Genomic DNA, 72,089 nt, shown 5'->3' on the forward strand with positions numbered 1-72,089 from the left:
ACTTTTGGGTTAAAATAAATTCTTTATGCATCTTTCCATGCATAAATCCAATTTAGTAGGAATTACACTTTTAGAATAAAAGAATTTCTCTTATGCATCTAATTTATGCATAAAATTTATTTATGATGAAAATCAAACTTTTAATATATTGAAAAATATCTTTTATGCATATGTTTATGCAAACAATCATTTATGATGAAAATCACTCCTTTAATATAAAAGAATTTCATTTATGCATATGTTTATGCAGACAATCATTTATGATAAAAATCACTCTTTTAATATAAAAGAATTTCTTTTATGCATCCATTTATGCATAAAAATCATTTATGATAAAAATCACACTTTTAATATTAAAAATATCTTTTATGCATATGTTTATGCATACAATCATTTATGACGAAAATCACTCTTTTAATATAAAAGATTTTTTTTTATGCATCTAATTTATGCATAAAATCATTTATGATGAAAATCACACTTTTAATATAAAAAAATATCTTTATGCATACAATCATTTATGATAAAAATCACTCTTTTAATATAAAAGAATTTCTTTTATGCATCCATTTGTGCATGAAAATCATTTATGATGAAAATCACTCTTTTAATATAAAAGAATTTCTTTTATGCATCTAATTTATGCATAAAATCACTTATGATGAAACTCACACTTTTAATATATAAAAAATATCTTTTATGCATATGTCTATGCATACAATCATTTAGGATGAAAAACACTCTTTTACTATAAAAGAATTTCTTTTATGCATCTAATTTATGCATAAAATCAATTATGATGAAAATCACACTTTAAATATAAAAAATATATCTTTTATGCATATGTTTATGCATACAATCATTTATGATGAAAATCACTCTTTTAATATAAAAGAATTTCTTTTATGCATCTAATTTATGCATAAAATCATTTATGATGAAAATCACTCTTTTGAATTAAAAATAAAATTCTTTATGCAGCTTTCTATGCATAAAATAAAAATTGATGAAAATAACACTTTTTGGATTAATTTAAATTCTTTATGCATCTATCCATGGATAAATCCAATTTAGTAGGAATTACACTTTTAGAATAAAAAGTAAAACTTATTTTTACACAATTTTAGAAAATTTTGCCATAACCTCCTTTGTATGGCTGACCATTTTTCAATTTTTAACTTTCTAAAATCAACTATAGTTTCACCAAGAGTATTTAATTCATTCTAATGTAAGCAATTTAAGAGAAACATTATGAAAAACTTGATTTTATCCATTAATCTTTCATCTAGGACAAAGAATGGTTGGATTTACTAAAGAGAGAGGGGAATGCCTTTTTTCAACGAGGCATAACATCATTTTCATTTTAGAGAAGACAAAAATCATAAAATCCATTGAAATTAAGCATAAATGGGAATTTATGTATTTCCTTCCTACCATTCATCAATTAACTTCAATAGCATTAAAAAGCCATTCCAATTAAGCTTCTCAAGCTTGAGAGGGGTTGAGAAGAGAGAAACATTGAGAAATTATGGAAAAAGATCAAAATTCACACTTTACCTTACAAATTACTTGATTCTTTGATCACGGTAGAGGCCCCCAACCAGTCAATTGGTTTGGTGTGTTGATGGAGCCACCAATGGAGATTGAAGAAGGAGGGAAGCTCTAATTTCTTCAATTTGGAGACAATTTTAGAGAATAGTAAAAATTATCATTATTTCAGCATAATTCTGGCATAGCATAATTCTCCTATTTTTTTACAAAGGGCTCAGGTTCTATGTATAGGAGAGGGAGGCTCTAACCAAGACCAACTGATTTCTAGAATTTTCCTGATTCAGTTTGGTTGAATTTGGACTAGATTTGGACCTAGTTTGGTTCCTTTTTTATTCGGTTTGGTTCCTTTTTGATTCGGTTTGATCCAAGACAGAGGAGAGATAAAAATATCACATTATTTTTTAGTTTAAAACTCATTCAAGCATGTGAAGTAGGCGCCTCCTTGAAGGGACCCCCTTTCCTTACACATGTGTCAAAATGAAATCATTATACCCAAAATATCTCATTTTTTTAGTATTACTAATAAACCGTACATAGTCAACTCTTCATCTTATGTGGGTATTTACTCCATTTTGGTTATTTTCTTTTATAAATTGGATTTATCTCCTCCCCACACATGGATTTATCCTATTGGCCCATAGGAACCTTAATTTAAAATTTTTCAAAAATCTGGACCCCTAGGATAAGGCCTCTTGAGCAGATTATACTTGATTTCTAATGCACCTTCTGGAAATCTTTTTGAAATTCAGTTTCAAGGGAACTTATTTTAATAAGATGAGAAATTTTTCTATCCAAAAAATGTTCAAAATCTGAATAATCTCTCTCTAGAATATTTTCTCTCTCTAGGCCAAAACAGGCAGGCCAAAACAGGCAGAAATAAGATCTTTTATATTTTTGAAGAGGGGATTGATTACAGGGAAAGATACTGGACATCCTGAGAGACTGGGGAGGAATCTTACATTCTACCCCACTTAAAAAATGCGAGATGTCCTCATCTCGCAGTCAGCAGGTGGAGTATGATCTCTTTCATCATCTTCTTCTTCTTCAATCACTTCCAGCGTTACTGCCTTGGAAGTGGACAGCCGATTTGGGAACAACTCTCTTTGACTTCCCCTATTCTGAGTTGGAAGTCTTACATTACTTTGAATTGAAACTGTAGTTTGGATAGAGGGTCTACCTTTGAATTGAAACTGCAGTTTGGATAGAGGGTCTACCTCTGGGATTTCCCTGATTTTGGCGAATAGAACCGTGATTACTCTCGAAGGAAGGGGCTGGAGTCTGGAATCTTGATCCCTGATTTCCCTGCCCTGAAAACCTTGATCCAAAAGGAGTTGGGCAATCCATACTGCGATGTCCAAATCCTTGACAGTTATAGCATTTCACTCTCTTATTCAAGGGTGGAACTTCTGAAGTTGAATTCCAGGGGATTGAGTTTCGGGGAAAGGACATTTCTTCCATTTTGGAACTTCCCATATCCTGGGTTTGACCCTGATATCTCTTAGGTGGAGGAAGGTTGGAATCACCTCCTGGGAATAAAAACCTTTTGAAAGGTGATGGTGCTGGCTTTGGCGAGACTTTGACATCAAAGGCTTTGGCGAAATCCTTCGCCATTCTTACTGCTTCGGCCATTGAGATAGGTTTGGCATTCTTGACTAAAGCATCCAATGGCTCGTTCATTCCCCGAATGAACCTGGCCATCAGCTGCTCTTCATCCAGTTGAGGGAAATATTTAAGGAGAAGGGCAAAATCCTGATGATACTCTTCAATTGTCCGGTTTCTTGCTTTAGTTCCAAGAACTCATTCATCTTAGTTTCAAGAAAGCCTGGGGGACAAAACCTCTTTCTGAGGTAAGCCTTGAGATCGGTCCAGGTTTGGGTATTTCGGTCGAGTCGGTTTGTCTCGCAGTGGTTTCTCCATGCCACTCTAGCTATCTCCACTATCTTCAGCCTTGCAAGAGCCATTTTGCTCTTCTCATTATACCCGGTGACATCGAAGTATTCTTCCATTGATTCGATCCACTTCTCCACAGCCTCGCCCAAGTCTTCCCGTTCACCCTTGAAAGGTCCAGGTTGTGAACTATGAAGAGTTTTACGAACATCCAGGTCGAGCTCTTCTTCATCGAGTTGGGGGTTAACATTTCTACCATGACGACCTCGATCCATGTTCCTATCAATACGAAAATTCTTGTTAAGTCTATTTATGATTCAATCCGATTTTTGATTCAATTGATTCTGGGGTTCTCTAAATAGGTCGGCTCTCCACAAATCAAGGGATAACGATTTTTATATAGAATGCATTATCAGTTATTAATTCATTCAGAATATCTCATTCATATCTTTAACACAATAATGGTCCATTAGACTAATTTTTTTTCCCATCTGAACAGTCCCTCATGGGAATTTCAATTTTTCAGATTTTTAATTTATCATCCCTTAACTTGTTCCAGTGGTCAAAAGTTAATAGTAGCAATCTGCTAGCACAATCCACTAATCTCATAGTGATTTGGCTGAAGTCATTAACGTCATTCTAGTTAAGAACATCATCACAGGGATTCGTCCCATTCATCCTCATTGCGGTTTCGTTCAGCTTATTACATTTCAACCAAATTTCAAGGATCATCATTTTTCAATCAGAATCCAAATCAACCCATCAGTTCTCAACCAAAATTAAAAATCATATCAACCACATTCGAATTCATCATCTAGATAGCATTAATGCTGATAATTTCAAGTCTTAGATTTACTCGTATATACTGCCAGTATACCCTCGGTATATATATGGGTAGTCATGGCTCTTGGAACTATAAGATAAATACCATCATGTCTAGGCCTCAAGAAAGTTAGGGATTCCATGCAGTTGTGGTACTTCCATCTGAAGACCCAATTACCAATTTACAAATTTCAGTTTGAATATCAAATTGTATGAATTTTATCACACAATTACAACCTTTTAGTGCTTCTTGATAAATTTTTGACATATTTGGTTTCTCGGTTGATCCTCATTAACCAAATAGCTCCGATACCAACTGTAAGATCCCTGTCCCCACCGTGCAACAATTTCAGGGGTGCTAGCAGCGGAAGTAGCACTTCTTGCGTGGAGGCAGGGTCCCACACTCGGGGCCTCGCCCCACGGATATCCAGACAAGAGACTAATCCATTGGTTTTTCCAAAACTGAACCCGAAAAAAAAAACTTCCTTTGCCCAAAAAGCACGGGCGATTCCACCAGGTTAACTTTTCCCTAACGTAGTCAAAAGCCTTAACTAACTGAACTCATCTGACCGAACCCGTAAGTCCCGTAGTCAGATCAAGGAAAAAGACTGTACTTGGATCATAGAGACCAATGCTTTTTTCCTCAGTGGCACAGCCGTTGATTCTTTTCCATAGAACAATTTTTGTCCAAGATTTACTTCATCTATCGAACTAAACAAAAATTGAGTGTCAATTTACGGATCCATCAGTCCAGCCTAACCCCATCCAGTCCCATGGGTTAGCCAACTGCCCAACCACTGTAGTGATGGGATCCAATTAGGAATTTGGTTAGGTTTTGTCTCGAGTACCAGGGAAAAGAGTTCCCGGGCCCCCTAGTCGGATGTTCATGCAAACATAAAACTAGTCACACCACTTACACACCCAATATGAAATGGCCTTTTTCTCAGCATCAGCTATCTTAAAACAATCCTTTAATGAAACTATTGTGTCACTGATCACAATCCTCAAAATCTCTGGTTGAATCCTTATTTCCAATCATTCCTTCATCGGAGTATCTATGGCATCATTGGCAACCAGAACGCTCACCACCTGTTCACTGAGGGGCCTTTCGATAGTTCCTAGCTCATAGTACCCGGCAAATATTCACTTATAAAAATCAAGATGGAATCCTCGTTGAAGATCAGCAAGATCAACCAACAGATCCATATAAGAGAGCTATGGACTCATCAATTGAGGACCAGCAAGGTCAATCAACCAGATCTCGATTTCAGAAAACAACTCTTACTCCTTGTTCCAATATCTTCCACGACGCACGTATGGGTATCTTCGGCGACCCAGAGCCCAAGCACCGTATAGTCAGCACCCTCTAGGATCCTTCGCAGGTCACCTAGCGCTTCACTCATAGGCCGCTTCCTTGGTCCCTCATCCACCGTACCGGAAGCTCACCATTTAAATCGAACCGAGGGTGGTCAAGACCTCGGCCGACCTTGCTACGCGAGACGTCCTCCATTGACTCTCCGTCTCAGTAGTTGCAACTTTATCAGGTAGGTCTCCACGACCACATTCTCAAGATAGTCAAAATGCTTCCCGAACATTCTTGACATAAAACAGTCATTTACAAACAATTCACAAATACAGTTTCTATAATGAACTCATCTTTTTAGATTGTTCCACATCAATCCATATTACTTAACCCAAAACCAAATCATATGCGTATCCATTCTTAACCAGATATATCATTTTCCATTCCATCACATCAGATTCATTCACTTCACATAACATCCATTCCTATCTTTCTTAAATTGCATTACTTCTCATCACATCCATTTCTCATTACATCTCATTCATTCACATCTCTTATCATTCATTCACATTCTGATTCACATGACATCTCATTCATTCACATTCTGATTCACATGACATCTCATCTCATCCATTCGCTCATCTCAACGTCATATCCATTCACATACATCTTTGCATTCATTATTCCACATACACATTCACATTCGTACATCCACATCTACATCCATACACCCATTTTCACATCCACATTCATACATCCACATCCACATCCACATTTATACATCCACATCCACATCCATACATCCATTTCCACATCCATATTCATACATCCACATCCATACATCCACATCCACATCTACATCCATACATCCATTTTCACATCCACATTCATACATCCACATCCACATCCATATCTACATCCATACATCCATTTCCACATCCACATCCTCATCCACATCCACATCCACATCCACATCCTCATCCACATCCACATCCTCATCCACATCCTCATCCACATCCACATCCACATCCTCATCCACATCCATAAATCCACATCCTCATCCACATCCATAAATCCACATCCACATCCACATCTACATCCATACATCCATTTTCACATCCACAACCACATTCATACATCCACATCTACATTCATACATACACATCCATATCCACATCCATACATCCATTTTCACATCTATATTCATACATCCACATCCACATCTACATTCATACATACACATCCATATATCCATTGTCACATCCACATTCATACATCCACATCCACATCTACATCTACATTCATACATCCACATCCACATCTACATTCATACATACACATCCATATATCCATTTTCACATCCACATTCATACATTTACATCCACATCTACATTCATACATACACATCCATTTTCACATCTACATTCGTACATCCACATCCACATCTACATTCATACATACACATCCATATCCATATCCACATCCATACATCCATTTTCACATCCACATTCATACATCCACATCCACATCTACATTCATACATACACATCCATACATCCATTTTCACATCTACATTCATCTCCATCCATTCTTCATTCATTTTCATCTATCTGATTCATTTCACATCTTCATATCTATTTATAGAATACAAGAGAAATCTTATTTTTAATAGAAGATCTCTTTACGCATCTATTTATGCATAAATTCCATTTTAAGGAGAATAACACTTTCGAATTAAAAATCAATCTTTTATGCATCATCCTATGCATAAATTCATTTAAATGAGAATGACACTTTTGAATTAAAATTCAATCTTTTATGCATCTTCTCATGCATAAAATCAAAATTGATGAAAATAACACTTTTGGGTTAAAAAAAATTCTTTATACATCTTTCCATGCATAAATCCAATTTAGTAGGAATTACACTTTTAGAATAAAAGAATTTCTCTTATGCATCTAATTTATGCATAAAATCCATTTATGATGAAAATCACACTTTTAATATATTAAAAAATATTTTTATGCATATGTTTATGCATACAATCATTTATGATGAAAATCACTCTTTTAATATAAAAGAATTTCTTTTATGCATCCATTTGTGCATAAAAATCATTTATGATGAAAATCACACTTTTAATATAAAAAATATCTTTTATGCATATGTTTATGCATACAATCATTTATGATGAAAATCACTCTTTTAATATAAAAGAATTTCTTTTATGCATCTAATTTATGCATAAAATCATTTATGATAAAAATCACACTTTTAATATAAAAAATATATCTTTTATGCATATGTTTATGCATACAATCATTTATGATGAAAATCACTCTTTTAATATAAAAGAATTTCTTTTATGCATCCATTTGTGCATAAAAATCATTTATGATGAAGATCACACTTTTAATATATAAAAAATATCTTTTATGCATACAATCATTTATGATTAAAATCACTCTTTTAATATAAAAGAATTTCTTTTATGCATATAATTTATGCATAAAATCATTTATGATGCTTTTAATATAAATAAAATATCTCTTATGCATATGTTTATGCATACAATCATTTATGACGAAAATCACTCTTTTAATATAAAAGAATTTCTTTTATGCATCTAATTTATGCATAAAATTAATTATGATGAAAATCACACTTTAATATAAAAAAATATCTTTTATGCATATGTTTTTGCATACAATCATTTATGATGAAAATCACTCTTTTAATATAAAAGAATTTCTTTTATGCATCTAATTTATGCATAAAATCATTTATGATGAAAATCACTCTTTTGAATTAAAAATAAAATTCTTTATGCATCTTTCTATGCATAAAATAAAAATTGATAAAAATAACACTTTTTGGATTAATTTAAATTCTTTATGCATCTATCCATGCATAAATCCAATTTAGTAGGAATTACACTTTTAGAATAAAAAGCAAAACTTATTTTTACACAGTTTTAGAAAATTTCACCATAACCTCCTTTGTATGGCTCACCATTTTTTAATTTTTAACTTTCTAAAATCAAATAAAGTTTCACCAAGAGTATTTAATTCATTCTACTGTAAGCAATTTCTACTTATTTAAGAGAAACATTATGAAAAACTTGATTTTATCCATTAATCTTTCATCTAGGATAAAGAATGGTTGGATTTACTAAAGAAAGAGGGGAATGCCTTTTTTCAATGAGGCATAACATCATTTTCATTTTAAAGAAGATAAAAATCATAAAATCCATTGAAATTAAGCATAAATGGGAATTTATGTATTTTCTTCCTACCATTCATCAATTAACTTCAATAGCATTAAAAAGCCATTCCAATTAAGCTTCTCAAGCTTGAGAGGGGTTGAGAAGAGAGAAACATTGAGAAATTATGAAAAAAGATCAAAATTCACACTTTACCTTACAAATTGCTTGATTCTTTGATCACGGTAGAGGCCCCCAACCAATCAATTGGTTTGGTGTGTTGATGGAGCCACCAATGGAGATTGAAGAAGAAGGGAAGCTCCAACTTCTTCAATTTGGAGAGAATTTTCGAGAATAGTAAAAATTATCATTATTTCAGCATAATTCTGGCATAACATAATTCTCCTATTTTTTTTACAAAGGGCTCAGGTTCTATTTATAGGAGAGAGAGGCTCTAACCAAGACCAACTGATTTCTAAAATTTTCCAGATTCAGTTTGGTTGAATTTGGACTAGATTTGGACCTAGTTTGGTTCCTTTTTTATTCGGTTTGGTTCATTTTTGATTCGGTTTGATCCAAGAGAGAGGAGAGATAAAAATATCACAATATTTTTAGTTTAAAACTCATTCAAGTATGTGAAGTAGGTGCCTCCTTGAAAGGATCCCCTTTCCTTACACATGTGTCAAAATGGAATCATTATACCCAAAATATCTCTTTTTTTTTAGTAATACTCATAGTTTTTTACTAATAAATCTTGTACATAGTCAACTCTTCATCTTATGTGGGCATTTACTCATTTTTGGTTATTTTCTTTTACAAATTGGATTTATCTCCTCCCCACACATGGATTGATCCTATTGGCCCATAGGAACCTTAATTTAAAATTTTTCAAAAATCTGGACCCCTAGGATAAGGCCTCTTAAGCAGATTATACTTGATTTCTAATGCACCTTCTCGAAATCTTTTTGAACTTCAGTTTTAGGGGAACTTATTTTAATAAGATGAGAAATTTTTCTATCCAAAAATTTTCAAAATTTGAATAATCTCTCTCTAGAACATTTTCTCTCTCTAGGCCAAAACAGGCAAAAACAAGATCTTTTATATTTCTGAAGAGGGGATTGATTTACAGGGAAAGAAACTGGACATCCTGAGAGGCTGGGGAGGAATTTTACATTCTACCCCACTTAAAAAATGCGAGATGTCCTCATCTCGCAGGTGGAGTATGATCTCTTTCATCTTCTTCTTCTTCTTCAATCACTTCTAGCGTTACTGCCTTGGAAGTGGATGGCCGATTTGGGAACAACTCTCTTTGACTTCCCCTATTCTGAGTTGGAAGTCTTCTTTTATGCATCTAATTTATTCATAAAATCATTTATGATGAAAATCACTCTTTTAATATAAAAATATATCTTTTATGCATACAATCATTTATGATGAAAATCACTCTTTGAATATAAAAGAATTTCTTTTATGCATCTAATTTATGCATAAAATCATTTATGATAAAAATCACTCTTTTGAATTAAAAAAAATTCTTTATGCATCTTTCTATGCATAAAATAAAAATTGATGAAAATAACACTTTTTGGATTAATTTAAATTCTTTATGCATCTATCCATGCATAAATCCAATTTAGTAGGAATTACACTTTTAGAATAAAAAGTAAAACTTATTTTTACACAATTTTAGAAAATTTCGCCATAACCTCCTTTGTACGGCTGACCATTTTTCAATTTTTAACTTTTTAAAATCAACTAGAGTTTCACCAAGAGTATTTAATTCATTCTAATGTAAGCAATTTCTACTTATTTAAGAGAAACATTATGAAAAACTTGATTTTATCCATTAATCTTTCATCTAGGATAAAGAATGGTTGGATTTACTAGAGAGAGAGGGGAATGCCTTTTTTCAATGAGGCATAACATCATTTTCATTTTAGAGAATACAAAAATCATAAAATCCATTGAAATTAAGCATAAATGGGAATTTATGTATTTCATTCATCAATTAACTTCAATAGCATTAAAAAGCCATTCCAATTAAGCTTCTCAAGCTTGAGAGGGGTTGAGAAGAGAGAAACATTGAGAAATTATGAAAAAAGATCAAAATTCACACTTTACCTTACAAATTGCTTAATTCTTTGATCACGGTAGAGGCTCCCAACTACTCAATTGGTTTGATGTGTTGATGGAGCCACCAATGGAGATTGAAGAAGGAGGGAAGCTCCAATTTCTTCAATTTGGAGATAATTTTAGAGAATAGTAAAAATTATCATTATTTCAGCATAATTCTGGCATAGCATAATTCTCCTATTTTTTACAAAGGGCTCAGGTTCTATTTATAGGAGAGGGAGGCTCTAACCAAGACCAAGTGATTTCTAGAATTTTCTTGATTCAGTTTGGTTGAATTTGGACTAGATTTGGACCTAGTTTGGTTCCTTTTTGATTCGGTTTGATCCAAGAGAGAGGAGAGATAAAAATATCACATTATTTTTGAGTTTAAAACTCATTCAAGCATGTGAAGTAGGCGCCTCCTTGAAGGGATCCCCTTTCCTTACACGTGTCAAAATGGAGTCATTATACCCAAAATATCTCATTTTTTTAGTAATACTCATAGTTTTTTACTAATAAACCTTGTACATAGTCAACTCTTCATCTTATGTGGGCATTTACTCATTTTTGGTTATTTTCTTTTACAAATTGGATTTATCTCCTCCCCACACATGGATTGATCCTATTGGCCCATAGGAACCTTAATTTAAAATTTTTCAAAAATCTGGACCCCTAGGATAAGGCCTCTTGAGCAGATTATACTTGATTTCTAATGCACCTTCTCGAAATCTTTTTGAACTTCAGTTTCAGGGAAACTTATTTTATTAAGATGAGAAAATTTTCTATCCAAAAATTTTCAAAATCTGAATAATCTCTCTCTAGAACATTTTCTCTCTCGGTTGGGCGGTTGACTAGGCTAACCCATGGGACTGGATGGGGTTAGGCTGGACTGATGGATCCGTAAATCGAGACTCAATTTCTGTTTAGTTTGATAGATGAAGTAAATCCCGAACAAAAATTGTTATATGGAAAAGAATCAACGGCTGTGCCTCTCAATGAGGAAAAAAGCGTTGGTTTCTATGATCTAAGTACAATCTTTTCCTTGATCTGACTATGGGACTTACATGTTCGGTCAAATGAGTTCAGTTAGTTAAGGCTTTTGACTACGTTAGGGAAAAGTTAACCTGGTAAAATTGCCCGTGCTTTCCGAGCAAAGGAAGTTTTTTTTTCGGGTTCGGTTTTGGAAAAACTGATGGATTAGTCTCTTGTCCGGATATCCGTGGGCGAGGCCCCGAGTGTGGGACCCTTCCCCCGTGCAAGAAGTGCTACTTTCACTACTAGCACCCCTAAAATTGTTGCGTAGTGGGGACAGGGATCTTACAAATGCAACTTCCCATTATTGTGGTGGGTGTGCTTGCTCGTACCCGTCACGTCCTCACTCCATTGTCACACCAAAATGCTCCTTTACCAAAGGGGTGAAGGGAGAGCTCTTAATGCCAGATGGAGGGAAGAAGAGATAATCCTTCTCAATAGTTCTCTCTCACAAAAAGTGGGGGAAGAAGAAGCTAATCTCAAGAAGGGAAGCCTACAATCAAACCTATTCAAGCATGCACTCATCTAGCAAGCATGAATTTAAAATCATACAAGCAAGTAAGAAGAGGGAAGGAAGAGAGCTCACAAGAAAAATGTTGCAAGGGAATAATTTTGTATTGCTTATGGTCAAAATTTTCTTATATTCAAGTGACTAGTTTTCACAGGAGGCCATACCCAACTTAAAAACGATTTAGTCTCTATTACTAGTCTTGAAGCAACTATATACCTTGGGGAGGTCAATATATAAAAATCATATACATTGCGTGTGTTCAAGCCCTATATATAAAATCGCTTATCTATGAATTTGGTAAAAATAAAATGATCCCTTTTTCTTTATAAACTTACAACTTTTTTAAAAAATCCTTTAAATAATACCCTTATGTAAATATATTTTTAAAAATTTATGTCAAAAAAAGAAATAAACCCTGGAGATGAGGATCCTTGCTAGATGAGCTGAGCTTGTTGTTTCCTTCTTTCATTAGCTTCTTCCTTACCTGCCTTTTATCAGAAAGAACCACCTGAAGACTATCTCTTTTTTTCCTCCATCTAGGTATAGGGAGCTCTTCCTTCACCCTATTTGGCAAAGGAGAATTCATTATAATGTGTGACAATGGAGTGAGGATGTGATGAACAAGCTAGCACCCACATCAGGGATTTACATCCCCTCATCTGTGTGCTCCTGTGAAGGGAACTTTGATGGTTGATATAGAACTCCTAAGATTCCACAACACAAGGGCTAGGGATGGAATGATGAGCAAGCTAGCACACCCACATCGATGGCTATTTTGAAGGAGGCGATAAAGATGGTATAAGAGTAAGCACAACACACAACTAGGTAAAGGGAGGGAGGAGGTGAGAATGGATAAATAGAGAGAGAGAGAGAGAGAGAGAGAGAGAGAGAGAGAGAGAGAGAGAGAGAGAGAGAGAGAGAGAGAGAGAGAGAGAGAGAGTAGTGCATGTAGGGGGAGGGTAGAACTCCCTCCTAGTAACTCATGGCACCAATTGTTGAAAGGCTGCATGACACTCTCCCTAATCCTTCTCTAAACAAGAATAAATGAAGCTAATAAAAGACTAATACACCCACTATATCTAAAGCATGATAAAATTGATGCTAAGCAAGACTAAGAAAAAACCAAAATTGTTGAAAGGCTGCATGATACTCTCCCTAATCCTTCTCTAAACAAGAATAAATGAAGCTAATAAAAGACTAATACACCAACTATATTTAAAGCATGATAAAATTGATGCTAAGCAAGACTAAGAAAAAACCAAAATGCTAAAATAATACCATGATGCCCAAGAGACAAAATGAGGTCCAAACAAGTGATGTTCATTCCATTCAATCATGCCTTTTTTTACAAAAACCTAGGGCTAGAGATACCTCCTTCTTGACCTAACCTTAATCCCCCATGAGACCACACTTGGACACCATCCCATGGCCCCTTTTCATCCACACTAGGCCCAAAGAGACCACTACCCCTTTCTAGCCATCTACACATGGGAAAATTGCTCCAATCCCTTATGTATTTAAAGATGGATGTTTGAGAGAGAGAGAGAGAGAGAGAGAGAGAGAGAGAGAGAGAGAGAGAGAGAGAGAGAGAGAGAGAGAGAGAGAGAGAGATGTCCTTGAGTTCTTATAATTGACAGATGCACTATTTATGAGGCAGACCAGGATCAGAATTAAAATAGGTATTGATGTCTTACTATTAGGTTCTTCTGAAGTCACGGCACTGTTTATGAGGCATACCTGGATTAGAGTTTACACAATTATGCATGTTGGAGTCACCTTCTTTGAATATTCTTCTTAAAATGATGAACCTCCCCCATGGGCCCTTATATAGGCCCTTCCATAATATCATTGAGCATTAGGTATTGTGTTTGTTATTAAACTTGTTGTATCTCTATAAAAAATGGGAAAATGTATGGAAACACATGACATATGGTACCCTTCAAATGGTTTGATGTTTCAAAAAATACCAATGAGGGAATTAGTTAACAATTAATGGAGACTATTAGGTTAATCAATTCAATCATCAGACATATGTTTTGACCATGAATATGTGATGTAGTGAGCGTAAAAGTTATTACCTATCAAAATTGGTGTGATCATATGAATAAGTTATCCATGTTGAACACCCATGTTCTCTCCTCCATCTATAAATCATCCATGCCTCCCACAAGTACATGTTTTAACCCCCATGTTCTCTCCTCCATCAATAAATCATCCAAACCTCCCACATGTACATTCACACACACCCTCCCTCAATAAATCATCCATACCTCCCACATGTACATTCACACACACTTTCACTTAACATACATTATCATCATGTCATTGAATTTCCTATAAACCTTTATGTGAAGCCATTGTTGAATATGCTCTCCTAACTAGGTTGACAAATCCCAAAATACACCCATATAAACCCAATCATACCAGGCCCAATGCTTGGTTATGGAGGAGGGCATGCCAACCTCTCAATACCTTTACATATTTATATGCTACTCAAAACCGCAATGCCTTAGCTCCCACCTACTAGTGACACTTGTAACCTAGACACCTACACTCCCATGAAGCACAAGCCCACTTAAAGAAGGTACCTAGTGACATTTGTGACCTAGACACCTACACTCCCATGGAGTTCCAATGCACAAGCCCACTTAAAGATGGTTTATATTTAAACAAAGTTCAAACTACCAAAGAATTCTAATTTTTTTTCCTAAGCTCTCTACCTTCATTCTTATAGTATAATATGTTGTCTAAGTATATTCACTTAAGTTGAAGATTTATATGTGTTTAATAGTTTTTATTTTAATATAAAGGATTCCTATTTCCATAAAATCTAAAACTCTACCTCTTTTTATACCAATTTTTCTCTTAGATGGGAATTTTTTAAACAAGGAGTAAGAGACTTTGTGGGTTAACTTTTATGCCTTTATTGCTCACTAATTCATAAAATAATGTGTAATTTTTGAAGCTTTATTGTTTCTCCTCCTCTCAACAAAGCTAACAACTGATTAGTGATGACAACTTTCTTCTCGTAGTTGCTAAATTGATTAATTGATTGTTAGTTGTGTTAGATGGTGGTATGTACCAAACATGAACTTAGAGAAATAGGCAATACCATTCTTAAATTGAAACTACTCAATTATCTTGATTTCATGTTTTAGCTTATGTAATTAATAAACTTTAATTTACCTCTTTAATGGGAGAAGTAAGTCTTTTTCAAAAGGTGAGCCTACAGAGAGGGAGCGAGGGAGGGAGGGGATTGGCATATTAGAGGAGAAGATGTCAAAAGGGGGATCCTTCGATAAAAACTAAGGAAATATACAAATATGTATTCATAAAGTTTAAAATCAATAAAGCTTTTATGAATGTGTTAATATACTACGACGTAAATATAAAATCCAAAAGGAAAACACAACCAAACTACAAAGTTCTTAGAAGAATCATATGAGAAACTAAATTTATCTTTTTTTGAGTCACAATTCAATTTAACTTTTTTGAGTCACAATATAAGTGAGTGTGTGTGTGTGTGTGTGTGTGTGTGTGTGTGAGAGAGAGAGAGAGAGAGAGAGAGAGAGAGAGAGAGAGAGAGAGAGAGAGAGAGAGAGAGAGAATTATCATGAAAGATTCCATGGGATTGTTATCGGGCCTTCTTGGTGTTGTGTTTTTCCTTGCTTTTTATTGTATCATTGTTTATTTTGCAAAGTGAACATAATGTTTTGAACAACGGTAAAATAGACCACACAATCCTATATTTTTTATATTTCTACCTTGTTTGTCTACAAATGTAGTGTAATCAAGTTTAAGCACAATAAACATGTCATGTTAGCAAGTTATCAAGTGGGAACGTAGATGAACTTTTCTATGTCATAAATATAATAAGTTTCTATGTGAGATTTTCTTCGACTCTAGAGGCCTTTGCAAATTGAATTAGTCTTGTTAACAAAAGAAAAGCTTTTAGAGGATTTCTCTTTAACTAAAATATTAAGAAATTTTATTCTAGAAAAATACATGTCAATCGGAGATATTAGTGGGAAACAAGCATCAACTAATAAACAAAGTTTATAAAACATAGTTTTCCATGGTGAGAAGACATTTAGACACTTGTGTGGAAAACTTCTAATCTTTGAATTTTGCTTTGGAAACATCTGAGATAATTTTCCAAGCATGCCAAAATAAAAATACAAAAAAAAGAGCATATACTTGTGAGATTACCATAGATTTCATATATTTATGATATGTGATGAAGAAAATACAATTGAAGCCACTCATTTTTCTTAATGTTATTTAAAGAGCGGAATTGTTTGGGGCATGGAAAATGAGGGACGGCAAGGAGTTGTGACTTGCACGTTGAGGATACTACATATATATATATACAATGGGAGATGCCATTGAAATGATTGACAACATGCATTTTTATGTTGTGTGGAGAGGAAGGAATGGCATGCACGTTGTGATGGAGCTCTAAGACTGGTATTTTCTAATGGGGGGCCATTTCTAAGTTTGTCCCCATTAACAAGTGGTGTAGTTTGCTTGGGATTCTAGGGACCAGATGCCTCCATGTGGGCAACATCATGCCTTTATCAAATCTCCCTCTCTCACTCACTCTCACACACACACACACACACACCCTCCACCCCCTAGCCACCCACCACCACCACCAACAACAACAACACACACACACACATATGACATAGAAGGATTGAGAGAGAGTTTGAATTTGAGAGAGATTTGAGAACGTGAAGGTGTTCTTCTGCTTTGATGGAGATTGATAAGAGAGAGAAGAAGCAAAGAAAGAGACTCTCTCACTCAAACACTACACCACACGCCCTACACCACACTCTTACCTCTCACACACAGAGCTTGAACTTGAGGAGAGAGAGAGAGAGAGAGAGAGAGAGAGCGCAGGCATGGGCTACGTGATACTACCGCAGGCTTGGAATCATCATCAAAACAGAAGAACGCCTTCATCATCGCCACCACCTCATGATGATGATAACGAGCACAGCTTCACGTTCTCCACTGCAGCCGACTCCTGCATATCCGACTCCCATCTTAACACAGAGCTCCGCCTGCACGCCACCCGCCGCCGCCTCCCACGAATGTCCCATGCAGGCGAGCTTTTCCAAAACGGGAAACTCCTCCCCCTCCCCCCCTTCTCCCCCCAGCCTTCCCACGCCATCACCGTCTGCGAAGACCATCCCTTCTCGGAAAGAATTCATGTCCACGAGCAGCGCCTCTCACCCTTACTGCACCGGCCTGATCACGATTTGACGCTAATCCCTGATTATCTTAGCGCCTCAGCCCCTCCTCCGCCTGCTGTTAATAATCAGCAGGCTTCATGCCATAGCTTTGGGCCTCCAGCTGCAATCATCAATCGCTCTGTAGCAGCAAAACCCACCAGCAACGTGGTTTACAGCTTGCCCCTTCGTAGCGTCTTTCACACCTGTCCTCCAAATGGGGAGCCATTCACACCACACAAAGGCGGACGCCACACATTGAGAGATTTCCTCGAGGAGACCGTCCCTAGTAAAACACACCTCCCTCTTATATCCAACTTCAAGCTTCCATCCGGACAACATTTCAGGTATGGGTTTGGAGAGAAGCCCTCTTCAACAAGCATCAAGGCCTTGCTTGAACCACATCTAAAGTGTGATTCTGAAGAGCAGTCATATGCTGCCAAGGCACACTTAAGAAGGTTTGATTATGGAAAGCAATCATATCCTCCCATGGCACACTTAAGAAGGTGTGATTATGAAGAGAAATCATATGCTTCCAAGGCACACTTGAGAAGCTGTGATTATGAAGAGCAATCATATGCTGCCAAGGCTTACTTAAGAAGGTATGACTTTGACTATGAAAAGCATGGTCCATATAATGACAAGGGTAAGGTTATACCAAAGAAGGTTAAAAAGTGGCGATTGGCACCAACCCCCATTAACATTCCTCCAATGGCAAACATGGCACCTATGAGATCTCCAAAAAAGCGATGCATTGTCACCTCTCCCCTTGAACGGCATTACATTGCCCAACGCACTCGACCAGAAAGAATGAAGAAGAAGACTTTCCTACCCTATCGCCAACGACTTCTCGCTTGCCTAGGCTTTTGATGTGCTTACACCGCACATCCCCATCCCTTCTTTGATGGACCCCTTCTTTGCTACCCCCATATGGGAAAGGGAGGCAAGCATGCCAGGAGACATTTACATTATTACTTAAGTTATTTTATGCCTTGACATACCTGACATTTGAAATGGCAAGCTAGGTGCTAGTGCCTACTAGCTATCAAACAGAAGCATCGTTAGTGAGTCGACTTTCTTTCCTCCACATGAGTGATTATAACTCCATATGTAAAAGTTATAACTACCCTCCATGTAAAATACACTCTTCTTAGATGTGTGTATACTTGCATGGCTGTGCATGTGGCATGTGTGCATGTATATGTGTATGTGTCTCTCTATGTGTGTGCATTTATGTGTGTCTCTATGTGTGTGTGTGTGTGTGTGTGTGTGTGTCTATGAGTGTGCACATGTGTGTATACATGTCTCTCTATGTGTGTGCATGTGTGTGTATACATGTCTCTATGTGTGTGCATGTGTCTTAACATATAGGGAGCTCTTGTGCGTGTACATAAAGGGATATCTATGTGTGGTGCATTTGTCTTAACATAAAGGGATCTCTTAGTGTAATTTATCATAATCTAATTGGTGTGTATGTGTCTCTATGTGTGTGCATGTGTCTATGTGTGTGCATGTGTCTTAACATAAAGGAAGCTCTTAATGTAATTTAACATAATCTAATTTTAAATATAAGTTATCATAAGTTTTACCACTTGAAATATTATATGGGTGCAAAGAAAATTGTGAGGCATGTTGTGTCTTCTAGACTAGAATGAAACATCTCAGTTAGTTAAATATAAATATTAGATGGGTGCAAACAAATCTGTGAGAGGAATGTTGAGTATTATAGACTAGAATGAAACATCTCAAGAAATAGGCTAGGGGATCTAGAGGAATGTTGAGTATTATAGACTAGAATGAAACATCTCAATTAGTTAAAGAGAAGTTACTAAGAAATAGGTAGAGGTAACACTAGATGTGTGGCATTCTATCTGCTGCATTTGGTGTCCTAATCTCTAGCAAAAATTACGTGCTTTGGCGAATTGCCATGCATCTTCCAACATTCTAACACTATCAGCCACCATAATCTAACCTAGAATATCTTCTAGCCTCTGATTACTGCTATCTTTTCATGATCTAGGACACACCGCCTCAAGATTTTATCACTTTGCTTCAGAGAGTCCAAGGCATGAACATCCCTGCCTGCAATCAGCATGTCATCCACATACAAGACCAATATAATCAGGCTACCATCTGCTATCTTCTTGGTATATAAGCAGTGATCCACTTGACTCCTGTGAAAGCCCTGAGACTGCATGAATGTATCAAGCTTGTGATACCATTCTCGAGTTGCCTGTTTCAGCCCATACAAACTCCTCTTGAGTTTACATACCATCTTCTCTTTGCTTTTTGCCACAAAACCCTCAGGCTACTGCTGCATATATATGTCTTCATGTAAGAATGCAGTCTTTACATCCACCTGGATGAGTTCCATATCCTCGGCTGGATGAGTTCCATGAGTTCCATATCCTCGGCTGCAACCAAGCCCAAGATGGTTCTCAAAGTAGTCATCTTGACTACAGGAGAGAAGATCTCATCAAAGTCAATCCCATGTTCCTGCTTGTACCCCTTTGCAACCAGCCGGGCTTTGTACTTTGGCGAGGGAGCAGAAGTGACTTTCATTGCATGGAAGAATCTTCTGCCCTTTAGGCAGATGCACCAAATCCCAAGTACCATTCTTTTCAAGAGATTCTATCTCTGACAGCATAGCTTTGAACCACTTCTTGTTGTCCTGTCTAGTCATTGCTTCCTTGAAGCATGATGGCTCACCACAGTCAGTTACCATGACATATAATCAGCAGCATACTGAGCACTAGGAACAAACCTCAGGTGGTCTTGAAGGTCGGGTCGACCTGCGAAGCGAAGGTTTAGCATTTGCGGGCTGTGGGGCCTGCAAATCTACATTTACAGCTTGCTGTCCTGAAATTTCAGCATGCCGTCCTGCCACATCTGGCTGTCCAAATTGCATGTTTTCATGCTGAGACTATGGGGCATCATGGGCAATACCTTGTGCAGACCATTTTTAGCATCATTCCCTGCATTTTTAGGGTCATTTACAGCAGGTATTCGTTGCTGTCTACTAGGCACAATCTACTGTCCAGGTATATCTTCCCTGAAAACAACCCTTCTCACCTCCTGTGTCTTTTCGGGCTGCTTATGCATGCGATCTTCATGGAAGATTACATCATTGCTGTGTACTATTTTTCTTTTCTCGGGATCCCATAACCTGTACCCCATTTCACCCTCGTCACCATATCCTAAGAAAATGCATTTACAGAACTTTGGCTGAAGTTTGCTGCGTTCCTCCTTACGGACATGCACAAAGGCCTCGTAGCCAAACACTCTCAGATGAGAATATGAAGGTGGCTTGCCCGACCACTCTTCCTGAGGGACTCTCCCCCCAAAGACCTATTTGGTGACCAATTAATCAAGTGAATGGCTTTCATAATAGCCTTTGCCCCAAAAACCATGGGGTAATGCAGTATGAGACAGCATAGTACGGACATTATCCTGAATGGTCCGATTCGTACGCTCTTTGCAACTCCATTATGGGGTGGATTATGAGGGGCAGTGAGCTCCCTCTTTATCCCTTTGTTTGTCACAAAAGTCCTAAAAGGCTTTGGACACATATTCCCCACCATTATCAGAGAGAAGACACTTAAACGTCTTACCAGTCATGTTCTCAACCAATGCCAAGAATTTCTTAAATTTGTCAAGAACCTCAATCTTACTACCAATAGGGTGCACCCAGACTTTCTGTGTAGCATCATCGACAAAGGTGACAAAGCATTTCTTTCCCCCTAGAGACAACCTTGGCATCTGACATACATCTGAATGTACTAACTCTAAAGGCAAACATTTCAATGAAAGAGACTTTTTATGTGAAGTCTGTGCATGTTTACCATAAACACAATGATCACAGTGCTCAAAATCAGCATATTGAAAGACAAGGCAAATAACCCAAATGAGTGAGTACTTTCATTCTAATCTGACTCATGTGTCCCAATCGGTCGTGCCACAAGGAAACACTTGGCTGCTCGGTCATGGCAACAACATGGTCACACACACTAGATACATGTAGCGGATACAAAGTATCACTCTTTGTTGAGCCTCTGGCAATAACCCTAGATCCCTTATAGATCTTCCATTTCCCATCACCAAAGGTGGTATGAAAATCATCATCATCTAGCTAGTAGTACTGATCAAGCTCTTCTTGAGCTGGGGTACATGCCGTACATTCTAAAGAGTAAAGATATATCCATGCTAAAACTGCAGTTGCACACTTCCAATGCCTACAATGTCACATGCATAGTTGTCACATGCATAGTTGTCCCCCAAGTGGACAACACCATGTCTACCACCAGTGTAGTCTGAGAACCACTCACGGTGAGGAGTGACATGAAATGAGGCACCTGAATCCAAGATCCAGGTATGCATGTCATCATCCGTATCTGCTACCAAGGCATGTGCACTGAAGCAAGAAGAGACAATGAGTACATCATTACCACTGCCGCTCTCATGGCTGACTACATTCACTTCTTCAATCTTGACACTACTCTTCTTAGCGGGCTGACTGTCCTTCTTTTCTCATCCTTGCTATCATCAGTCTTCTTACTCTTTCCTTTCTCTTTCTTCCACTTAAAGCATTCCCGCTTAAAGTGTCCTTTCTTGCCACAATGGTGGCACTCCACATCTTTCCCACGAGATTTACTGCATCCTTTGCTTTTAGATTTCCCCCTCTGCTAAGACCTGCCTCTAGTATGCAAAGCACTGGATGACTTGTTAGATGCATTGTTCTGCTAATTCATCTCTTCCATAAGTAAAGAACTCTCTACATCAGAGTACAGTAGCATAGCATTCGAGTTGCTCATGGCTGTCCTGAAAGTATCCCAGCTTTCAGGTAGAGTACATAACAGAAAAGTAGCCTTGAACTCATCATCGATACTAAACTTCAAGGCAACCAGCTGGCTGAAAATGGAATTAAACTCATTGAGGTGTACAAACATGGCTGTCCCCTCCATGCATAAATCCATCAATTTCTTCAGCCAATAGACTTTACTTGCAGCATTCTTCTGAGCATACAATTCCTCCAGTCGCTTCCAAATGGCATAGGCAGAATCGAGCCCTTATATGTTGAACAACAAAGCATCGGAAACTGAAAGCTCAATGGTCAAACGAGCCAGCTCATTTAGCTCATCCCAATCCTCTTGCTCTATCTCCGTTGGTCATGCTACTTTCAACTTGATAGGCTTCACCTATTTCTTTTGCACCAAGACATTGTAGCATTGCTTTTGCTAAATTGCAAAGCTATGTGCCCCTTCAAGCTTCTTGATGTGCATAAGATGACTACTGTCACTGCTGCCAGCCATAATTGCAGCTCAAATGACAAGAAGACAAGCCAAATCTGTCAAAAAACAAGTGACTAAGAAGAGATGCAAACTGCCACAGCAGCAAGATCTGCTATTCACTATAAACAGCACCAAAATGCCTGTATAGACTAATCTATTTCAGCCTAAAAATGAGGCATAAAGTATGTGCACCCAATGTCCAAGCATATGTCAACAATATCAGTACCAAATCAGTACATAAGGACCTCAATGGGAACCATCCAACTCTCCAAAAAATTCCTCTCTGTTATGGTACTTGCAAACTGTAATTTTTCAGCCACCAAGACAAAATGTCCCAAGCTCAAAACCAAGCTCAAAGCATGTTATGGTACTTGCAAACTATAATTTTTCAGCCAAGACAAAATGTCCCAAGCTCAAAGCATCCCCAAAATTATTCCCAGGTATATGACATCCAAGATAAGCATCTAGACATCACTTTGAGTACCCGAGATAGTGCCTGCAACCAATATGCATGTCATTCACTAACAAAATTGCATTCATCCCCTGCTATTACAGCAGTGAATTCACTGTCAAAACGAGCAATGATAGTGCCAAAGTCAGCTCCAAATCAGTACCAAATGGTAGGCATAACATCCCATGATAAGTAGGCATCCATTTGGGCATGTATAAGCATCAAACAACCAATGCTATTCAAGCATATGCATGAACTGTTAATGCTGCCCTGTAAACTATTATGAACAGTCCAAGAAACTGAGTAAAACACTCCCAATGCCAATGCCAAGCTCAAGAATGAGCTCTCAAGTATCAATGATGGTCCTGGAGTTTCCAATGATGAAGGAGATGATCAAGATAGTGGGCTCATATGCCTGCAGCCAAGATCTGTATACACTGTCCTCAAAAAACAGCCTCTGTGTTTTCAATTTTAGACATACTTGCACTCCAAATCAGCTCACAAGCTCTTCTACAAAGTCGTAGAGCTCCAAGCGAGCTTCATTTTCATAAAAAAAGTTTTTTAATCCGAGTTTTCTAGCTCAAGTTATGAGCAAAATAGTGACCTATGGTCAATCTGTCTAGAATTGAGACAGACTCATGCTGCTGACGTGATGGCACCTGGCTGGTTGGGAGGGCTGGGAGGCTACAATGACTCAATGCTAATGTGGGGGGGGTCCCAAATGACCCTCCCAAGCTCCCTCTTGAAGCTTAGAGGCAATGGTAATGCTTACACAAGAAGCAAAGAGACATAGAGACATGGCTGTCCTGTTTCCAGCTTGAAGTGCTCTTCCAAAAGAGCTCAAGACACACTCAATAATGCCCTAGCTCTGCCCTGATGAGGTTCAGAGGTGCCACGATAGATGCCAAAGCAAATGAGATCAAGACAAACCTCAATGAAGAGCTGCCATAGCTGCAAGCTTTCAAGCCGACTACTACTCCCCTGCTGCGCAAGCTCCTGCTCTCGAATCCCAAGCTCTGATACCAGTTTGAAGTGTGCGGATCGAAGAGAGAACGAAGCTTCAATGGTGGATGCTATGCAGGTGAGAGAGAGAGAGAGAGAGAGAGACAATGACACAGTGTGTGGGTACAATAGTGTACCTCTTTTTGGTTTTCTAGATAGGTATATAGTACATAGAGTACAATGTCGGGCGGACAGGACCAGTGGTCAGTTACATTGCCCTTTATTTCCAACATGGAACATTCTTCTTTGTGAGAAGATATAGTGGACATGCCACATGTGCCAGATATCTAAGAAACCTTGTATGCCATTTGATCTATCCCAAGAATTCTTTAGTGTTGCGCGTGGAGCTTGCAATCAAGCAATGACGTTAGTATTCGAGGGAATATTCCCTATACCTCATCATCTCTAACCATCACAATGGTCACAACTACAACCCTTTCCAGCATCTAAGTTGGGGTTCCCAGTAAAGATATGTGCACCAATGGCTTCTCCACATAATGGGGGGCATACAAATGTGCACCATACAACAATGTGAGATACATGTTGAGAGGCAAGCATTAAACATATACTAACACTAACTCTTGAAGAAAGGGAATTGATTGAGTTGTTAAAGGAACTCAAGGATTGCTTCACTTATAAGAAGACTTACATGGATACAAAGGAAGTGCTGCCATAGAAGTGGTACATCACACAATCCTTATCATTAAGGGATCAAGACCAACCAGGCAAAGGCCAACCCAAGTATTTAACAAAGCTACTGTCAACTACCTCAGCCTCAGCAACTTCCTTACCACCCTCATCGGAATCCCTTCAGGAAGTGTGGTCTCTTTTTCCTTCCTTTCTTCTCAGATCTAGATCCCTATCGGCACCTTGCTTCAAGGTTTCCCAAGGTTATGGAAAGATCTAAAGGACTGGATAAAGGGACACCTCAGGGCAGGCATGTATGGATCTATAGAGCTTGACAGCTCTAATGAATCTTAGGAAGATGAACTTGTTATACCCCACAAGATAATTGGCACCCCCATAGTTCAAAAGTAAATAAGTTGGGACAATACTTTGAAGGCGACGAACTCAATGCAGCTTTGCCGGCCGATAACCTTCGATGACCTCCAAGTCACAGCAATCTTGGATGGGGGAGCCTCACAAGGATGCATAACAATGCGATATGGTCAATCCTATACAAATAAAAAATGGTATCGTTTTGTATTTTATTAATGAGGAGAAAACATATATCTATATTTAAGAATAAGTTGACCAAGAAGAAGGGAGCTTCACATGGATGTGTAACAACGTGATATGGATGAACCTATATAAATGAAATAATGGCACTATCGCTTTGTATTACATTCACGAAGTGTCCACCCTAATCACTTCTCCACTATCTGAATGAATCTCACAGTATGAATTTATTATTTCTTTATTCATGTGTTTATGTTAATGTCTTTTATTATTTGCAATTTCACTGGTGAAGTTCTTTTCAAAGTGGAGCAAGATGTAATTCATGTATTTATATTAATATCTTTTATTATTTGCAGATGACCGGTGAAGTTCTTTTTCAAAGCGGAGGAAGATCAAAATGAAGAGGAAACTCCACAAGAGCTGCTATTTAATTTCTTGCACAAGCTTAACCAACATCATCTCTACCCGAAAATTAGTGAGATGTTCAATATGAAATTCAATTTGCTTGCTATTCTTAGGGACTCAGAATATTATCTAAATGAGAAGCTGAAAGAGTATTAGGGAAAATTTTAGGGGTAAAATTTAGCCCAAAGGCTAATTTTCAAGGATCTTCCAAAAGTTCTGGGCTATTTTAGATCAAAAATGGTAATTTTTATATATTAACGCAAGGGAGCATCTTTGGGATAAATTTAGAGGTAAAATTGCCAAATTTACACTTGAAGTGAGCATATATCTTGAAAATTTTCAAACATTCACCAAAGTTTCCTATAGACTCTACCTTTTATCAAAGAAAGATTCTCCAACCCATATCTACTTCAACCATCGGATACGCTAATTTTTTTCCTTGAAGAGTATGACATAATCACATGCAAAGACTCTGTGGTTTTTGAGGAAAAGAAGTTTTTCCACATTAATGACTTGGCTCCTTCAAAACATTTAAGAAGCAACTAAATAGAGGCATCACAAAGTTTCCTATAGACTATAAAAGAACAGATCCCAAGTGTGCAAGGCACATAAAAAATTTACAAATTTCTCAATTATCATATTGGATTTGTTTGCTATCTTTTCATGCTTTTAGAGGAAGATGAAAAGGAAGAAGATAAAAGCCCAAAGAAACAAATCAATCCAGTGGAAATAGACTATGTGGAGGAGCTAGTACATTTTGATTACAAACAAGAAGAGCCATTCGGAACCCAGAGGAAGAGAGAGAGATGAGCTATGAGCTAAATGTGAGAAGGCTTCAAGAGGAGATAATTGTCAAATGGAAATTGGACAGTTGGTGAAATGGTGGATACCAGCATTGTCCCTACTCCTATGCTTGCATCATTTAGATTTGTAGACTATGAATATGTGTTAAATACACATGTTCAAAAAGTCTTTGACATAAGGGATGATTATTTCCTTGTAGTAATTTCTCAACATTTGGAACAAGAGCAAGGCTTTGTTAATTCGGAGCCCAACAAATATTTGAATCTAGATTTAAAGATAAAATACAATAAATATATGGATATTGTAAGTACATTAGCTCTTTTATACAACGATGCTCATCAATACGAGGTATAAGGTCTTCTGAGTGAAGATGAATTTTAGCAAATACAAAAAAAAATGAGCACTTGGGGAAGATTTAGAGAGGGGAGAGTCCTCTTCATCTGCTTCACATTTAAGCATCAACCTTTAGAAGGATGCGGTGCTTGTCAATGATGAAAATCAAAAGGTATCTACTTTTCCCTTGTATTCAAGTACTCCCTTAAATTAGAGGTCAATAGGTATGTTATAAACTTTTTTAAGTGTGGTGGTGTAGCTTCCGGTCTATCCGGTCTATGAAGACAAGTTCTCGAGTTGAGAAAAGGAAAAAGAGTTGGTGGACTTGGAAAGGATTTACCAGTAACGGAGCGAAAACCTCCGAGTAGCCGGGCGATGAAACAAAAAGGAGGTAATTTTACCCCATCTACTCAATTTCAAGGAGTTAAGAACTTTCATATTATTCCAAGAAATACAGTTGTGCACTATTAAATTTGCAAGGCATTATGCATGGAATCCAGGTAACATTACAATATAAAACTCCACAAGTGATCCATTTGCCATTGAGACAGGACAACAAAATGCATGCAATAGTAGGCTACAGAGTTAGCCAACAAAATGATCACAATGGTAAGCTGTAGAGAAAATTAACAAAATGCATGTGATAATAGGTAAGAGGCTATTGAGGTCAAGAACTAGAGACAAGCGTAGGAACAAAATGCAATTTCAATCCATAGTCTAGTTGGTGAGTTGCTGAGTTCGAGGCATGGATGCCCAAAATGTGCACGGCCCCTTGAACATTAAGGTAGGTGTGAGAGTGCCTCATACAACTCTTGTTTTGTCAAGGAATCTTGATGAACAAATTTATGCCTCTCCACATCTAGCCCTAGCACATTGCAATACAGATAATAGATATGCTTACAAGGCATGTAACGATCCAAGCGACCAGCTCTTCATAAGAAATCATCACATGTGCAGGCTAGAAACACCGAGATCATGACCGTTAGTGCATCCCCATTCTTTGTGACCCATTGGTGGTCACGGAGAACTCGACACGCTCGTTGGCCACCCACCATGTTCACATTCACAATGGCACAAGCCATCGTGATAGTTGAATGTATCCTATCTTGCATTTCCTTGGTTACTTTTTTTTTGTAAATGATTTTTTCTCCATCCCTAATAGCAGGCCTCCCATGTGCTACCAAGTTACCATGTGCACTTCTTCTACGCAGCTTAGGCTCACCCATTACAGCCACATCTTTAAAGTCAAAGCCCCATCTGTAAGAGTTGTATCTCAAAAGCCTCCAAGTTAGTGCTCTCTCTACCACCCACTTCGTAGGAGCCTTGTTGAATTGAAGATTCTTGGCTACTTTAGTAGGATTCCAGCAACGGTCCACATCATGTCCACAAAACCATAGCATCTGAGGATGTTCAAGGTCACCTAATTTTTTTTCCCAAAAACAAAGGGCACAAGCACCCCTTTCATCCTATATCTTCCCTTGTCATCAATCAACCTATTGCATTTAGACCCTAACTCCCTAATATAACCTTGGCAGATCTACATTGTAGCCCACATCCCCCATACCACCGTGCAAACATGAGCTTGATTTTTTTTCTTGATTGGCATGGTAACCCATTGAATTTCTGGCCTATGACAACCATCATTGTGGACTAGAGTAGACAAAGACTTTGACCTCATCCTCCTAACTGTTTTGGTATTCCCATGGTCTTCCACCCTGGCTCCTACAACTCCAATCTCCTCCACAACTTCATTGGTAAGGTCAATAAAAGTCCCTTGACTGATCTTTTGTTTTGTCAAAATTGTGTTCCTTCGACATGAGCTTTTGCACATCAGGACCAGTGCCAATGTGCTTACCATTCAAGAAAGAGGAATGTTTGGTACTTTGCAAGATAGCTGCCATCATGTCTCCTATCATACAAGGAAATGTTCTTGACACCGTTGTTTGTGGCAAACCAGCTCCCATGGATAGACTTAGCAAGGTTGGTCCTAGGAACAAGTTATTAATCATTATTTTCCATGGCTTGGAATAACAAGGGAGCTAGGAATACCACCAATAAATTTCAACAGCAATTATCGAAAGTAACAATGGATAAAGGTTTTACATATACTCACCTTAAGGATATGCTCTCCCCAATGGTACACCCTAGTATTCCACCACACAATCCAAGTTTGTAGCATGTGGAATTTTTCCTCAATTGCATGACCATGATAAGCCATTCAATTTAGTAACCCTATCTCCTTCTCTGCAAAGTTCCTTGTGGGAGCATTCTTCCACTGCCTAGCCCTCATCTTGAACTCTTCCTGATCCTGAGGGGATATGCATTTTCTTGCATGTTTATGGAGGTTATCCTCCCAATTCCACAAGTAAGTGCGCTCTTTTCCATGCATTACATTATGGGGTCCTCCATTGAAAATTGTGCGAAAAGCATTCTAGTTTGGTGGCATTGGTTCACCTCCCATGAAGCCATGAAACTCTGTTGTAGTGTATCCTTCCTTCTCCATCACTCTATTGAGAAGAGTACAAAAAAATACTTTTGCCTCTGTTTCTTCTATCTTAAACTCACCAGATGGCTATTGTTTGCAACTGGAAGAAAAGGGTTGTACACATGACAGGCTTTTGTGTACCATTCATGTATTCTCTTTAACATGATCGAAGAACACCCAGCATTTTCCCAACTCTCCACCATGACATTTTATTTACCAAGTCAACTCTAGAACAACCTGGCCCCCGTGTAGACATCTTGAACACATTGCATCTTCTAAATCTTGTACACATGACAGGCTTTTGTGTACCATTCATGTATTCTCTTTAACATGATCGAAGAACACCCAGCATTTTCCCAACTCTCCACCATGACATTTTATTTACCAAGTCAACTCTAGAACAACCTGGCCCCCGTGTAGACATCTTGAACACATTGCATCTTCTAAATCTTGGCATTGCAAGTTGCCCTAGGAATATTATACTCTAAAAGAATTCGTACTCATGAGACGACAACCAACAATACACACACCACTCAAGTTATTTTTCTCAAAATGCGCACCCCATCCTTATCTTGCATAGTTGCTACTGTGGAATTCTCCATTTCAATGGATTTTGTGTGTACCATTAGACTCAAGAGAACTCTATCTAAGAACCTATCAGGCAATCAATGTCTTGTGTGTATACCAGTATAGACCACCCAATAAATTTCTCCCTTACAAACGCACAACTCTAGAGTAATTAGTTATAAATAAGACATACACGCAATAAACTCCATCTGCCTCAATAATATCAATTCATTCCACATCATGATTTAATATAGTTTAGTATGTAAAATTTCATGAGATTTGGCATGTTCTTGTGAAAAGAAGGCGATAGGAGATCTCCCTTAGAGAAGCATGAAGGAGGTGGATTCTTTTATGAATTTCACCTCCATGTTCAAATCATTTAGTTAAATGCACATAGTCCTAGGCATGCAAAAAATCATAGTGTGTAATTGCCCTTAGTATTTTCATATCCCAATGCCTACACTCTCCTCCATTTATCTTACTCTCTTGGTGGACTTCAACCCCTCTACAGGTATGTTCTTTGTCTCCCTCTCTATCAATCTATCTCTCTCTCTCTCTCTCCCTCTACCTCTCCACCCATCTCTCTCTCTCTCTCTCTCTCTCTCTCTCACTCAGAAGCTTTGAGCGGATGCACTACCCCAAGAGTGCGCCTTTCAAAGGCAACCTCATGGTTGCCATGCCAACCGACAACCTTTTAGCAGGGGGAGGATCCCTCTCTTCCTCACTCATCATCTTGCTAAGTAGGTGCCTTAGGGGTATTTCGCCTAGGGCCCACATGGTACCCTATATAATCTGAATGTAGCATGGAGTGAATTATCAGCAAGCGCAGCATCAAAACAGGTGCTTCAGTAAGCGCAACATCAGAGCAGCAGGCGACATGATTGGTCTTGGCTCTTATTTTTGTCCGTTCATCCTTGCCTACTTAAAGACAGTCTAGAACTGCCTATACAAACTTGAAATATACATTTGGAAAACATTGTAAGAGTTATTAAGTATGTGGTTGCCCATCCTTGTTTTCTCACGAATATGAAGATATGTTATTTGACTTGTGGCATTCTTACCTTATGGATGTACAGAGAAGTCTTACTTTATGGATGTAAGAGGCTCTCCCCATAGGCTAGTAACACCTCTTGCCGACTTCTTGGTAAGGAGGCATATGCACCATAGGCTGCTAAAATGGATACCAGGCAAGCCATGCTTGATTGTTGAGGTGATGATCATGATTAAATGGCCTAGTTTTCTTATGAAATTATAGCTATGCCAAAATCGACCCATTTAGTATTAGGATGACCAATTTTCATTTAATGTGCTTACCTTAGTACCTTATTAGAGTGCTGCAATATCTGGGAGAGTAGCTCATATGACCAAGCATTTGGTTGTGATTGTTTTGTGCTGAGATGCCCCCGTGAAATGTGTGGCATACATTAATGCTTAAGGATTTTGAGAACCATGCATTTGGCTAAAATGCCACTCAAAAGGGTGGGCAAACAAATTTATGACCACATCGGAAAGAAAGCAACATTTAGAGAAGATAAGTTGTGTAGGTTTAGACACTTGGTGTTTTGGAGAAGCAGAAGTTGGAAAGCATGCATCTATTTTGTTGTGCCAGAAGTTATCCACGGGCTCTCCCATGTCACCAAGTAGCCTCTCAGACCAAGCTACCTCACAAGCTGCCATAGCAACACCCCTGTACTCTGCCTCTGTACTCGACAAGGCAACTGTTGGTTGCTTCTTACTGCTCCAACTCACAACAGCACTACCAAATGAGAACATAAAGCCACTGGTAGATCTCTTGTCTGCAATACTACCAGCCCAGTTAGCATCTGTGTACCCTTGCAACTATATCTCTGTACCAGCCTCATAGAAAAGTCCATAATCAACTGTGGACTTTATGTACCTGAGGATCCATCTAGCCGCATCCAAGTGTGGCTTCCTAGGGGGGCCTGCATAAACTGACTCACAAGTCCAATAGCATAGCTCAAGTTTGGCCTTGTAATGGTCATGTAGATTAAACTACCCACTATGTGCCTGTATGTAGTGGGGTCTTCCAAAAGCTCACCTGTATCTGTGAAAGCTTTGTGTTCTGCTCCAATGGCACTGAGATAGGCTTATAGCCTGTCATACCATACTTGGACAACATGTCTAAGTCATATTGCCTCTGCAATAGCAAAATGCCATGAGGTGATCTCACCACGTCTATGCCCAAGAAATACTGTAGCTCATCCAAATCCTTCATCTCAAACTTCTACTTCAAAAGCATCCTGACATCATGTATGTCTACATCACTATCACTAGTGATAATCAAGTCATCCACATAGATAACTAATAGTGTGATCCCTCTATTTGTCTTTTTCACATATAGTGAAAGATCTGCATTGGATATCTGAAATCCAGTGGTAACAAGATACTCCCCGATCTTGTTTGACCATGCTCTGGGTGCCTTCTTCAAGCCTTATAAGGCTTTGTGTAACGTGCACACAAAATCTGAATGTGCATCACTCTCATAACCTAGTGGCTTCATCATGTACACTTCTTCTTGCAAATCAACATGCAAGAAAGCATTCTTTACATCGATTTGATGTAAAGACCAACCCTTCACTGCAGCCATAGCAACAATGGCAGCTCTCATAGTTGCCATTCTTGCAATCGGGCTAAATGTCTCCTCATAGTCTGTGCCATAAGTCTGTGCATAGCCCTTAGCAACAACCAATCTTGCCTTGTACCTACTCACTGAACCATCAGCATTGTGGTTGACTTTATACACCCACTTACATCGAATTGCCTAACTCCCATGTTGCATTTTCATCCAATGCTGCCATCTCCTCATCCATGGCATCTTCCCATTTCTTATTTCCAATTGCCTGCTCAAAGCAAGGGGGCTCAACCTCCTGTATTGCTTTTACCATGTAAGCATAATGATGGGCTATATATCCATCATATCTCAACCTTGGCAACAACAGGGTATCTAGCCCTCGTAGACCTGCGTACACCTGGATCACTGCCAGGTGTCCTCAAAACAGCCCTGGATCTCCTTACACCAAGAGTAACCATAGACAGAATGCCAAGCTCCTCATCAAGGCTCTGCTCAAAGCCACTAGAGTCACCATCCACAAATGAGTGGCCTGCTGACAAATCAGGCACAAAAGGTTGATCTACCTTTTCCTTCCCTTTCTGTAATACATGTGTACCTGCATCATTCTTGAACCTGCCTAACCATGGGTCTAACCATGGGTGACCATGGATTAACATTGGATCCACTGCTCAAGGATGCCCCAGGTCCACTCAGCACCTATAACATCTGCACTTCTTACATCTGCATCTTTTATTGCCTTCACTGTACGGCTACTCATCTCATCGAAGATAACATCTCTACTCATCTCTACATATGGTGCAACATCAGCACTTCTTACATCTACATCTTCTATTGCCTTCACTACTGGTGCATACCGGCTACTCATCTCATCGAAGACAACATCTCTACTTACTCGCATCTCACGAGTGGTAGGGTTTATAGCATCTATAACCTTTTTGCTCCATAGCATAACCAATGAAGATGCATTTCTCTGCCTTTGGATCCAACTTTGTTCTCACTTCATCAGGAACATGTACATATGCAATACACCCAAACACTTTCAAGTGAGACACATCCAGTCTTATGCTTGTAAACTTCTATTCAGGAGTCATACCCATGAACAGCTGCAATGGGTGTCCTGTTCATAATGTACACAGCATTTGCTATTGCTTCTGCCCAAAAGTAATGTGGCATATTCTTTTTAGCTAGCAAGGCACGTGCCACTTCTGTAATGTGCCTATTTTTCCTTTCTACAATACCATTCTATTGCGGAGTGTACCTGCATGTAAACTGCCTCTCTTGATGCCCTGCTTTCTCAGGAAATTGTTGAACTCATTGGAGAAATATTCTCCCCCACCATCTGACCTTAGGCATTTTATTTGCATGCTTTTTTCCTTCTTGACCAAGGCTTTAAATCTCTGAAAGTGAGCAAACACCTCACTTTTCTCCTTCATGAAATAAACCCACACTTTCCTAGTGTGGTCATCATCAATGAATGTAACATAGTACCTGCAACACCTGCAATTGTTGCAGTCTTGGTTGGTCCCCATACATCTGAATGTATGACATCCAATGGCTTTGCACTGACATGCTTTTCATGTGGGAAAGCATGTTTGGCATGCTTCACATACCTTATGCATACCGTCAACCTTAAACCTTGGGCAAACATACAACAATATTTTGGGTCTGCATAGACTTCAGTCATTGTACATTCACATGACCAATGCACTTGTGCCATATGTCAATATCTCTACAAGCACTTGTTCCATCCGCAAACATGGCTGCCTTTATCTCAGGCATGTTCACATCCAAAGTAAACATCCTGCCATTTTTGTTGCCCTTTGCAACCAAGTAACACTTATTTTTGAAGTCTTCCACCACAAAACATCCTTAAGGATTAAACCTCACTTGCAGACCCTGATCAAACCATCTGTCCAAAAGAAACTAGGTTCTTTGTAATATTCGAAACATAAAGTACATCAGCCACCAAGTACTTCATTTTGCCATCCTGCACATAGACAATGGCACTTTACTAACATGCGCAATGGGATGCGCAGTATCATCACCTCTTTCTACATAACCTGGGTTTTTTATTTTTTTGCATATCTCTAAACCACTCAGCATGATTGGTCATGTGGTTAAAGGCGCCAGAATCTACATACCATATATCTGAAGATCGTGACACATCCCCTTGCTATGGAACTAAGCACGTGCTGCATCAAAAACAACTGCTCACTTATGTCATCACCTCCATGTTTGCTAGATGATGCATAGTTGCCTTATTGCAACTTCCCACTTTTAATGTCATTTTGCTTTTTGTAGCAGTCGTTTGCCATGTGTCCTAGTTTGCCACAGTAATAGCATTCTATGCTATTTGCATTTTGATTTCTTTGCTAACCACCTTAGTCTCTTTAGCTCCCCCTGCCTCTAGACTAGCCTCTATGATTGCTGTTGTGAATCATTGGACTGTTGTTGTCTAGAATTTTGATTTCCTTGTCGACCACCACCTTGGCCTCTACCTCTACCTCTACCTGAATTAGAGTAGAAGGTATGTTCTGATGTGTTCTTGCTTTGTGAAGAAGAATCCTCACCTAAATCCTTTTCTTCTATGATCAGCACATAGATATCAAGTCCCAAAAGTTGGGAATATTCTCCCTAAGTGCAATGGAGGTCTTGAATGGCTTGTACTCTTTTCCAAGCCTCTTTGCCAAGCCCATTCAGACAAACACTCACCAAATCATCATCCTCCACTGATACATTGATATACCCAAGGGATTCAACAATGACCTTGATCTTTAAGGCATATTCATTGATGGACATGCTTTTCTTTTCCACAATATGCAACTCTTGCTTTAACTGCAACTTCCTTACCTTTGTGTTAGTCTGGAACATTTGAAAACCAAATTCTGCCATGCAACTGCTGGAATGTTTGCATCCTATATGTGTCCTATCATAGTGTCTGTGACACTAATTGAAAGCAAGTTACATGACTTTTCTTGCACCCTAATTCAATCCTTGAATGCCTTTATATCTCCAAGAGTGGCATTCTCCTCAGATAACTCTGGAGGCTCCTCATTGTCTCCTTCTACATAATCCCAAAATCCTTTACCCATTAGGAAATTGGTCATTCTAAACTTCTAGGCATGGAAGTCATTCTTATCTAGCTTCTCACTAACAATCTGATTAATTCCGTCAGACATGTTTTCCTATAGCAATCAAATAACCTACAAATAGACAACTTCTGTACGCAACCTGTAATACAGTAGTATTGCTGCAGCAGTGGTACTTCAGCCTGTGTCACCGAATGTGACCAGAGTACATGTACATACACCCAGTATCAATAATACATGTGTAAACCCTATCTGCACTTCCAAAATGCACTGTTGCACTGCAATAACCAAATTTCGAGCAGAAACAGTTCTCTACTAGAACTTCTACCGAAAATACCCTGCAGTGACAAAACGGGGCCCGAAACGCGAATCTAGCTGAAAAAATATTGTCCAATAGGATAGTATACCTGCCTTGTAGCTCCGCTCCCACGAATACAACTCCTCAATCAGAGATGTGTAGCTCCCAGAGCTACTGAGGGAGAGCTACTGGGAGTGTTGAGATATCGAGCTCATCTAGTGAGGCGATGGACAATGATGACCCGCCTAGGGGATAGGCCCCACACTTACACCACTGGCATGGTTGGTGAGATCATGGGTGATATGCGACCAGTGGGATGACAGGCTGTGTGACAGCCATTCTAGAGACTGGCATAGTTATAGTGCCAGCTCATTTAGTTGGGTTCACACTATAGAGAACCCTAGTATATATTTGGTTGAGTACCTTTTCATATTGTGTGTACTCTTATCTTTGTATATGGTGTGTTGAGTGTTGTGTAAAGAAAAAGAAGATTTTCAGCCTCTCACCTTGTGTGTTCTCTTTTAGGGTTTTGTGAGTGTGTGTGTGTGCTTACAAGAGCTCAAGCTCTCTTCTCCCCTGCATCTTTTCACCACATAGAATCTATCAAGTTGAGAGAGATTGGGGTTGGTACTCCTATTAGACCACGAGAAGCACATACTCTCAAGGTTGCACCCAAACTAAGGGTCCTATGCCCTAAAGTGCTAGGATCAACTCCTCCCAAGCAGAGTACTCTGAGCTTGAGACTATAGTCATTCCTCCTTTGAGTCTATCAATCATGTTAAAGTCTCCACCCATGCACCAAATGTCAACCTGAGGGAGGGACCGATGGACTATACTCTAGAACTTGCTGTGCTGCAATGTTCAGGGCATAAACATTGAGAAAGCCCAAACAATCCTGTCCAATCCTAATGTGGTAACTCACTGAGCTCTCCTAGTGACTATGACACCTAAGCTAGCCACTACAGGCAAGACTTGCTCATTGATAGAAACACAAACTCCCCCTTGTGTCCCAGAGCAGCCAAAAGAGGGAGACCAAAAAGTGTGACTCCCACCTTGTAAAATCTTCCTGCACGTCCCTTAGAAAGATGGTGCTCCTAGAGGAAAAGAATGTCAATGGGTCCCCCGACTGCTACTCTATGGAGCTCTTCTCTAAGAATTCCTCGCCTCTATAAAAGCACTGAGCCCCCCCAAACCCTAAATGTTCCATGAGGCAATCCACATATCAATCTTTGTGGTGGGAGGCAAAACTATCAAAATTTCCCTCCACTCAAAGAGTCTTAGGCATGTGTGTTGATGAGCAGTAGTCATAGTTAGTCCTGGGATGAGCGCACACCCGGTGGACGTGGATCATATCCTCCATGTGTTGCCACTCTGTGTCCAAGCTCAAGAGTAAGCATACTCCGAACTCCATCGGTCACAATGATGGTATCTGTAAGAGGGGGGAAGGGATACTGCAATTGAGATATGAAGAAACACAAAGGGCATCACCTCCAAGCTGAAGGACACCACTTCCCCATCCTGATCTCTATGGCTTGAGCCTCCTAGCTCCATCCAAGCCAAGGTCCAAAGATGGATGAGCACATCGGTGATGTGCAAATCATGAAGATGGTGCAAAAGCTCTACTGCATGCCCCTAGATAACAACAGACCGACTCTGAATCCCACTCCATCCCTGGGGCTGCAAGGGAAAGGAGAACATCATCGCGTGCCACTATCTGGCATGGATGGCTTGGAATGATGAAACACCACACAAATTCGAATGGAAGCACTATTACCTTGAAAATATCAGTTCCTTCAACAGGGAGACATTGGAAGAAATTGCAATCCATTGGCAACCCCAAGATCCTGGGAGGGCCACCTGGTAACTCTGGTGGGATAGTCCTCAATGGGGAGGTGGCAATCGTCATCTCTACTGGTGCTTTTAGAAGAAGTGAATCAATTGATGGTGGATGAAACTTGTTGGTTGCCTCCACTTTGGATTAGGCACTGCTAGAGGGTAGGGAAAATGCTCTGGTGGAGAGGGAGAGGGGGATCAGAAGAAGAGGATGGAGCCAGCCAATTTCCATATCTGAGCGATGATGTCACTTAGATAGTAGGGGGATTCCATCACTCTCGTAATGGCTCCACAAATCATTGGGGGAGAAGAGGAAGGTATTCCTTACCAAAGCCTAGGAAGCAGAATGTCATGGGAAAGCCTGAAATACTAGCCATTGGGTCAGGTGCAGGGTCAAAGCCATGCTGCCACCTCACAAAGAAGGCATGATTGTATGCAGTGTGACGGGGATCAGTTTCACGACTCTATATGACGCCGTCGTGTGGCAAGTCAAACTCAACTTGGTAGTAGTCATTCCCCAAAGGATAAGTATCGGTGATCTCTATAAGCTCTCCAAGGAGGCTAGCCTATAGAAGATCCTGAGTTTTCTACGTGTTGGTCTACCAACAATCTTGTACACCAGAGTGGAGGCCTCTAGGGATGCAACTGTCGAGGCGAAGTGCTGGAGGTTCGCTTTTGGGAAGGATAGGCAAGGGACGACTACCTCGGTCAGGCATGATGAAGTGACTACCATGGAGTCTTCCTAAGGGATAACGACCAGAAGAGGCTGAAGCTTGGTGAAGGATAAAATGCCCAAGAGCTAGAGAAACTGCCATATGAAAATGGAGGGGACGAGAGTCAGAGCCGAAGAGAGACATGGGGGAGGGATTGGATAGGCCATGGGGGAGAGGAGAATGGAAGAGAGGGAGGGGGAAGGATGGGGGGGGCTATGGTGAGCTGGAGTGAGAGGGCATTGGTAGTGAGAAAGAGGGGGCATAGGCGGGGGTAACGTGAGAGAGGGAGTTCAAGTGGAGGAGCATGAGAGAGGGGGGTGAAAGCGGGGGCATAGCAAAAGGAGGAGGGGGCATTGATAGAGAGAGGGGGCACATGCGAGAGGAGAGGGCAAGAGGGGCACATGCAGAAAGAGGGGGCACAAGTGGATAGAGGGGGTGAGAAGGGGCACAGAGGGAGCCAGGGCAGCAAGAGGGGGGGCGAAGGTAGGGGACATGTGGAAGGAGGAGAGGGGGTGAAAGTGGGGGCAATACAATTTAATGGGGGGTTTCTCACAGCTTGATAGTCACTCAAATGTTTTTTGTGACCGTTCTTTACTTTAGGAATCTCTTGAGAGATATGCATTAGTACTTCTTCTAGAAGACCATGCGAATTCAACTTAACTATCTCTATATCTTCGTCTTTGATGATGGCCACTAATTTGTAGGGCACAATATCTTGAAAATCATGAACTTTCTCCTCTTGTGTCTCTGTTAACTCAACCATAAGCAGTTAAGAGCTATTTCCTTTTCTTCCTCTCTATACTCAAACTAGCCTGACACATCAACATAGCACTTCCTTTCGCTCTTTAAATCTATTCCTCTTACCTTTGAACTCATTCAATTGGGGTAAATTGTATTTCCTCGTTTGCATACTTTAAACAAGCTTAGGTCTCATATGTTCCCTTTTTCATTTATAAAACATCACTTCCTTTTTTTAATATTTAAATGTAACCCTCACCTATAGATGCTTGTTTTTCTCTCTCAAACTGTCATGCTACGGATGCATGTTTCTTATCCCAAAGTTGGTGTATAGGTAATTCTTTTTCTTCTATAATAATCAAAATTTTCTCTTCTAAATGCGGCTTCCAATAATGTAATTTCCTCTCTATGGTAAGCATCCACCTTTTGTGTTAATTACTTAATGTGGCACACCTCCAACAAGGCTTGACCTTTGTCTACTTCTAAAGGCGAGATTACTACCTTTGCTTCCATTAGTGCATCTTCAGTTACAAAATTTTCTTGCTCAAGTTGGTTATAAGCTTGCTCAACTCACTCACAATGTAACTCTCCATTTTTCCATTTTTTTTGTTCCATCTACAGTATTTCTTCTATGATTTTGACTTATTGATTCTGCTCATTTTTGTAGGTCTTCTACTAGAATCTTTCTACACTATGCACTCATCTCTCTAGGGTTGGACTTCACGATTCAATATTCTCTTGCCAACTGTTAAATGGACTCCTAACATCCCTTGTACATGCTAACATTTCCTTTCTCTCTCTCTTACACTCACTAACTAACTCCCCATCAACAAATTCTAAATGTTTCACTTCACTCTCACTATTTTCAACTACATACACTTTCTACCATAAGGCAATTAGTAGTCCACTCTTCAGATGTAGATAACTAATGAGTGATATCACTATCTAAATCATTTTTTGATAGTAATGCACTTCATATTCACCTAATTCTTTTTTTTTGCATAATTTTGCTGGTGAACCGTATTAACTTCCATCCTATCTTCCATGCCAACTTCAAAAAGGAGATATGCTATGCTGTAAAGCTCTAATCAACCATGTCACCTTCAAAAATCCTATTCTTGCTTGTGCTCATTACCTCTCCCTCTCAGAGACATCCCCACCATAATATGTGGTATCTTCCTTAGTGATCTCCTTAATGTTGAAATATACAAGTGAATAGGGTGTGTGCGGGAACAGGCCCTTGGTTAGAGGCTGTAAAAGAGAAGATGTAATTGTGAAAGAACCTGTGAAAAGGTGAGAAGAATCTACTGGGAAAGAATAAAGGGTAGCATGAGAGAATTTAGGAAGTGTGGAGTTATTCTGGGAGATATTCAGGGAAAAGAGAAGAGGTGGAGAGAATCAGGCAAGAGGTGGAGATATTCTGGGAGTGAATCATGGAGAAATCAATGGGATTTGATGCTTGATGTAAACTCTATAAATTGAGGCATAGCCCTAATGAGAATTTGCTGGTTTTTGAGTATCCATGCCTACATTAATCTATTTGCTAATTATCCATTACATCTTAATCACTTTGTTAATGATGTTGATTCTAGTGTTTGATCCACCATAGCTCATCGTTATGCTCAAATTTTAACATGGTATCAGAGCCATGCCTAGAATCAATTAGGTTTATGAGCCTATTATCTAATTAATTAGGATTAGTAGATAATTAGCAAATAATCAAAATTTTAGTTAGTTTTCACTTCACCCCTTCACCCCCAGCCAGTGGAGGACTCCATTCAGCTTGCACACTCACAATTAGGGCAAGCCCTTCTAACACAAGCTAGCCAACTCCCTTGGCTTCAAGCCTATCAAGACGGCGCAGCAAACTGCCAGTGAAGGAAGCCGAAATCGTCATTTTATCAGGCATCATTTTTTTGAAGCAGATTGGAGATTTCTTCTTACTCAAGTCAAATCTCTCTAATTCCTCTTAGCCCAAGGTGTATTCAAGCATGCTCTACAAGCTGGTGAGACAGAATTCAATTTCATCAAGTCTACAGTGAGATCCAAGCTCTTTTTCAAAACTACAGGTGACTTTGGTAAAACAGAGATTAAGCTTTCAATATTTGGTCAAATCTTGTGTTTCTTGGCTTAATCCTCTACTAGACTCATTGCTATTGATGCCTTTGAAAGCATTTGAGTTCATTTGAAGTCTAAGGCACCAGATCTGGACTCCCCGCATACTCTATTTTCTGCACACAAAATAGTAGATTAATTTGCTAATCAATGATTAATCAATGCTAATCATTGTACTTTGGTGCAATTGAGGGTTCAAATTAACCATTAGGTATCTGATACAGATCCCTATAGCTTCAAATTGCAAATCGGAGTTGGTTTGATACTCCAACCATCTCGTACAAATTGGTTACCCTTGATTTAGTATAATTTCTGGTGATTTTATGCTGATAAATTTGTTGTAATCATCTATTAAACACCAGATTGAGTTGTAAAAGGGTAGACACTGCCCTTGAATCTTGAAATTGGATCAAGAGGTAAGACCCCCTTCACATCACCATGAGTTCAGCACAGGAAATAGCCAAATTTAATGGGGAGAGCAGTTTTATACATGGCAGACAAAAACCATGTATTTGCTGATGAGGAAAAATCTGTGGGGATTAGTTGAAGGGAGAGATGAATGCCCAGAGAGAGGGGAAAATAAGTGGAAGAGCAGGAATGAAAAAGCATTGGGACTTATTGCACTCAGTTTAAATGATGAAATCATTCATCACATCACAGGATACAATGGGCAAAAGATGCATGGGATGAACTCAATAAATTATTTGGTACACAAGCAAAAAATTCAAAGATAAATCTGTTAATGCAATTCTACAAATTGGACATGAAGGAAAGTGAACCTTTAATCACACACTTGAACAAATATAAAAGCATTAAGCAACAGCTGGCAGCTATTGGCAAAAAGGTAGAAGATGATGAAGCATTAGCTGTACTTCTGAAGAGTGTGGACAAAGGTGATTATGAAAACATTGTAGCAACACTAAAGAATGTACCTGAATTGAAGCTACACGAGATAGAAGCAGCTCTACTAGAGCAAGAGAGCAGAGGCAAAGAGAAGAAAGGGCTCGACTCAACAGCAGGAGAAGAAAAAGCATTCTTCACCCGAGGAGGATTCTCTCGAGGACGAGGACGAGGAAGAGGCAGAGTAGGAGGAAGGACCTTCACTTGCCACAAATGTGGAAAGCCAGGACACATGGCGAGAGACTGCTACAGCAAACCCAGTGAAGAAGGAACGACATCGGCAAACTTCATGGAGACTCCAAAGGAAGTGGAGTCGGATCATCTTTTCTGAGAGAGAGAGAGAGAGAGAGAGAGAGAGAGACCCCACAACCCAATGTAACCTGCCCCAACAAAGTAAAACCACCTCTGAGCCACCGATGATGTAGGCCACGTGGTAGATGTATATGTGAGCACTTTAGTCAAGGTCGCGGGCACTTATAGTAGCCTTGGACACATTGAGAGAGAGAGTGTCAAGGACTATGGAGTTTAGGGACTTGAGGCACTGGTCGCGGGCTATCAAGTAAGAGGGAAACTTGATACAGGGTCCAGGTATGCTAGGATTATTCACTTGAGGGGAGGTGTTGAAATATACAAGTGAATAGGGTGTGTGCGGGAACAAGCCCTTGGTTAGAGGCTGTAAAAGAGAAGATGTAATTGTGAAAGAACCTGTGAAAAGGTGAGAAGAATCTACTGGGAGAGAATAAAGGGTAGCATGAGAGAATTTAGGAAGTGTGGAGTTATTCTGGGAGATATTCAGGGAAAAGAGAAGAGGTGGAGAGAATCAGGCAAGAGGTGGAGATATTCTGGGAGTGAATCATGGAGAAATCAATGGGATTTGATGCTTGATGTAAACTCTATAAATTGAGGCATAGCCCTAATGAGAATTTGCTAGTTTTTGAGTATCCATGTCTACATTAATCTATTTGCTAATTACTCACTAATTATGTCTTAATTATTTACTAATCACTTTGTTAATGATGTTGATTCTAGTGTTTGATCCACCATAGCTCATCATTATGCTCAAATTTCAACACTTAAGCCGCTCCTTAGGCAATACTCTTATTTTAACTCGATCTTCTCGAGGACTAATTATAATCAACCCTTGCTACCACTCTAACTCTACACACTCTTCTTCTTACCAATTTTTGGTAGAGTTGTCTCCTAAAGCTAGGAGCAACCTCTACTAGTTATCTTAAGTTTATGGAGAAAGGAATACTCTCTAGTTTAGTCTATAAATTAAACATTCTATTCTTCTTGGGTCTACTAGCTTCTCTCTCTATCTTTCTTTCTAGGTGTTCTAATCTTTAAGGAAACATTGCTACTCCCACCTAAATTTGTGGGTTTTGTAAGGGGATAGGCAACATAGGATGGTTTGAAGATAGTACTTTGGGATAGGCAACATAGGATGGTTTGAAGATAGTACTTTGGGATTCAGACTCTACTGGCTCAACATCATGGCCTACATTTTCCCCCACACTTACTTTCTTTAGCACATATGTCACTTTCTTGGTTAAATGAGATGAATCCCTCTTTACTCCTTGGTTCAATTATGAACGAGTTACTACACCAATCATAGGTTCCTTCATAATGGTCAGCCTACGAGGTAAACATTTTGATTTGATGGGCTACTTGGGATCCTCACTTTCTATTTCAAAACAAGATTTGTTGAGGAACTAGGCTTTTCACTAACCATAATCTTGGTATGTTGCCTTTTGGTTATTTTTTAATTTAAAAAGATGCCATGGATTTGTAAATACTCCAGGATGCAGTATGCTTGAGAGGTGATTTTGATTTATAATGCCTAGAAAGTACACTTCCCCATACTATCGAGAGTCTTCTTGAAGAGAATTGAAATGGATGTTCCATATGTAGCTTGTCATATTCCAAAATTTTATGTGGGGTAGTAGGGTGATGTGGAATGTGTTTTAGACCCAACCACAACTTTAGAAGAAAAAAGATAATATCATGGAAATATCCAAAGTGGAAAGAGATGAATCAATGCATTCTCATTGATGGAGTAAAGAGAGCACATATGCAAAAAAATAAAAAGTGAGCCTTCAAAATTTTGAGATGTCCTCACAAAATTCTAACACTTTTAACCAATTTGCACGGGACCTTTTCTCATAAAGTCATGGAGCTCCTCACCTTTATATTCTTTTCACTTATTTTATACAATTTATTTGTGTTTTTTCTCTGAAATAGGCAATTTCTGAGAAAAATGCATGAAATATGTTAGAGTTTTAAGTACATGTAAAATAAACCATGATATAATTAGTAAGGTCTATAAAGATTTTCTTGGGTAATATTGGAGCTAGCTCTATTGAGGTTCTTTTGTTGGATGGAAAGGTTGTGGCTTTGCATAAAACTCTACAAGATTACCTCAATTGCAATCATGATATACAATTTGGAGGCTTTGATAGAAATAGAAGGGTATTATCAAGTTCTTTGTCTAACACCTATGTATACAGGCATTGGTGGTGAGAAACATTTTATACTAGAATGTAGTTTACCTACCTTCGGAAATGACTACCATGGAAGAACTTAGAATGAATTTTTATGTTTAGTTCCAAGATTGATTCTATCCCTTCACCATGTCGTTAATTAATTTTTTGACTCTACATGACCATTTTCTTTAGCTTGCACAAATGTGTATATCCATAAATATTGAATTTTGAAATATCTTACTACACTACATAAAAGTACTAGGAATCACTTACTAAGCTTCAATAATCCTTGGAGATCTTGTGCCATGTCAGAAAATTCTGTCTTAAACAAGAGTTCTCTGACATTTCTAAATTCTTCTATAAATGCTTTTAAGATCAATTCCCTAGCAATAATCATTTGAATCCTTCTTCGACCCGCATTGTGGTCTATGCTAAAATGACTTGAGAAACTAGGTCTTTTGTGTTTCTCAAAGCTGCTCTACACATCCCTTTTGGAACATCATGTGTATGCATCCCCCTCTATATAAATAGTTTAGTGTGTGAAGTATCTTTGGGCATAAAGTAAAATACACACACCGTGCACATCTCCACATATAGAGAAACATGCTTACAGAAGCAAAACTTCCCATTGCTAGAGAGCCTATTGGAGTAGCCTTTAATACTGTCCTTTCTAAAAAAGTCTATTTGGAACCTTTGAACGAGAAAAGAACAAACATCTTTCATTCATACATTGAAAGGTTCTACCACAAAAGCTTTTTCTTAGAACGAAGGTTTTGTTGGATGTGGTTTGCGTGTGTGGTTTTTCCATGCAATTACATCGTACTTTTGTTCCATCCCCTCCATCCCTTTTCCATTTACAAATTCATAAATAGAATTCTCGACACAAAGCTTTGGTAGATCAGTTGTTTTACCTTTGTATTCACATTCTTCCACCAAACTCTTGAGGAGATCAACACTTCCTTGTATAGGTGCATAAAGGTTCTTTGTTTTTTTGTTTTCTTCTCTCAAAATCAGATTGTGTCAGGACCTAAGAGTCATGTGTGTGTGTAGGGTGGTGGGGATTCCATAATCAATTCATTGGTGCTGCCTGGGACTAATCTATCTAAATCAAAGCATGGAAGTGGGCAATTAGGAGAGGATTATAAGCACAAAATTAGCCTCTATGATGCTTGTGTCACAAATATGATTAATGCAATCTTGCAATGCACTCGATAACTAGGTTTCATAGAGGGAAAATATATTGGTAGTGGACTTGATCTTAAAATGCTAATAGATAAAACTTTGTGAAGGCAGAGGACTAGCCCATCACCTCTGTAACCACATCACAAATAGTCGGTGATACATTCATGGGAACCCCAATGCTTACAGACAGGATCAAATTTAAGGGAGAGAAGAAGACTACTCAAGAAAATAGACCTCTTCACCAAGGAGAAGAGGAAAATGCTACTTATTAAAGTTATAGACCTGAATTTATCTTTATGACAATAGACTAGGTAGACTCTATAGAGGCAAAGGATGCGGAAATAGACGCTAGAGGAGCATGACACATATAAAAAACTAGTATAAATGGAGAAAAAATTCTAACACTAAGTGGGCTATTAAGAGAATTCCAAAGACAAGTAGGGTAAAGTGCCACCATTGGGCAAAGGGTCATAAATGTGATGTGCAACTTCGAGGTGGAGATGTAGCTCCATGTTTTTCAAGCGATTATCAATTATCACAATGGACAAAAGATAAGATGTGGTATTTTTGCGATACTGATGTTAGACGTACATGGAAGATCCAAACAATGGTACATTCTTAAAATTGGGGAAGCATAAAAGCTTATTCGTGCATGTTTTAATATTGGTATTTCACTAGAGGATCTCCTAACATCCACAACTTCACATGGCGATGGTGTCCTTCTTGGGATAGAAAGTCATAAGTTTCCTTATAGAAGAGGTATATCTAAAGTAGCATGTGAATAGATTCACAACAAGCATTGGGGACAAGAAAACAAAGGTTGCTGGTGGAGTTGTATACAAAGTTGATGTCAAAGAAATGTTCTATCTAAAAACAAAGGATGTTGATGATAAGGAGTTGCTACCATTTGAAGTGCTAATACAGAAGCAGTCCTTATGTTCATGTGAAGACATGTCTTGTTACAAGCATACATATTTTATGTATTTGATGGTGCTTGGGAAATATGTGAATAACCATATGCACATCCATCAAGCAAAAATAACTTAACATGTTTTGAAGGACATTCTCACAAATGCTATAAGGAGCTACCCTACTACTTCATATTAGGCCGGATTTCCATTTCCTCTTTTAATGTTGTACTCCTTTTTGGTTGACCAATAATGTGTGGTAGATCAATGTTTCTTAATGGTAGAAATATGAGTATAGGAATCTCTATGTGTTTGAAATTTCAACTTTTGACTTTATCACATGAAATGTAATGTTTTTTAGATTCTCCTAACTAGCATCATAATGTTACTTATTCTTGCCTCAAATTGTAGATCTTCAGCCATGGATCTTGCCATCTCGTTGACTTTACAGGGAAGAATAAACAAAATAGGTATTTAGGAACTAAAAAGAAGTATTTAAAATTATCATAATTATAAACAACATAATCACCATTATCATAACCATGGCATTGATATCAATCATAACCATGGCATTGATATCAATCAAACAAAGGAATTCATAATCAACACTAATACTTGTGAGTAGTAATATAACATTTTATGCTTGAGTGTAATGTTTTATTTTTAAAAAAAATTATAGTCTCCTTTATCCAACAAAATTTTAAACTTTTTGCATCCATATATGGATACAATTTATATGAAAAGAGAATCAATACTATAGCAACAGAACCATGTTATCCATTCGATGAACCAAAAAACATTCAAATTCATTACCAAAACCATAGCAAATAAAAACATAGGAATACATATCCAAAACTAGCACTAAAACCATAGCAATCAGAAAACATAAGAATCCTAAACCATTACTATCAAAAACACAAATGACTAGTCACTGTGAGGTCACTATAAGTATGAGGAAGGTGTAGATGCTCACCAGTCATACAGGTTTTCTCCTACATGTGTATGAATCTCATCATCATTAGCATGTGAACTACTAGCATCCTCACTCCTCTCCAAGCATCCATGCCACTCCTCCCAAATAGGCTCTCTACCTCATGAAACCTTTGGCAAAATATGGTAGGCCACTAACTCCAAAGGTCGCATATGTAGAGCCTCAAATAGTGGTGAGCTCTCCAAGCAAAACATAGGAGGTACCATCCCGTGTCTATGCACCACAAATAGCATAGAGGAAGCATACTACAAATTAAACCCAAAAAAGGTCAAATCCATGACATTGTCACAGGTTTGTATTCAACATAGAGTACAATGAATCTTGGTAACACAATTCCTCTATCCAAAATCCCCTACTATCATAGTACCCACAGGGAGAGTGATGCATGACAACAGTATGCTACCAGAACAAGTAAAAAAGGGAGGTCCATAAACACAAATTATGTTGCCTAAGTCACGAACCTCCCCTTTATAGCATACTCCCTACCCTTTTCTCTAAACCTAAACATATGCTCATGAATCTTAGTGTATGGTGGAATTTTTTATCCCACCTAAAAAATCCCTCCCAACAGCAATGTAGTCTCCAACAATAGCAACACACTTGGGCTCAAATAAGACAAACATGCCCAAGTGCATAGTCTAGTTGATACACATAATCGGTTGCTCTCTTTGCAATTCCCACTATTTTCAACACTCCCTTCCTTGAAATAGTAATCCACAAGTAATATTCCAAATAAGAAATTGAGAATATCATGTTAAACAAGCTATACAGAGCCTGAGATGGCACTTACCATGTAGGTATGTCGTATCCTCTAAAACCCTATAATGGTAAGAGACAAGTGAATTTTGCATAAGGAATAATCTTGCATAGGGATAGGGATTCGTATAACAAATGAAAAGCCTTGTTTTCTACATTATATCTTCACCCTTGTCCATGTAGATTATATCCTCATCCCTATTCTTCTCAACAAGAGAAACCTTAGACCACATAACATGTGGAACAATTTTCAAGTTCTCCTCTTTTGGGGCATATACCAGTACGGGCCATCTGCACCAACTGCAAAACGGCCTACAACAGGGTACTAGGAAGTGAATAGGAAACTCGGCCAGGCTACTCTTGAGCTTAGCAACCATGAAGGCACTAAGCTTCTAGAAGAGCAAGTGCTTGTTGTACAAGAGCTCTATCCAGTGTGGACACCTCTCTGGCTAGCCTCAAGACAACACACTTTGAGCCTTGCAAGTTCTTCAATGAGCTAGCTCGCTATGCTAAACACGACACCACTAAGCTCAATGAGATCCCCTTCTTGTTGTCCTTCCAGGTTAGTGGTTGCTTGGTTTCTCATCAGTTGAGACTATAACTGAAAGTCATAAGCTTAAAAAAATGTTCCCAAAGGAGGCCGTGCTAGCGTGGCCTCCCTTGGGGACATTTTTGTTTCAACTAAAAGTCATAAGCTCCAAAAACCATGTGCCCAAGGGAGGCCGCACTGGCGTAGCCTCCCTTGGGCACATTTTTTTTTTAAAGGGCTTGAAATTGAAAGTGATAAGCTTTAAAAAATCCCAAGGGTGGCCGGCTCGCACTGGACAAATAAATGCCCAAAAAGAGGCTCCTCACACTGGGTGGGTTCTTAACTTAACAAGAGGCATCTAGAGCCTTCGACACAGGGGTGGCTTGCCTAAGGCTTAAATGCTAGGAGAGTGCCTAAGGCTTAATTACATGCAAGAGAAAGCGATGCGACAGCTTCTGTCTCGTGAGTCATGGGTGACAGAAGAACTCAACCTCTCTAGGGGTGGCTTGCTTAGTCCTAAATGCTAGGAGAGCACCCAATATACACATACATATACATATATATGTATGTATATATGTATATACATATATATGTATGTATATATGTATATACATATATATGTATATATACATACATATACATCATACATACATATACATATATATGTATATATACATACATATACATCATACATACATATACATACATATATACATATATATATATATATGTATGTATGTATGTATATATATATGTATGTATATATATATGTTTGTATATATGTATGCATTTATTTATATATATATATACGCACATATATATATATATACACACACACATATATATATATACACATATATATGTACATATCTATACATACCTATATATAGGTATATAAGGTATATGGATATATATATATATATATATATATATATATATATATATATATATATATATATATATATATGTAGAGAGAGAGAGAGAGAGAGTTCTGGTTAAATTCACGTCATTACAGCCATGGAAAGGGCCACATTTCAAGTATCATAGGGCTGTTTGCCATCTTCACCATTAGCACCTCAAATCCATGGGTAATGAAACAAAGCTGTCTCTGATGATGATGATCATGTGGGATTGAAGATGGAGATGGTAACACTTCCGTGGCTATATTGCACTGTCAAGAACACAAGGCCCCACACACTACTCAATAACCCTTGTTCCATAGTCCATGCCAAGACACCTAAGAGGTTTGCATAGCTACATGCTTGTAAATGTAAACACAGTTTGCTTGTAAATCCGAACACAGATTGCAGATGGGACTCACGTGCGAGGTGCGGGCGAAGTCATTGCGCAACCTTCCAGGTTTGAAATATCATGACTTGTCTCATTAGTATTGGTATCATAACAATGTATACATGACTTGAAATGTACTCAGACTTGGGGTCTTTACAGACTGATCCCCTACCCATCGGACGGATGGGGGTTGGACTGGACAATCCCGGGCCTCTGAGATCTCCGCGCCTATGAAGCCCCTTAGTACTAATATCATACCAATAGTATTGGAGGTTCTACATGATATTTCTCTTCACATGGGACTTGGATATACTTGGTTCCTTGATGCAAAGGCGGTGCTGGCTGCTTTAGTAAACAGCCTTGGATGACTGCAATTAGCTGTGCACATAAAAAGGGAGTGTAATTAGGCCACACACAGAAGTAGTCAAACTTCTGAGGTAATGAACATTGTCTAGAAGTGTTCATATTGAAGATTATCAAACACAGAAGACTTCTTCTTTTACTGTACCAGAGCAAAAGCCATACAGAGGATGCTGAACCCGCGGCAGTGAAACGGTGGACGATCAGAAAAGAAAAGAGCTGCAGAGAGTTAATGAAAGTCAGTTTTTGTAACTTTTCTTAATTGAATTCTTAATACACAGCTGGACATGGCCATCCACATCACTTCCACTTCAAATAGATCAGCATCAGGAAGTTAACTGGTCATGGATTCAAAATACCAAGCCAAGGGGTTGGCAAGCCAATGTTTTAAGTGTGACTCCACTGAGCACATTTTGTTTGTGTGTGTGTGTGTGTGTGTGTGAGAGAGAGAGAGAGAGAGAGAGAGAGAGAAGCTAGTCATGATTCATACAACAAAAGCTTGATAAATAAGCTATCATTACCTGATAGAGGAGTTATTGCAAGAGGTGCAATGATCATGGCAAGTGACCGCACACCCGAGATGATCCCTTGGATTTTCCCCTGACACAAATATGGCTTTTGTCACTTCTCCATTGGTCAATAATATGATCTATTCATTTATGTAATATCAAAAGAAGACATATAACTACACCTGCTGTTCTGGTGTTGCTTCTTTTGATACTATGCTGGATATCTGCAAAAAAAAAAACAAAAAAAAAAAAAAGATGTTGACATGGAGCAATGTAAAAAAAAAAGATGTTGACATGGAGAGCAATTAAAATCTAAGCCATAAAAATATGCAGCCAATTTCTTACACCAGAGTAAATAACAATAGTTAATGAAGCAGCTGAAGCACAAAAATAGGGTACCTGAAAGGAGAGTTTCATGAAAAAAAGAGTGAGTCCAAACTATAATTGCAATACATGTGCACCCCTCCCCCCAGACCCTCACATACATGCTTGCATATATGATTGCATACATACATACATACATACACAAGTTTAAATCGCATTGGAAAACAAGTACACACATGAATCTTTGTTGTGATTCATAAAAACTATCCATAGTATTCTCAAATTAAAGGGTGCTTGGCATACCCATGGGGCCCATGCTACACCATAGAGTATTGCCTGCATGTCCCCAAATTCACATTAGCACTTGTACATGGAACTTAACAAAGGTGGTTTTTTTTTGCTTGAAGAGCTTAAAAAAAACCATGCTACAATGCATAGTTCAAGTAACAGTGAAAAAAACAACAATATCAAAGCTAATGCATACATGGAAGAAATCACCAAAAAGTCCAATGCACAGAATCGTCTTTTCTCCGATCAGAGGAACCAAGAATGGCATCACAATGAGCTGCCAAAAAATAACAATGTACCACTTTATTGTGTGCACAAATATCGCCAACTAGTCAATCATCCGACACATGAATTGACCAATATACACATGGATGGATGGATGCATTTGTGTATGTATATGTCTGTATGAATATGCATGTGCATACATATATGTATGTGTGCATTATGCATATACATACATGCCCATCCTTGCATCCATTCGTCTGTCCATCCTTCCCTACATGTATGCTTGTATAACACATACATACATGTCCATGCATACATGCATGCATGTACGTATACGTGCGCACATACATACATGAGATGAGATATCTCATTAAAACAAACATTGGCATTCACAAAGTTTCAACCATGGCCACAATCTGTAATTATGTATGTGCCCAAGTGGATGCCCATGCTAAGACCTGTAGGAACACAGAGGCAGATCCACCAATCAGCATTAACTCTGCGAACTGGTCCTTCCCAAAGTTGAAGGTCGACTTGAGGTAGTACTGCAAAGATGCACACACCAAACATTCAAACATAAAGGCACAGTATGTGATGAGGGCAACTTGCAGGAAATCTTATCAAGAGACCCAGTTGGATTGAATCATTACCCACAGTACTCCCTGCAATCCTGCATCTGCTAAGCCACAGAAGAAGGATATAATCGTAACCTGTACCAAAATTGGGCTGTAACAAAGCCACGCAAACGTCTTAGCTGGTTGATATGGTGAAGGAGTTCAGGAACCACATGCATTTCACCAATAGTTCCTTATCATATATCAAATTAATGTCGCATCTTCAAAAATCAGCATGTATGCATGCATGACATGTGTGGATACTGCCTGCATGCAGTATATATGTAAACTCATGTCGTGTGTTATTTAAGTAGGTCATGCAACATCATCCAAACATAAGCATAGAAAATGAGAGATCAAGAAAGTTCATCTATGTATTTATGCACTGTATGAAGTCTTATGCATTTAAAGGCCTTGCACATAATATCCTCCAAGACCATCTTAACACCTATCCATGATACAGCTAAGTTGTAATGCTATGGGTAGCGTAATATAAATCCACATAGTGGAACTCCATTTAGCATTCATGTTAAAGGAGTAGAGTGAAGCCAAGAGATAGGCGGAACCGAAAGTTATGTCCTCTATATGTACATGCTCATGTATGTGTTGTGTGTATACATTAATGTATTTTTACTGCCTTTATGTATGTATGTTGCCTCTATGACTGGCTTGTGCATACTCGTGTATGTATAATGTGTGTATGCGGAGCTGCAGGGTAAGGAAACTTCTCTTTCTTTATGTACATACTCATGTATGTGTTGTGTGTATACATTAATGTAATTTTACTGCCTTTTATGTATGTATGTTGCCTCTATGATTGGCTTGTGCATACTCGTGTATGTATAATGTGTGCATTTATGTATATATTGCCTACATGTATACACATGATGTTTTGTCCCCAAAAAAATCTGCTTAGTTTTTTGATTTAAAATATTGAGATAGTTAGGAATTACCTTGACTTGATCTTCCCAAAAACATCTTCCAAGCAGAAAAGCCAAGCTTTACTTTTTCTACAATGGGGAACCTCAGCAGAATGCTTTATAGCATCTGTTTTGTCTCCCAACGACTGTGGACTGACTGTTTCCACAAGGAACACCTTCATGTATAGTGTAGAGAGTATGGCAAGAGCTGCTGCAACCTGCAGTAAAAGATAAAGCCAGAAAACACATCTTTTTTACATGGAAATCATTGCATGGCCACACCTTCAAAGGTCTTCTAGCCATATACAACATAAGTTTGTAGCATCCTTGCCTGGAAAATGTGGGACTCTGAGATTGCATGGGCAGCAAGGGTAGAGATGACGTAACCTAATGAAACAACCCCAGCTACAATGCCGAAAGTTGATGAGCGGACATGCTCTTCCACAGTGTCGGCCTGCGAGAACATGCTAGCACCCTTTTGATATGCCATCCAATACATCTCATAAGACATGCATGAGTATATAGGTTTTGACCCTCCATGCATATGCATGTATGGGAGGTCAGAGAGAGAGAGAGAGAGAGCGCGCACACACACACACACACACACAAAAGAAAGATATATTAAGCGTCTACTAAAGACCCAATGGGCTTATGAGACCAAAGTGATACAATAGTGTCCATGGTATATCTCATCATTGAACGAGAAATAAAATAGAAACAAAACAAAGCTATCTCACTGGGGTGATACAAAACTGTCCATGGAATCTCATCATGGAATAACATGAACATGGAACATGAGAGAGACAGAAAGAGTACCACATACGCTAGAGTCAAGCAATGCACGCCTCCGTCAACAATCACAGAAGCTATTGTGTCTACCACATAAAATGTGTACACAAACTCTCTGGTCCTGTTGTATGACAAAACAGCTGTTCATGATTGAAACATCAGAAATAACAGAAGGTTTCCAAATTCCACAAAATGCCTAAAAGAAAAACACAATTTCATGAACCAAAATTTTTAAGATCTTGATGATTTGATGTTATGTAATTAGAGAGAGAGAGAGAGAGAGAGAGAGAGAGAGAGAGAGAGAGAGAGAGAGAGAGAGAGAGAGAGAGAGCAGCTGATGGTATATACCTCAAGATCACATGATATCAAGCTACATGGTTGAAAGCATTTAGTGTCAACATCGCCATGATATTGCAGTATATATGTGAGTTATTGTGAGGCTGACCCTATGAAGATTATGATGCCAAGACTAGGTGTGCATCAACACGATCATGATTCTGAGGTATGCAGCCCAGGGTGTACACTGTCATGACTATGGTGCAAGCTGTGCCTCAACATGACCACGATGCCAATCTACGTAATTTTGGTTGAGGGCATACTCAACATGACCATCATACAGAGGTATACAGTCAAAGTTGTAGCTCAACAGGAGCATAGAGAGGAGGTATGTTACTATGTAGTCAAGGGCAGACCTCCACAATACCACAATGCGAAGGTGTTCTGTCAAGGGCGTACCCTATCATGACCATGGTGCCGATCTATGTGGTTTTGGTTGATGGCATGATGTCAATGATGCTATGGCAACGCGGCCTTAACATATGGAGGTATATGCAGTCTCGACACGGTGATGCACCAATGTGTGCAGTCAAGGGCATATACCTTGCCATTATAAGAAGATATGCTAATGGAGTTCCTTCTTGAGGATTAGGCTTGAGGCTTGAGGTATGGAATTGGGGATGTTCCTCGACATGACCATGGTGCCAAGGTATGCAGTTGACGACGTACCTCGGCATGACCATGATGCCAAGGTGTGCAGTCGAGGGCATACTAGATTGCATGACATGATGCCAAACTGAAACTTATCCTGGTTTTTATTTTTCCAGTAGTAGATCCTTCTGTAAGTTGGTGCATGAGCCTGTCTGAGGGCAGTTTAGGAAGCCCACCCAAAAGCAGCATATAGGGTGCCTCCAGAGAGTGCGAGTTGCGGTTCATACTCGTTGCGGTTCATACCCGGGAAAACCACCCTCCCCCTCACCCCACGCCCGTCTAGAAGGTAGGCCTTGCTGGGCTACAACGCCATTGGCGTACCATATCTGGGTTGAGGGCATACCAGGCCGTAAGAAGGCATTACCTCAACATGTCCATGATGCCTAGGTATGCGATTCCAATGGTTTTGCTAGTCTATTAGCCAACCCTTTCTTTCTCCTCATTTACTAGAAGGCCCAATGCAACATGAAGAAAGCAAAACAATGTGTAGTATGCTGCCATTTCACACGCTCACAAGCTCACAAGCAATGAAACACATGAAATAGATTATGTAATCCAAGTTGATTCTTAACATACCATATGGAAATATTGAAATGGTGAACATCACAAGCAGTAGCGGTTTTCTCCCGTGGCGATCTGAAAGGCCTCCAAAAATTGGAGTCATTATCATTGTGCCTACTCCTGTTATCTGCAAATGACAATACTTCATTACCATCAACAATCATTTTGCTCTCATAAGTTAAGGCTTCAGCATTGATTTATTATCATACCTATGATGTACTAAATTGGAGTCACCCATGTGCCTCTTCAGAGGAGTTTTCAGAGGTTTTCTTCCTAGTAGATGGCAATAATTAACCCATGTAATGTTTTAACAGATCAAAAGATACATTTTTTTGAGATGAATTTATCATAGAAGAGGGCTCTAGAAAGATTATATGCATGTGAGGGGGTTTACAGAGACATGATCTACCTATCATTAATGATAAGAGGGTCTAGAGAGGGGGTATAGAGAGAGGATGTGCAAGACTAGAGGGGGTTTACACACACTAGTTATTTAGAGAGATTATGATTGGCATACCGCTTGCTGGAGACCAGTGATAAAGATGGCTCGATTGCAGGGTTTAGGGTGATGGCAGAGGGCTGCCATGGTCACATCGATGATGGCCGGGGCGGTCATGTACATGGCCGTACAGTGCAAAAACACAGCAAGTAGCAGATGCTTCAATAGCAGGAGCTGCCTCACCCTCTCCTTCACAGTCCTCTTCAAAGTCATTAATGATCCATAGTGATGATGATGATGATCTCCCATCCTTAATTATTATTCTGCTGATTAAGCTGTTATTAGCCCATTTGGTAATGAACCACTAAGAATCGTGATTAGGATTTCACCTGCTAATGGACCTCTGATCAATATGAAGCTTGATAATTAAGGCTTTTTCTACTGCTGAAGGACATCTCAGAAGACATTATAATCTGCTGCCAAGAAGGTTGATGCTCTCAATACTGGTTAATGAGCTTCATTAAGGTTTCTTCTGACCAAAGAAACACAAGGTAGCGTTACAGGAGACCTGATAAGGGAGTTGATCTCAAGAAGCTTAAGCTGCATGCATCTGCTTAAGCAGCCCAATCAAGGGATTTATATGCTGGATTATCATCTTCAACAGAAGCTTTAAAATCTGCTAATCATGGTAATTAGCAAGGGGTGTCTAAAAGGAAAATCGGATCAAGATGTCTGAGTGACAAAACAGAAAGGAGAGATCACACGCAACGCGTGGAGTAAGGTAGCCAAGGCACTGATAGAGAGAGTGACAATACGTGGAACGTAAAGAAAGGTGGCTAATTATAATCACGATTATGGTCTCTTAATTATGTATTAGAGGGAATCTTTAACCCTTAAGTGCAACGTGGAAACTTATGTTTGCATGTAATTTTTCCATATGATCTCTCATTAGCTTATCTTATCACCCAATAATTCCCTTACCAAATTTCCCTCTCACCCTATCTAATCCCCAGACCCTTACCATTTTTCCCCATCCTTTCATCTGCCCCAATAAGTAGATCAGGAGAGCCCTTCCCCATCAGGCACATGCCTTTTCTCCCTAGGTTCTCCATCAGAAGAGGCTCCTACATGGCTCCTCATCCCCATCATTGACGTGAAGTCTAAGGAAAGTTGAAAATGACCACGGGTGCTACTGCTAATTCTCAAAAACCCAAATTCAACTTTTTTTAAAAGGTAAACTTCTCCAAGAAGTTTCACAAATTTCAAGCAAAAAAGGCATGTAGAGATCCCCACATGGATGACTCCCTAGGCTCTTTAGTGAGATTCAAAAGCTACAAGAAATCTCCCACTTCCCCTTTTAACTCAGAAACAACATTTAATTTAGGCAAACATATTGGGAAATGACTCTAACTTGCATTAACTTTTCCTCTCAAACATGCATGTGCAAGAAATAATCCAAGAAGGCTAGAGAGAGTGTTGCAGGAGGGTTGTGGTCCTCATGCACAAATTCAATAAAATAATGCACAAATTCAATAAAATAATGGACAAAGCTCACTCTACCTCTCTCAAAACACCATAGCTTATTGAGAAATAAACTTGCATGAACATGAAAGAAGAGAAGATGCAGGCGACACACACATTGGGTACAATCTCCCGCCACTTGCTTGATTGTTCACGCTTTCAAACAAGTGTATTTATATATATTATTTTGTGAGCCAAAATTAACGTTTACACTCCACTTTGGGCCTTGCCCCTAAACTTTAGGAAAGTGTCATGCATGAAGTAATGTGAACTATCTTTGGGCCTTAACTTTTGCCCCTAAACTTTAGGAAAGTGTCATGCATGAATTAATATAGGCCATCTACTAAGGGTAAACAAACCATTTAAATAAATATGTCCCTATAACAAATGTGCATAATAAATATGTGTGCCGCCATTTTATGTACAAGATAATGATGGCCACCAAGCCACTACATAAAATTTTACACAAGTATAATGTCATCATGAACATAGTGATGCCAAAATGTGCATCTAATACACATGCCAAAAATGTGTAACCATCATCATGCCGCCCACACTAGCTCTACCATTGATCTGCTATCAAAAACACATGCATAAATTATATCCAATGACTATCTACCTGACATGGTGCGACTAGTACCTGGCGGTAAGTTAATGACCATGTGGCAAATAATTTAAAAAAATATCCATGAAAAATATACCACAATAATTTCCATAATCCATAACATGCCCCGGGGTTGGAAAGCAACTAACCTCAGTTGGTCATGAAGCTAGGAAGATGCCTCAATCGGCGAGTCTTCTTCCTCTACTCATGCTGCCTCAATCAGCGAGTCTGCATATACAAATAGGTATCTGTATACTGCCTCAATCGGCGAGTCTGCATATACAAATAGGTATCTGTATACTGCCTCAATCGACGAGTCTGTGTACATAGTGAACTACCTCGGTTGGAAAGCATTTGACCTCGGTTGGAAAGCAACTGACCTCAGTTGGCCACCATGAAGCTAGGAAGATGCCTCAATCGGTGAGTCTTCTTCCTCTAGTCGTGTTGCCTCAATCGGCGAGTCTGCACACACAAATAGGTACATCTGTATACTGCCTCAATCAGCGAGTCTATGTACATAGTATACTACCTCAATCGATGAGTCTATACACACAAATGGATATATGTACATTGCCTCAATTGGCAAGTCTGTGCTCATAGTTGGAATCAAGGCGACTATGAATGGTAGGCAGTAATCAAGGCAAGGTAGGCGAACAATGATGATTCAGGTATTCACTGTGCTTCCTTAGTAGAGTGATTCTTGTATTTAATCAAGTATGATAATCCGATGATAAATAGTACATGTACGAGTGGTGGTCTGCTGATCATGGTCAAGGATAGATTCTAAGCTCGGGGATGCACTACTAAGAAACCCTATGTATCACATGCGTTCAAGAGGTATTTAAAAAACCTCTTACCTGTGAATTTTTCATGAATAAAATGACCCCTTTTTCTTTATGGACTTACGGGTTTTTTTTTCAAAATCGATTTAAAAACCCCTTTCTGTAAATGTACTTCTTTAAATCTACCTTAAAATATTGAATTAAAAAACCCCATTCATTTGAACTCACGTGGTATACTTACATATTTTTAGGTGAACCCCCTGAGATTCTGGGACTAAAATTTCTAAGTCTTCTTATAAAAGAGGTGGGTCATCTAGAACAAGCTAAAGTGGAAGAGTTCCCTTAAATGGGCGTAGCAAACTGATATGAAAGGAGTTGTGTATATGCCAGTGAGGTGGGCTTTCCAATCTAAAAGCATTGTTATTCATTTTCTTGAGAATCTTGAAAGGCTCATAAAAACGTGGAGTGAGTTTACACTTGGGGTACTTTTCAATGCTCTTAAGTCTACGTTTTTCAATTCTTAACCAAACAATGTCATTCTCTTGACATTGCATAGGTCTTCGCTTCTTGTTTGCTTGTCTTGTGTATCTTTCTTGAGCTTTTTGAATAGATTAAGTCACTTTAGCCAAAATTTGGGTATGATCACGGGAAAAATGGTCTATGGGTGTTAGAACTTGAGTTTCGATTCTAGAAGTTAGAGTAGGTAACTTTTTATCATAGACAACTTCGAAGGGTGCCTTTCCTATGGTAGAGTGGGTGGTATTGTTATAAGCAAATTGCAAAATGTACAAATGCTCATCCCAATTATAAGGTTTGTCAATGGTATAGGCCTCAAACAGTCCATGATAGTGTTATCAATAGCTTCAGTCTGGCCATTGCTTTAGACTGGGTTGAAAGTGGAACTAAAGTCCATCTTAGAGCCTAAATTTAAAAACAAAGCTATCCAAAAATGATTGCAAAAGTGAGAGTCTCTATTAGAAACAATTAGTCTAGGAAAACCACGATGAGCAAAAACAGTTTTGATAAATATCGTTGCAGGGTGAAAGCAAGGGTTGGTGGTACAAAAAAAGGGGCCAATTTTTTTTCCACCTTTTTGGTACTTTGGGGGGGGAATTTGAGGGTAAAAGGTTTGTATTTAGGAACTATTTTTAAGATCTTTGAGAATCTTTTGTGCAGTACCACCCCGTGAGAGTAGTGGTGTCATGAGTGGTGGTAGTGGTTTCAATTTTTTATTGTCTTTGCTCATTTCTGTTTGAACTAAGCGGGCGTCGTCTGGTCGCACCATCTCTCTCTCTCTCTCTCTCTCTCTCTCTCTCTCTCTCTCTCTCTCTCTCTCTCTCTCTCTCTCTCTCTCTCTCTCTCTCTCTCTCCCCGCATTCGATTGTAGCAGAGCTGCTATGCTCTAGAGCAGTCGTCTAGCCATGAGGACCCCAAAGGCCAAGGGAGCTGCTGCCAGCAAAGCGTCACCTTCAACATGCAAACCGAAAGCGAAGGCAAAGGAGGGCATGGTGCCTCCTGGCAGCAGCAACAAGAAGGGTGCTTCCACCACACCCCCCCAACAAACAAAGCCGGAGCACATAGCCAGTCCCAACACAAGGGCAAGTGCAAAACAGTGCAAGGTCGACTCCGAACGGACCTCACTCCTCTTCGACGACGATGAATCAAAATCTACTAGCAAGTCAAGACGTGGTACGCTATTCATTGGCATATGCATGTGCTAAGTAAATGGTGCATGTTCACTCCCTGCACTGACATTTGAAGTTAAATGAATAGTACTATATTTGGGAGCGTCACCTTCAACATGCAAACCGAAAGCGAAGGCAAAGGAGGGCATGGTGCCTCCTGGCAGCAGCAACAAGAAGGGTGCTTCCACCACACCCCCCCAACAAACAAAGCCGGAGCACATAGCCAGTCCCAACACAAGGGCAAGTGCAAAACAGTGCAAGGTCGACTCCGAACGGACCTCACTCCTCTTTGACGACGATGAATCAAAATCTACCAGCAAGTCAAGACGTGGTACGCTATTCATTGGCATATGCATGTGCTAAGTAAATGGTGCATGTTCACTCCCTGCACTGACATTTGAAGTTAAATGAACAGTACTATATTTGGTACTTGGCAATAGCAAATTTGGTACTCTTTGAGTACCACAATTGGTTCTGTAGGGCATCACCTCACATTAGACACAATGTCGGGCACCACATTTAATCTATAGGAGTCAGCAATTCTCTGATTTGTTTTGAACACATTTTAGGTAAGAACAAAATGGAGGAGTACCCTCAACAAACCAGGTTCTGTTACACGGCACAGGACCTGCATGAAGAGTACTGTCTCAGTCTTGAGGGCAAACTCTTCAAGGACTTGACTGATGAGGACATGCCACCCGAGCAATGGTTAACTGTATTCAAGTTCAAGTACCAAAAGAACAGCAAGATCTATTTAAACCATTTGCAGCCACAACTGGTGGAAGACTGCAGACTTCTATTCTCCAAAGTTTATCAGGGGCCCCCTTCATGTGGTGAATTGACCAACAAATTTGCTACGTGCTACGCTTTTGAGAAATGCCATGCAGCGAAAAAAGACCCAGCAGGGCATAAAGTAGCATGGACCCGGTTTGGGGAAGGAGTGTTGCAGATGATATCATCTAGGAGTGGTGGGCTTGAGCGTAAAATTGAGGCATGGAATAGGCAAAATGCTTCCTCTCCTGGCAGTGTCCTATAAGAAGGCCTGGATGACTCAAAGTGGTAGTAATATCTGCACAGAACCAGAGAATGCTGGCAGAGGGGTAATTGTTGACTACCTACCTGATTTAGAGGCATTGCTGCAAAGACTGGCAGACCCAGTGTCACATCTAGGATGGTCAAACCTCAGAAGCCTGAAGGCCTCTATTCAAGCAAACAAGGACCAGCTACTGGTATATGAAGGTAGAAAGGACGTGGCGAAGAGTTTGATGGAAGACATCGATACCCTCGAAGCACGCATTGTTCAGCTTCAGCAACAAATCCCTGTTCCGGAAGAAGAGATCAGAGAGGTGGAGGCTGAGCTGGGAGCAAGTCGGCGCTTGTTGCGACGACACGGGGTTTTCAAAAATATCCAAAAGCTCCAAGCGGAGGTTGAATAGCAGGAGGTATTGTATTTCTGGCCTATTGCATTATGTTTGACTGTTGATAGTGTTTAATTTGCACATGGTTTGGCAATTTGGCATGTTTCACTTCTTGATTGGTTTATCTGCTGACATTTTTGGTGGTTTTGGAACTTCTTGAACTGTTTTGGTACTTTCTTTACTTGTTTTGGTATTTTTTATAACACTTGGTGTTGTGCTACTGCCTTTCTTGGTACTTAATGGTGCTTCTTTATTTCATTTGGTACTCTATTGAACTATTTTTGTGCTGTTTTGGTACTTTCAGGTTACTGCCTTTCTTGGTACTTAATGGTGCTTCTTTATTTCATTTGGTACTCTATTGAACTATTTTTGTGCTGTTTTGGTACTTTCAGGTTACTTTCAGGTTACTGAGTTTAGTCTAATAGGGCACCTTTGGTTGTCTTGGATAATGGGTTGCACCCTGGTACTTTTGGTGCTTTGCTGTTCATTTGAAACTCTTTTGACCTATTATGATACTGCTTTGGTACTTTCTAGCTACAAGTTTTAGAGTCTTTAAGGTATTGCAGTTATATCTTGGGTTCAATGTTGGCACTAACTTTGGTACTTTTTGTGCTTCTTTGCTTCATGTGGTACTCTTTTGAAGTGTTTTGGTACTGAAGTTGAGCTTTTATTTGGTCTTATATGGTAGTGCTAAATATGTCTTGGGTGCTATCTAGGTATTATCTTTGGTATTTTTTGTTTTCTTTGATTCGTTTGGTACCTTTTGCACTATTTTGGTACTAGTTTGGAATTTCACTGTGACAAGTTTTTGGGTCTTTTGGGTATTTTTGGGAGTCTTGTGTGTTTTTGGTACTTAATTGTACCAAATTATTGCTGTTTACAACTGTTTTGGCATAATTTACATGTTTTGGTACTGTTTAGTTACCTTTTGGTACTTTTTTGATACTGATTTGTTAACCTTTTGGTACTGTTTTGGTTTGTCTTGGTACTGTTTTGTTACCTATTTTGGTTCTATTTTGCTACTTTTTGGTTTTGTTTTGGTACTGTTTTGTTTCCTATTTGGTGCTATTTTGCTACTATTTGCTACTATTTTGGTACTGATTTGCTACCTTTTTAGCACTGTCTGTAATCTATTTGGTACTATTTTAGCACTATTTGGTACTATTCTGCTACTATTTGATATTATTTTAGTACTGCTTTGCTACATTTTTGGTATTTTTTGGTAGTTTTTGGTACTTCATGTACCAATTTTGTGTTGTTTAAAACTATTTTGGTTAGTACTGTTCTGGTAGTTTTTGGTACTTCATGTACCAATTTAGTGTTGTTTAAAACTATTTTGGTACAATCCGACCCTTTTTAGTACTGTTTTTATTCTGCTTGGGTTTGGCTTGGGAGTTGTTGAAACTTCATTGTACCCATTTAGTGCTGTTTAGAACTGTTATGGTACAATTTACCTGTTTTGGTACCTATTCTGGTTCAGTTTTTGTACTGCTTGTATACTTCCTTGCTAATTGTTTGTTTTTGTACTGCTTGTGTACTTCCTTGCTAATTGTTTGTTTTGGTGGATAAGTGGATAGAGTATGTCTCTTTTGTAGATGGAGTATGTGAAGCTCCACAATGAATGCTTGGAGACCCAAGACCATCAAGAATTTGTACATAAGTTGTGTGCTGATGTGAAGAGGGGGATGAAATATACATTGACTCCAAGGCCTCATGTTGTGGACCCTGCCAACACAATTCATGTGTTTGGTACTTGTGTTGCCTGTGGGGAGGCTTTGGAGGCTTCTTACGTGGTTGGTACCTTCATGCTTCCCTGCAGGCATCAGTACCATCCATTGTGTTTTGCAGCTGTGTTGAGAACAAGAGATATGTGCGTGAAGGCACGTTGCAACACCGCAATCCCTTCAGAGGCAAAGGCCTGGGTGTCAGGGAGGTCATTATTGAAGAGTAAGTGGGGTGTTTGTGTTGGACACTGTATGTTTATATTGTTTGAACTGATGATCTAATCTTGTCGTTCATCTTTGTGCATATGTAGGTAGAGAATCTTTCGGTGCGGACACCCATGACACCACCCCAAAGGATAGGAAGGATCTCCCTGGTCACAGTAAGTCAGATGCCACTTACATGTTTAAAGAAGATCCTTACAAGTCAGTGCAGAAAATACTGCAAGACCTTGATGCCAACACAAGGGAAGGGAAAGGGGCTGAGCCTGCTGTAGACTCAAGCATGGGGGAAGATCGACTAAAAGCGGAAGTGCAGGAGAGAGAAAAAGATGAAAAGGGACCGGAGGAGAAAGAACAGGGGGGAAGTGATCTGATTGAGGAGGTTGCTGAGCAAGAGACTAACCAAGGCGAGAAGAACAATGAAGAGATGCCGGCTGTTGAGGAGGTGACAGTTGAAGTTCTCTCAGAGGCAGAGGTTTTGGCTACGGCATCAACATCTGCAAAGGACAAGGCAGGTAGAAAGAGGAGGAAGAACGGAAATAGGGCAGCGCAAAGTGCACAGGAGGCTGCAGGTGTAGAGGAGCCCAAAGACACTGAGGAAGCTAAAAGCAATGAGGAGGCCAGAGCGGCAGGGGAAGCTACTGAAAGTGCTGAGGAGGCTAAAGGTGCAGAGGGGGCTGAAGGTGTAGAGGAGGCTAAAAGCGCGAAGGAGGCCAAAGAGGTGGGGGAAGCTACTGAAAGTGCAGAGCAGGTTAAAGGTGCAGAGGAGGGTGAAGGTGTAGAGTTGCCTAAAGGCACGGAGGATACAAAAGGTGTGGGGAAGGACAGAGCTGCAGAGGAGACACCTGATGCAACGCCCTTAGAAATAGGTGATAGCAATGATTCAGCCACCCTCTTCGAGCTCTTGGCTATGAAATGTAGAAAGCACCCCGTTTTGGTGGTGGTCTCAAGCCGCAAGGCTGCAAAAATTAGCTGATGTTATAGCATTTTGTACTTGCTTTCTGGACTAATTTGAAATACCAGCCCATTTTGCTTTTGTCGATGCGTTTTGTGTCATGCCGCTCTACTCTTGAAAGGTGTCAATGTGTTTGTAAACTATCATGTCCTACTGTCACTGTTTTGTAACCTTTTATTGGTGCCCAATGTCTAACTTTGCTTTTGCGAAAAGGCTGTGTTCTTCTACTCATATAGTTTAGTGGTACTACAACAGGGGACCATTGGTGGCTACATGAACAACCACCGGATACATCAATGCCGATACATGTAATGGCAAGCAATAGGCGCCTTGTCGTTTTGGATGTCAATGGAGTGCTACTGAAGGATTATGTTGAAGCACCCAAGGATTTGTGGCAGCTCCCGTTCCCAGATGGAATTAGGCCCCGAGGTGTGCAAGTGTCTCAATGCAAATATTGTGTCGTCAGACCTGATGCGGAGGACTTCATCATCAACTTGAGGAAGCGATGCGACGTGATGCTCTGGTCATGTAGCCAAAGGAAGAACTTGATGGCCATAATGAATGCTTGCTTCCCTCGGTTGATGAAGATGAAAGGCCTCTTTTTAGGTATTTATCCCTAAACTTTCACAACTGGTTTTATTGATTTTGATACTGTTTGGCTAGCTTTGCTACTGTTCTGTACACAATCTGGTACTATTTGGTAGTTTGGTACTTTTGGCACTGCTAACACAATTTGGTACTTTTTGGAACTTTGGTAATCTGGTGCTATGCTGCTTTGGACTATGTTTGTTCATGTGTACACAATTTGGCACTGTTTTGTACATAATTTGGTACTCTTTGGTTATCTTTGGTACTTTGGTACTCTGATGCTATGGTAGTTTGAAACTGTGTTTTTTACTTTGTACACAATTTGGTACTGTTTGGTGCTTTGATACTATGGTACTTGGTTCTATGCTTGGTAACATTTGTGTACACAATTTTATAATGTTTGGTACTTTGGTTATTTGGTACTTTGGTACTGTGTTGTACCAAGTTTGGTACCTTTTCACTGTTATGTACTGTTTGTTAGCTTTGGTACTCTTATTTGTGCTGCTATTCTAATTGCTTGGTTTACCTGTTTACAGATATTTTTGACCAGTCTCATTGTGAGAGGTGGGCTCAAACTCAGAGATGTGCCAGTCCTTGCGAAGGAGTTCGGTAACAAGCCTATTTTTCTGAAGCTCCTAAGAAAAGTGTGGCGCAAGTATCCGCAATTCAATGAAACGAACACCCTCCTTGTGGACGACACGAGATACAAGTCCTTGAAGAATGATTACGACTCGTGCTGCTACATCCGGTCATATGAGCCTAAGTATTATGACCCCGACAAGCCAAAGTATCTTATGGATGTCATTTTCCCGTGGATCTCCGGGTGGCTAGCTGATAAGTTCCCCACTGCTTACAACCACCGGAATCCCTTGTTTGATGTTGAGGATGACATTTCCTCATTCGTTGTCAACTACTTTGTATCTATGGAGGGGTATTCGTACCGCTTTGACCCCCCTGATGTGTAAAAGATTATGTATGCTTGTACATTGCCTTTGGCATTTAATGATAATTATCTTTTTGTACATGTACTTTTTTTGGCTACTGCTTTTGTACTTTTCTGTTACTACTTGGTGAAAACAAAAAGGAACAGTACCAAAATTTGGTACTGCAAAAACACAGCAGAGCTAAAAACAATAAAGCACAGTACCAAATTGATAACACAGCAATAGCATTAGACAGTATTGATCACAAGTAAGATTCTAATCAAGAGAATTAGACAGTACTGATCACAAGCAAGATTCTATTCAAGAGAATTACAACTGTTGCCAGTGGTGGTTAGAATTGTAGTTGGGGTAAACACTGTATGGCTCCCGTCCTGGTCACTTCCGTCTTCATATGGCATACTGTTGTAGATATTTTCATATATCTCTGAGGATAGTTTAAAGTGGTGATGGAGGCCAGGGATAGCCTCCATGGGGAACCGTATGGCTCTAACAAGATGCGAGTAGATCATCACCGGTGGTGTCTGATCTAATAGGGTATAGGTATCAACTTTGCCCTCAACCTGGGCATAGTACAAGCCCTCAACTAGCAATCCACCTCTTACGATCTTGTTATGCCAAAGGTCCTTCAGTACTCTTGGTGATACATAAACGGTTTTTGTGCACTTAAGAAGGTAGAAGTCCTCCTTCTCCTCGGCTGCGTTCACTGCAAAGTTATCCCCAATGGACAATAATTGTGGCTCAACACCTCAGGGTCTCCTTCATACATAGGCATGCTTAAATCCTCACTCACATGGGAGGAAAACAAATCATTGTAGTTCTCCTCATCATCGTCGTCCTCATCACTATTTGTAGGTTGTACTGACTCTGTCAATGGCTCAATGGAGACATATTTCCATTCTTCAATGTGCTGTTTATTATTGCATCTCCTCCACTGCCCATTCACACATGGATCACAGAAGCATGACAGCGTACGAAAACGCGCATCACATGGATTGTGCGTTGAGTAGCCGTCAACACAATGGAATGAGCGAGAGCCTGCAATTGGTTTACAGTCCCACAACGGAAAACGCAGCACATCATTCGGTGAAACCAACCAGAACACCCTCCTTATGCTGGCACTTCCACCTTCCGTTGTCGGCTGAAACCTCGCATTCAAAAAGTTGACCACATCAGCCACACACTTCATGGGCCAGCCATCGGGTTTTAGCTCTTCGTGCCTCAGGGTTCTCTTGATAATAGCACCTGCACCATCATGCTCTCCTTTTCCATGCCCTGAAGCAAAGAAGTTATGCATCATAAGCAATCCTGTCAACTGATAATACCTGGCTACGAAATAGTGTGGTCTTCGTGCCTTGAACTGTGAAGCGGCACCATCTGACCATACCCAATGATAACGCAAACGGTGTCCTTGCTGTTTCATCCAATTGTCATGCAGCATAAAACAATGCTGAACAAAGAGCGTGTCGTGGAGCTTATCATCTGATATGTAAAAATGCACAGTCTTCTCAATAGCTCCTACTGAATTTCTGATATAAGAGATGTGTACCAGTATTGTTACCTGTGTTGACCACCAATGCATGGACTGGATCTCATTTTGCACTTTAAAGCTGTAATTCTCTGCAAAATCAACAACAGATACCACAACATCTCTGGGAAACTTAAGCAAGCAGTCTTTGAATTGTTGGGCCTGCCACCTAAACATAAAGTTGTGCTTAACGAAGCTTTTCAAATGATCTGAAAAGAGATGAATGAAAGTTGCACTTTTCATCCTTTCCACGACCAAGTCCTTTCGCTTCTTCTCTTTTCCATCACCATTAACCTGTCCAGTGCCCACATCCTGGAATATCTTAACAGTCACCTCCTTGCTATCTGTTGCAATCTCGGCTGGGCAGAATGACAACTTTCGTACACCGCATTTGGGGCACTCTCCAAGCAAGCATCTCTTTTCATGATATTCACCCTCCTTAGGGCAAGGGCACAATATAAAATCCAGCAAGTTACTTATGTGTTGAAAAACAGCCTGGTTTGCAGAACATTGGCCTGCCTCACTACGTCTACCACAAATGGAGCATGTACATGGATGTTCTTTGCCGTGATGCCTAAACTTGTTCTGGCGCATTTGATTGAAAGAAGTATACCATCTAGATATGGTAAATACAGTAGCAAGTATAGCGCTCTTTCAATCTTCGGACAAAAAAAGGCTTGAGTGTCTCAAAGGACCTAAGTGACAACTTCATCGCAGGATACATGCTCTTGAATCTTTTGTAGAGCTCCACCTTTAAACGAAAAATGAACCACGTTAGAGCTCAGAATACTATCAAACAAGAGTAAAGCACCAAAGCTGTTTACAGTACAAAATTTGGTATTGTAAACCACCAACTCATTCTAAAGTACCAAATTTGGCACTGTAGTGCCAGATAACAGACTATAGTGCCAAATTTGATGCAGAAAAGCACCATATTAGGCTCTATTTATTACCAGGCGGACCATAGTACCCAATTGGATACTTTTCTACATTAAGCATGGTACCAAATTGGATCATAGTAACAAATTGGGTGCTTTTGTGAATACAAAAAAGCACCAAATTTGGTTCTATGTACCAAGCTGGAACCATAGTACCCAATTTGGTACTGTTTTACATACTACATATTACCAAAATGGATCCATAGTGGCAAATTGGGTACTTTTTTGGATACAAAAAAGCTTTAAAATTGGTACTATGCATCCAGTTTGGTACTTTTCTGTATTCACTAAAAGCACCCAATCTGTTTCCAAAACCCAATTTGGTATAATACTACCAAGTGTGAGTGGTGCCCAAAAACACCAAATTGGATTTGTGGAACCCCTTAGGTACTATGCAGGCACACTTAAAGCACCCTGCATAGTACCAAACTTAATCCATAGTACCAAATTGGCTATTTCTCTGTATACTTCACAGTACCATAATTGGAAGCTTAGTACAAAATTGGATACTTTTTTGGATACAAAGAGCGCCATAATTGGTACTATGCATCTAGTTTGGTACTTTTCAGTATCCTCTAAAAGCACCAAATCTGTTTCCAAAACCCATTTTGGTATTATACTACCAAGTGTAAGTGGTGCCCAAAAAAACCAAATTGGAGCTGTGGAACACCTTAGGTACTAACCAGGCACACTTAAAGCACCCTGCATAGTACCGAACTTGATCCATAGTACCAAATTGGCTATTTCTCTGTATACTTTACAGTACCATAATTGGATGCTTAGTACAAAATTGGATACTTTTTTGGATATAAAATGCTCCAAAATAGGTACTATGCATCCATTTGGTACTTTGCAAGATACATTGAAAGCACCAAATCTGTCTCCAAAACCTAATTTGGTATTACACTACCAAGTGTGAGTGCTTCTCAAAAGTGCCAAATTGAGACTGTGCTTCCTTACTCTTGGACATTGCAACCAAAAGTTGTACCGTGAATCCTGTTGGGTACAATGCAAAATTTAGAGAAGTGCCAAATTTAATCCTATGGAGGTGGAATTGGTACCTACAATGATACTATTATGGAGCTGGGAATTCAAACAATGGTAAGTACTTGGATATGGGAATTGGTACCTACAATGATTGCAGTACCAAATTGGTACTTATGGCCTAGAGTGATTGCTGGTAAAAAACTACCATTTGGTACTGAACAGCCAAGCTTTCAGTGCTGCCCAAAGACTACAAATTTTGAACTATTCCAACAGAAATCAAGGCCACCATGGATTGCATTGTAGCAAAAACATATTACATGAGAGTCATCTAGAAGATGAATTGGATGTTTGATGACACATTTTGCCTCGATCCTCTGCTTACAAATATCCTTTTTGTTTGGTGAAACTCTCGTCTCAGATTTCCAAAAAGCGGTCACCAAATCTCTAGTTTCACTTGTGATACTTGTATACAAAGGCAATTGTCTGTGAAGCACTAAGTGGGAACACTTCATTCTCATCTTTCGTTTCCAGTCGACTGCTTACTGCCGCTATATTCCGTCGATGAACACCCAAGACAGAAACAATTTTGGACTGGTTCACTGACATTGTTCTCTGATCACCATTGTTCAGTATCATCATCAAAGAGGCTCTCTTTACAAACAGCTCACTTGCAGAGTGAGGTACTTTCAATGGAGTCAATGTGTTGCGAACATTGGAAAGAAGACTCGATTGCACATTCGAACTCCTCAACTTGGAAAACGGCTGATGATGCATGAGCTGCTCTAGAATTTCCTGTTGTTCTACTGTTGTTAGTCCTTGGGTTTGTCGACGCCAACATCTAGCCATGGCTTTGCATATATTGTTCCTTGACCTGGTTCTTGAAAGGCTACCTTCCCTAGCAGGGTTGCGCTCCTTGCATCGTTGCTCACGCTTCTTTTGCGCCCAATAGCCCCGGAGAAATTCTTGGTTGCCGACAGGTTCGTGAGCAACTTGGGTTTCATTAATAGTATCCTCTGTAAATGCAGGTATCCCTGACTCAAGGTTAGTGAAGGGATCACACTCAACCTCCAGCATCGTCTCTGTAAATATGGTGACAGCCTGAGCTGCCATGTTTATACAGAGAGAGAGAGGGCTATGGTGTTCCGCAGGGGATAGAGGATGTGCAGGAGAGAGGTCTCTGAGAGAGAGAGAGAGAGAGAAACAGAGAGGGGAGGTCTGAGAGAGAGAGAGAGGGAGAGAGAGAAATCTGCTTCCTTGCATTCCACCCCCACGTCTCCACCCACGTCTATCTGTTATGGGACGTTTCAAAAAAAAGACTAAAGTAAAACACCACGGGGAAATTTCACAGCTTAATATTTCTCCTTTATTTCCTTTTTGCCCTCTTTTTCTTTACTCTTGTTCTACCAAGCCTAGGTGGTGTCAAGGACAACCAATTTTGTACCACCATCCCTTGCTTTCACCGTGCAGCAAGTGGAGCAGTCAATGTCTTCTTGCATGCCACAAAGTATGCTTGTTTGCTAAACCTATCTACTATGGTCCAAATCATGTTATTATGCGAGAAAGCAGTAGGTAATCCTGTAATGAAATCCATTGAAAT

The 72,089-nt window shown here is 39.4% G+C and overlaps 1 protein-coding gene across 1 annotated transcript; it reads right to left on the minus strand.

The window, feature by feature from the left end:
* Positions 1-50,965: 50,965 nt before the first annotated feature.
* LOC147607363 (uncharacterized) lies at positions 50,966-56,875 on the minus strand. Its single transcript, XM_086790459.1, has 14 exons — positions 56,681-56,875; positions 56,179-56,290; positions 56,029-56,096; positions 55,846-55,928; positions 54,643-54,736; positions 54,158-54,280; positions 53,860-54,044; positions 52,956-53,018; positions 52,751-52,850; positions 52,264-52,344; positions 51,638-51,679; positions 51,437-51,546; positions 51,251-51,255; positions 50,966-51,165 (listed from the first exon to the last, which is right to left on the minus strand). The coding sequence occupies exons 1-14, from the start codon at positions 56,873-56,875 to the stop codon at positions 51,086-51,088; spliced, it is 1,341 nt and encodes a 446-aa protein (XP_086646585.1). The 3' UTR covers positions 50,966-51,085.
* Between the last annotated feature and the right edge of the window lie 15,214 nt (positions 56,876-72,089).

This window comes from Cibotium barometz, chromosome 55 (genome assembly GCF_041138505.1).
Source record: "Cibotium barometz isolate CiBa-2024 chromosome 55, ASM4113850v1, whole genome shotgun sequence".
Lineage (NCBI taxonomy): Eukaryota > Viridiplantae > Streptophyta > Polypodiopsida > Cyatheales > Cibotiaceae > Cibotium > Cibotium barometz.

Bases quoted from the DNA above. Each gene is read 5' to 3' on its own strand.
- LOC147607363 (XM_086790459.1), bottom strand. From the start codon at position 56,875: ATGACTTTGAAGAGGACTGTGAAGGAGAGGGTGAGGCAGCTCCTGCTA. The intron at 54,737-55,845 runs GTATGAACCGCA...GTCATACAACAG, and splicing joins GGGGAGGGTGGTTTTCCCGG to GACCAGAGAGTTTGTGTACA. The intron at 52,851-52,955 runs GGGAGTACTGTG...ATGTTTGGTGTG, and splicing joins TTAGCAGATGCAGGATTGCA to TGCATCTTTGCAGTACTACC.